Genomic DNA, 72,089 nt, shown 5'->3' with positions numbered 1-72,089 from the left:
TAAATACGCAATTAAAGGCTGGATTTGACTGATTGGAATATAATTTAGTGATGTATTGTAAAGATAGTTTCAGACGGCGTTGTTTAAGAGAAGGCTCATCCGCCTCAACAGACAGACTTGGAATAGGAGAAGTGCGAAAGGCTCCAAGGCAAAGCCTCAGTCCCTGGTGATGGATAGTATCAAGTTTTTTTAAATTACTTTTACAGGCTCCACCGTAGACGATGGAGCCATAATCAAGTTTGGAACGGATCAGTGACCTGTATAAGTGTAGGAGGGTAGTCTGATCCCCTCCCCACTTGGAATTAGAAACAACTTTCAACAAATCGAGTGCTTTCAGGCATTTAGCTTTAAGAGATTTAATGTGTGGTAAGAAAGTTAAATGGCTATCAAAGATGAGTCCCAAGAATTTGGCCTCTTTAACAACTTTGATAGGGGTGCCATTCAAAAATAATTCAGGGTCTTTATGCGGCTTATATTTTCTGCAGAAGTGTATACAGTTAGTTTTAGACATAGAAAATTTGAACCCGTTTTCGAGAGACCATTTATGAATTTTATTGAGACAGATTTGTAACTTCCTCTCTATGGTATGCATATTTTTACCACAACAAGATGCATTAAAATCATCCACGAACAGTGATCCATCCACTGAATTACTTAAAACCTTGGATAGACTATTAATTTTAATACTAAACAAGGTGACAGACAATATACTGCCTTGTGGGACACCCTGATCCTGGTTATAATGGTCAGACAGGGTGGAACCGACTCGGACTTGAAATTGTCTGTCTGTTAAAAATTGTGATATAAAATTAGGCAAACGGCCTCTCAAACCAAAATCATGTAAATCCTTTAAAATGCCATGCTTCCAAGTAGTATCGTAGGCTTTCTCAAGATCAAAGAAAATTGTTACTACGTGTTGTTTGTTTACAATAGCATTTTTCACAAAGGATTCTAATCTTACTAAATGGTCGATAGTACTTCTATTTTTTCGGAAACCACATTGGATATTTGTAATTAGATTATTGGTTTCCAGATACCAAATTAATCTATTATTAACCATTCGTTCCATGGTTTTACATACGCAGCTTGTTAAGGATATAGGTCGATAGTTAGAGGGATCTGTATGATCCCGGCCAGGCTTCGGTATTGGGACTACAACGGCATTATGCCATGAAGTAGGAAAATTCCCTGATGTCCATATTTGATCAAATATCTAAAAGTGTCTCCAGACAAGAATCTGGTAAATGTTTTAAAAGCTGGTAATGAATGTTATCAGCTCCCGTTGCTGTGTCATGAGCTTGCCCAAGGGCGGTATGTAGCTCATGTAATGAGAAGACTTCATTATAGTCTTCACCTTTATCAGAAGTGAAATTAACTTTGATCTTCTCCTGTTGTTTCTTAAATTTTTGAAACTCCGGGACATAATTAGAAGTTGAAGAATGTTTCGCTAACGTTTCTCCAAGTTTATTGGCAATATCTGTTTTATCCGTTAATAACGTGTCACCTTCCTTAAGATGGTGAACAGACGATCTTGAACCTTTGCCTTTTATTTTCTGCACCATATTCCACACCTTGGATATGGGCGTGCGGGAATTTATTTTGGAGACATAGTTCCTCCAAGACATACGCTTATTTTGTTTAAAAGCACGTCGTGCCTTGGCATTTGTAATTTTAACCTTATCCAAATTATGGACTGTAGGATGTCGGCGAAAATATTTTTCTGCTTTCTTCCTACACTTTCTGTCCTGTTTGCAGTCATTTGTAAACCATGGTTTACGAATATGGGAATTTGCAGAGGACTTAGGAATGGTTTGGTCAGCAATGTCTTTCAGTAAATCCGAAAACAACTGTATCGGATCTGGAATATTCTGGAAAATGTGATGTTTTATTGTGTCAGTACACAGTACCTCATATAAGGACCAATTAGCCTTGGTAAAGTTCCATCTGCATGATGGTGGCTCATCAGTAGGATTAACAGTTTTAAGTACTGTGGGAAAATGATCACTCCCGCACAGGTCATCATGGACTGACCATGCAAATTCATTATACAAGTTTGAGTCTGTGAGTGACAGATCGAGGGCAGAATAAGTTCCAGTGGCTGGATGTAAATATGTTGCAGAATCATCATTAAAAATACACAGGTTGTTGTCAGAAAAAAATTCCTCAATGATTTTTCCTTTAGAACTGGTATTTGCACTTCCCCAAAGCGGGTTGTGTCCGTTCAGATCACCCATGATGATGCAGGGCTTTGGGAGCTGGTCATACAGATTTTGAAGATCAGACTGTTGAAGATCAGAAGAAGGAGGGATATACAAAGAGCACAGCGTAAAAGCAATGTGCAGAGTCAGACGAACAGCAACAGTTTGAAGATTGGTATTAAGAGGGACAGGACTATGTATTATCCCCTGTCGCACCAAGATAGAAGAGCCTCCCGTTGCTTTATCTCCTGGAGGAGAAAATGAATGATAGTCATTGTACTGTCGTAAGGTGAACTGATCTGTAGTTTTCAGGTATGTTTCCTGAAGACACAATGCTGACGGTTGAAAATCCTGTATTAATAATTGTATCTCATTAAAATTATGCCTAAGTCCTCTGCAATTCCACTGTATTATGTTGGACAATTGAGTCATGGTGGCTCAATTGGAGATCGCTCGAGTGAACGTGAGGAGGAACTACTCCTCCGCCTGTCCGGTGAGGACAGAGTAACCTCCATATCCAGAGGCCCAAATGAGTTCTGTAAAGGAACCTCTGAAGGTGAAGTGACGATCGGTGCTTGTTTTCTATTCAATTTCTTTTTCCCTTTTTTCGACTGATTAACAGGTTCTTTCATAGACGTTTGAGAATGTTTCTCAGGCTGAATCTCAGTTTGAGATCCTGAACTAGAGTGAGTGGCAGTAATATGTTCAGTGAGTTGAATAGTAGCAACAGGTTTTTCTGACTTGACCCATGTCAAGTCAGTCTGGCACGAAATAGAGGATGTTGCTACAGAGCGAGAGACTGCCGCAGAGTAGGAAATGGTAGATGGAGTCGTGGTCTGATCTTTAAATAGTTTTTTGGCATCCAGGTAGGATATGTTTCTTTCACATTTGAGTTTCATTATTTTAGATTCCATTTGCCACACAGGGCAAGATTTTGACGAAGCAACATGTGGGCCAGAACAGTTTGCACACTTCAAATCATGATCGCAGTCAGAGCTCTCATGGCTGTCACCACAGCGATGACATACCACAGAGTTGCGACAGGATTTGGAACCGTGACCGAAATGTTGGCACTTGTAGCATCGGAGCGGATTGGGGACATACACATCCACTCCGATGTTCATATAACCTGCTTTAATTGCCTGTGGAAGGGATGTACGGGCAAACGTTATGAGATATGTATTAGTGTTTGTGATGACACCGTCTTTCTTCATTGTGAAACGTTTAACTTCAGTAACAGCTTGGTCTCCCAACTCTGAAACGAGTTCTTCTTCAGACATGTCGGACAGACAACGAGCTCTGTCACGAACAATGCCTCGACAAGAATTTAATGTTCCGTGCACAGACACAGCAACCTCAATATTGGCAAAGGTAGAGATAGATAAAAGATTGAGAGATTGCTGTCTCCGTGCACACTCCACCAGAAGCGAACCATTACGGAGACGGGTGACGTTCTTGACCTCACCGCAAATCCCAGACACAGCCTTAGATATGGCAAAAGGATTCAATTTGATGGGTAGTTTGTCAGCAGCCTCAATTACCAGGAATCGAGCCCAGGAATCAATATTTTGAGAAACATTTCCAGTTTTTAAATTCAATTTCCTCTAGACGTCTCTTTTTTTCATTTCGAGAAGAACCAGATTGTTGTTGAGCCATGATGAAAAGAATATAATTCAGCACCCCTGTTCCCCACCCGCCATCGAGTGTCAACAAGGACAGTGTTATATTGCACCGGATATCCAGGATGCAAACACCAGGGATACAGGGATGTTATACACCAGCAAATATGACTTGAATAGCTATATTTATCTACCAGATGTAGTGCCAGGAAGGTTCAGTCCATGACAAGAAACTGGAGACATACAGAATACAGAGGTCAACATCACCAGATTGGCCCATGAGCCACCGCCTTCTGGCGTAAGACTCTAGGCAATTTATTACATCCAAAATTGAGTAATCACACAAGTTATGCATGGCCAAGACCAAAATATACAGTAAAATACAACACAGGTGTGCATATACAATATTACGCACAGGGCCTGGCATGACCAGCCGATTGATAAGACCGGGCCCATCTTACCACCCGTCTAGGCGAAGTAAGGGTCGAAGTAGTGTGTTGGGCAAAGGAACACAGTTCCAGGAACCAGTGCCCTCAACTACCACACTCCCGTCCTCCGCCGACACAGGGACGCAACCCACGGCAAACAGGTTGCCCATTTTAGTCGCCTCATACGACCAGCAATGGGAGGCTGTGGAAATATTCTGCCCCGGTTCCACACGGGGGAAGAGCGATTAGCGTTACCCAGCACTCACCACGAGGAGGTTGCTCTTCACGAGTGCCTGAGAACAATATACGGCGCCTATATCTCCTCATATTTTCCTCCAGAAATGGGCTCACATTCCAGAGCCGTAGGAATCATGTTTCTTAGTTTGACGGTGTGTAGGGGGTGCCCTAGTAGTTAAAGCGTTCGTTCGTCAAACCGAGGACCAGAGTTCAATTCCTCACATGGGTACAGTGTGTGAAGCCATGTCTAGAGTCCCCCGCCGTGATATTGCTGGATTATTGCTAAAAGTGGTGTAAAACTATATTCACTCACTCACTCTAGGTTTGACAGTATCATATCCTGCTCGTGTGTTTTAATAAAGAGATACACGTCTAAGACCTGCGTCAAATCGGGCCTACATAGCTGACACGTCATGATATAACTAAACAAATGTTGAAGCGGTGATAACCTCACTCACTCACCAAGATGATGTAATCCTCCTTGTTTAAACATGCTAATTGTGTGCTGTATGCGATATACATGTATCCTGATGACTGTTTCAACACTGATTTCTTTTTCAAGGCTGTGAAGTGTATGGAGATCTATGGACGGTGTACAAAGGACATCACACCGGACATTCAATCCTTCGCAGATTCTTGTTTCACTATATCCAGACCTGTCGCCTTGAATGTGAAACTATGACCTCATTCAAGTGCACCAGTTACCAATACAATGCCAAAACATCTGACTGTCATCTCTTGGGGTCGGACTGGATTGATTTCCCTTTACTCTCTGTTGAAAGAAAGCGAGACCGTTGGTACTTTGCAACTAGAGATTGCGCTTGAAGACTGATGTAAACAGTATCTGTACATTTCAACCCTACCGGCGAAATAGTGTTGAATCAAATAGTGTTGAATCAGCTTCCTAACCATCGCTGGTCTGTATTACCCAGCTTGTTAATTTAACGGTTCATATCAGTGACGACAATAGTTATGTCGTACTAGGTTACGAATTGAATTCATTTCGGGTACTCAATAAAAAGTTTTTATTGTATTTTTTCCTTGATTTATTTTATAGGCATCGGAGGATTGGGTATAGGGGTAGCTGTGTCACAAGAATATCTCATAGGGATGTCTTTGGTCAGAAGGAGTCACTTAAACGTGCATTGTGACGAATATAATAAACATGTGGAAAATTTTAAAAATGATTTTTAACATTTCCATTGATGCGGCATTATCAAAATGATTCGATCTACAGAATGCAAACGGTATTACATATCAGTGATACTGGTGATAGTAAGATTAACAGGAACAGATGGATCATGCTGTTAACTATATTTCGGATTAGGGGGAAAGTTATTCCGCTTTAATTTATTCAGGGAAATGTATGTATTTACCAGTATTACCTTCAAATAATAATATATTGTGCTTTGTTGGATTCTACAAATAAATATAAAAGATCATTCGAGTTCATGTTTGGTTTTTAATGCTGCAACGATGAGTACCCTAGTTGAGTGGCAACATTAGCTAAAGATAGAGACTGTGTTCTGATATTAATGAACAAGTGTCTGTTACATTAGTGAATCAGTATGTATATATTAGGGGAGTACCTACATTAGTGCATGAGTTTGTATATCTATGGATCTGTACCTACATGACTTTGTGACAATGTGTCTCCATGAGTGTGTCCCTACATGCGCAGGAGATGTCAGGCCGCTATTGAGATCACTACAGCCACCAAGTGTTCTCTCCACAATATTTTGGCTCAATACCTAGTATTAATGTATTTTCCTTTATCACACAAATTTGGCTTTGCGTTTCTTTTTTTTTGAAGAGTATATTTTAATTTGAAGTTTACAAGATATACAGCTTTAAAGTATAAGCAAGTATAAGTAAAAGTATAACAAGGTGTCTCTTTAAATTGATCCTTATAGCTTTAACACGAGTCAAAGTGCCGCCGAATTTGCGGCAACAAACAGGAAATCAATAGGGGGATGACAGTTACAGAATATTTCGGGATAGCAAGCTTCGGTGTTGAAGTCGCCATTTATTCAATAGACGTCTCTAATCGGTTGGGACGTTCCGGTAGTTTGCGATCACGACACAAACACGAGTTAAGGGTCTGATATTGTTCTTAACCAATTAAGTTCATCTATGAAGACATGTGACAAAGAAAGTTCAGGCCCGAACACTTTAAAATTATATTGCCACTGTTAGGAAAGGGCTTCGCGGTTTTACCAGCGATCGAGTTGAATCCTGATCGTTCCAACTTCCCCACTCATTATCGAGCCTGGTCGGTCTGATCCTGTCGTGTATTGATAGATGGAGTGATGAGAAAGTAAAACTAGTGTGAGTGTAAAGCCGGCTGTTGCGTTACTTTATCATGCGAGTATGACTGCTGATGGAGACAATTCGGAGTAAGCGTCGATAGACCAATCATCTCTTGACTTATATGACCCGGTGCTGACCAGGAGAGCTGCAACGTCATGGCTTAACTGACAATGACGACACGGAACAACAATACGTTTAGGTAATTGTAGTAGCGTCCCCATTCACACCTTAATGCAGTTATACCGTACAGAAACGTTGTCACCTTTAATCGTAAACAAGCGTTTTAGAACACATTGAGAAACATCAGAGAGTTTGCCTGCATAGACGTTTACGAATATCCTCACTACGACTTATCTTGGTGAAGAAACGAATAAATGCACATCCAAACTATCGTAGTATCGACTCGACCCGTGCCTGACTGACAGTGACAGCCTACAGCAATCTATGAATTTACCTTAGTGTCTACTTGACCCATCCTTATAATCAGCTCTCACCTTTCAGTGATTAATGATTACGAATAAATGTAACCGCCACATGTTCAATAACAACTTCGGAGATCTCTCCCGTCACGTTTGTCGGGTCCGCCATTTTGACGTCATGTACTTTATGTACATGTATTACGACGCGCTGTCATTCTCACCGACTGACTGCGGTCGTTCTTAACACACCTCTCTCGTCCAATGATGATATTATATGAATACATTTGTAGCAAACAAACTACATCAGCTGTTCCCTGTACAGCAAGTTGCGCACACATACTCTCATGTCACCTCTCTGTTTGAGGACCTATTTTATTCCGCGATACAGCTAGTAATTGTATGGTGCCAGCATGAAGCCACACATACAAAATAGAATTGTGTTTTGGTGTCATTCCAGGTGAAAAATAGTGATATAAAAATTATAAGAATTGACTTCAACTTTATGTGAGTTCATTGGCGTATGAACCTTCATAGAGTGATGGCCAAACAGGACATGAACGTCGTCGGAAGCTCCAACGTTCCAACGTACTGTGAGGGTTTATACGCAAATGAATAGGGATTGGAGGTAAATGTATGTTGAGGAGAGTACAGGGCTATATTTTCATTAATATATCAACATTGATGCCCTATTTGTCACAGTATTGTTTAAGCAAATTCAGTCCACTTTGCAAACCGCAAACTTATTCGCTGAACAATACCATGTCATAGGCGAATAGTAACAACAATAAACGAATGTAGGAAACAGATCCTGGCACACAGATAAATCACTGTGTTGGAAACACAGTGAGATCAATACATCATTGAACAATTTAGCAAAAACTGGTGTTAAACTACACATACCGGTCTTGTTGTAAATCGGACTCGTGAACAAATTGGAGTGTCAGTGGTGTGAATCAGATGATACAGTTCTTTCCTCTAAAGGGATGATTCTGTTTCTAGAAGTGGTCTTTTATTGACATAATGGAATTCCAATGTAAAGGGTAAGCTATTTCGATTGATAAGAAATATGTATCAAAATGTTAAGTCTTGTATCTCATTAAATGAAGGTTTTACTAACTGTTCTGATTGTATATTCGGTGTCCGCCAGGTTTTGCACGATGTCGTCATTTCTCTTTTCTTTTACGTAAATGATATTGTGGAAATCACTTTGAAGATGCAATTCACTTTTTCTACACCTGTCAAAAGTACGATAATATCAGAAACACTATGTATTTCTACACACAAAGAACCACCCCGTTGGAGGAGGAAAAGGGGAAGGAGAAGACAAAGAAGACAAAGAACACCACCACCACTACAGTGCAGAAGGAGGACCGCATTTATGTGATGGCACATAACGCACGATCCTATGATATGCACTTGATCCTGAAGGGCCTGTACCCCCTTCTGGTGAAACCAAGATTCGAAATGGACAACAAATTTTACAGGTGACCCTGGGACGGTTGTGTTTCGAAGACAGCTCAAATGTCATACCCTACCTACTGAAAGCATTTCCAAAGAGCTTTGGGCTGAAAGAACTGAAAAAAGGGTATTTTCCGCACTTTTTCAATACCGAAGCCAACAAGACCTACAGAGGTCCCTATCCACCAGCCGTCATGTACAGTCCCGTTGGTATGTGTCCCGCAGAATGCACAGCCTTCCTCCAGTGGCAGACCCAAAAAGTGCAAGAAGGAGCCTTGTTTCACTTACAAGGAGAACTTTTAGCCTACTGCCAGAGCGATGTGGACATTTTGAGACGAGGATGCGCTGACTTCCGACAGAACGCCATCAGCTCGGTTAGCATGGATCCCTTTGTAGAGGTGTTGACAGCCGCTGCGTTCACCATGAAATCCTTACGAAAACACGATCTTAAACCCAATACCATCGCCATTCTTCCACCTCAAGGCTACCAACCCAAGAGAAATTATTCCCAGGCCTGTATGCACTGGTTCATTTATCTGATGGAGACGGACCCCAATCTGCACCTCCAGCACGCCAGGAATGGAGGTGAAAAAAGAGTTCACGTGTGGAGAAGGTACATCGGTACAGTGTGGATGGCTACGATCCAGTGACAGGCACCATCTACGAATTCCTGGGATGTTTCTGGCATGGGTGTCAGACATGTTACAAGACCCAACGTGGAGAACCTCATCCCGTCCTGGGCACGTCGTTGGGAGCATGTTATACCGACACGCGATACCGCCTGAGTCTCTTGAGCCAACACCCTGAGGTGAAACGGACCGTCACCCTGTGGGAGTTTACAAAAATGCAACAGGTGGACTCCGCTCTGCGTGCTTTCTTGCAGGGACCCCACTGTATCCACGTCCCTGGACCGCTCAACCCTCACGACGCCTTCTATGGAGGACGCACCAATGCCACGCGATTATGCTACGAAGCCCAAGAAGGTGAAACCATCATGTACATCGATATTTGTTCCCTTTATCCTTACATTTGTAAGACCGGCGCGTATCCCACGGGACACCCGATCCTTCTCCATTAACCACCTGTGGACACGTTGTTTGAACTCCAAGGACTCATCCAATGTCGTGTCCTACCCCCGAAACGACTCTACATCCGTTACTGCCCTATAGATCGGGTGGCAAACTGCAAACAGCTCTGCCGTACGTGTGCCGATACCGGTCAGACTCCCCCTGCAAGCACACGGACGATAAGAGGTCATGGATTGGCACGTACGCCACCGTAGAACTCCATGAAGCCGTGAAGAAGTATGACTACCAGGTGCTTCAGATCTACAACGTTTGGCATTTTGACACGTTTGCACAGCATGACCCCGACACCCAGCAAGACACTTATATCGATCGTCATTTCAATGAGAAGCTCGAAGCCAGCGGATACCCTGAGGGATGTACAGATCACGAAACTTACATCCAGGAGATCTATGACATAAAAGTCATTGGGTTTGACAAGGACTGCATCGAAAAAACCCAGGACGTCGCAGGATTGCCAAGATGCAACTGAATCACTCTGGGGCAAGTTTGGACAACGGTCAGAACATCTATATGAACGATCCTGTACAGTACTTTGCCTTGTGGAGGGATGAAAGCAATACCATCGGGGATGTTACTGTTGTCAACGAACACATGGTGGAGGTGACCTATACCCACAAGGAAGAATTCCAAACCCCTCATTCTCATTTTAATGTTGCAATCGCTGCTTTGGTCACCGCCCAAGCACGTCACAACCTGTATGAGACTCTTGCCCTGGTGGGTCGCAGGGTCTTTTACTTTGACACGGACAGCGTCATTTACATTCATCGACTCCACGACATGAATCCAGAGCTGGGCCATTCATTGGGTGAGTTTACAGATGAACTGGACGGAAACACCATCAAGACGTTTGTGTCAGGAGGTCCCAAAAACTATGGCTATGAGTTAATGAACCCCAGACCCGATGGAACGCGCATGACCTGCAAAGTGCGAGGGTTCACTTTGAATTACAGAAACCAACAACATCTCAACTTTGACACCATGAAAGAACTGATACTGGGACAACGGCCTGGGAAGGAGGGGGAGAAAATCTGTTTGGATTACCCTCATCAAATCATTCGAAAAGGACCTCGGCATGAAAACACTCTTGTGACCCAGCCCACCCGAAAAGACAACCGCACTGTGTACGACAAGCGACGTCTCGTCTACGACGAAACCACAGGACTGCCTGTAGACACGCTCCACTTAGGGCACAGAGACGTCTAGATCATTTTTCTTTTATTTCATTACAACGGATCGAAACTGAATCGACATGGACACCTACAGAAAAAACGGATCGAAATCTGACCAATCAGAAGCTTGGGTTGTCGACCAATCAGAGACCGTGCTCGGACCATGGTTGGCTCTGATTGGTCGAACGGGGGTTGTGATTCCTCTTTGACGTTACAAGCCTAACCCTATGGAAAAGAAACACAAGGGTCGGTCCAGTTTGGAGACTCAGACCAGACACCGGAACGGACCAATCAGAAAGCAGGGTATCAGTGCCTTTTAATACGACCAACGCTCTCCGGTCATCACTTTTCACTGAACGGCCCAAGCAACAACATCGTCCCTCTGATTGATGTTCCTCACGTTGTGTTGGCTGTTGGCATTTTATCTGGAAGAAACACATGTTTGGAGAGAGTAACATCAAGTGTAGACACACATCCGTGAAGACTTGAAAAGAAACAACGAACAGAAGATCCAAACAACATCATGTCGAAACACAGAGCGACATGCATGGTAAAGGAAGCGTTGGAGATGAGAACAGTGACATGAGTCCTGAACTGTCGGGTGAAGTGTACAACATGTTGTGTGCAAAGATAAAGGCCGACGACGTGTACGACAAGATACGTTCAAAGATGAGGAAACTGACTGAACAACAGCGCCAGTCACCACCACAGCAACTGCAGCAGCAGCCAACTCCGAAACGGAAGGGACATCCTTTTTGAAACCTGCAACACCTGCAAAAAGACAACCACAGGAGAAATTGTCTCTGAAGATCTCTCATCAAGAATAGCTGTAAGTACCATGCTATTCTTTGGGGTGTGTATGCCATGATGATGATGTTGATGATGATGATTATTCTTATTATTCTTTTCTTGTTGGATTGACAGGATTGACAGGACCCCTGATATCAGTTCAGCTCAGTCCGTGTTAGAACAGTGGTGGGAACAAACCCCTCGGGAGCCAACCTATTCACCAAATGCGCCTGTGATGATGACGATCCGTGACAGTGATGATCATGAAGCACTCAAGCTGGCAACTCTCCCTTCCATGGATCTGGACACACCCACCCTGCTTGATGCTTCTTGGTCACCAGCATCACCAGAAGATGTTCATGTCTTCTCCTCAGGTACGCCCATGGTTTGCAACGATGATGATGATGACAACGTTGACCAGGATCCTTTTGGAGAAGCTCAACTAACTCCCCTACAACGTGAATGTAGTGTCTGCCGACACAACAACATGTTAAGACACATAAGCTGCAACAGTGGTCAAGTGATGTGTCATGTCTGTTTCAGGGAGGCCACAGACTGTACTTGTTTTACTGATGGACCTCTCACATGTTTGGGACCTGTTTGGGACAGTATGATGGAGGACCACATCTTATGGTGACCACATCTTCACTCGAAGAGCTTGAAGATAGAAGAGGTTGAAGATGGAAGAGGCTGAAGATGGAAGAGGAAACGTTTATGCGTTGTTGTTGTTGTAGGGACATGCAAAGCACTCCCTCCTCCATTGTCTTTTCGTATTTCCTATGTATCTGGTTGTTGTTGTTGTTGTTGTTCATTATTAAACAGTGATTGATTGAACTGACTCTTTGTGTCTTGATTGATCTCAACTCCAATAGAGTGCCGAACCGAGGGTAGAGGTTGAGTTGAGATGTCGTCTAAGTTGTCTGTCTGTCTGTCTGTGCGTCTGTCATGTCAGTGCACATGCTCGTTGTAAAAGTTCAGAAAAAAGTAAAGAATAAAAAATAGATAAAAGAGAAAGGCCATGCTTGAAAGATCAGCTGCCTGGTGCCAGTCATTCCAGTACACACCATCACAACCACCGTGTGTCATGTCATGTGTCAGTCAGCCCAAACACAGGATGACATCACGTGATGAGGATAAGGATGATGATGATGATGATGATGATGATGAAGAGGTCATGACCTCCCGTTGAAGGGGGAGGGGAGTTTCATAAAAGCAGGTGAACCCCCAGACCTTCTTTCAATGGAGTCACAGTCATCATGGAGCAAAGACGGTCTATGAATGCCATGTCATCCTCCCGAGATGTCCCGCCGAGTGGGTGTGTGAAAAGGCGAGAGAACAAGCGAGAAAACGCACAGGCTTTATGGACGACACACTCTTTATGGACGACACATGGCGACTCAGTGACATTCTGGAGGGACCTTTTCCTTCTTACACTTTGTGTCATCCTTCTCATCCCAAATATGATTCATTTCAAGAACGTCTGAGGTCTTTTCAAACGTGGCTTAAAAGGATGACCCAGACCCCTTATGACATGGCCATGGATGGTTATTTCCATCAAGGACTAGGTGACCGTGTTATCTGTTATTGCTGCGGTGTGACACTCTGCCAACGGGAAGCCACAGACAAACCCTGGAAAGAACATATGAAGCACGCCAAAGTCCCCTGCGAATATTGGTGTGTGTTTTGTCCTGATGGAGAAGTGAACGAAAAATACAGACGTTTGGTGTCCCAAGAAGCACGGAAGAGAAGAGTCGAGTGTCTTGTTCACCCCAAGTAACAAAGTTTCTTTGTTTGTTTTTTTCAAAGTGTACAGACGTTCATACCATCGTGGTCACCCTCGTGGTCACAAAAATCACAGGGACACCCCTAATCCTGTGACTTTTGTTTTGTTGTGTTGGTTCATGTGAGCGGGGGATTAAAAAAAAAGTTGAACAAACATAAGTGTTATGTTGTCTGTAGGATGAAGAAAAATACAAAACAGGATCGAAATGCACACCCAGATAAAAACCGGATCGAAATCTGACCAATCAGAGGGTTTTTGGCCAATCAGAGACCGCACTCGGGTCATGCTGGGCTCTGATTGGTCGAACCGGGGTTGTGCTTTCTCTCCCATGGTAAAATCCATTTCCTATGGAAAAGAAACACAGGGGTCGGTCCGTTTTGGAAAACCGAGATGCAGACCAGGCACCGGAACGAACCAATCGGAGGCGCTGCCTGGGGAACCAATCAGGAAGCAGGGTGTCAATGCCTGTCCTATAAAAAAAACAAGAGCGAACACACACACACACACACACACAGTGCATTCTATGAAATCAATCATGTCGCCTCGATACAGTTGCATGAAGTGCCAGACCGACAGTCACAGTTACAGTTACCATCTTGACACATTTTAATTGAACCTTACCTTGTAAATGAGATGGTGTGATGATATAAATGAGCGGTTTACTGATATTGTCTTAACTTCTAAATATGTACTCGTCCATTGTATTCAATAAACATCGCGTGCTGACAAATCTAGATACATACTTATTGTTGCGCAGTGGAACTGAATATTTGAGCGTGGTTTAACTTAAAATGAAAACTAATCTAAACTTTGTATGACTTACCTTTTTTGAATGAATCCAGGAACTAAACGTGATAACCTATTATAAAACTATGAAGATCTATAAGAAACTAAACGTGATTACCTGTTATTATATGAAGAAAAGATGAATAAACCTCAAATGAAAGAAACTAAATGCTAATTCTAACAGTTACTCCTAAGGGAGTCTTAACACTGTCTAACGCCATGTCTAACGCCATCTGTCTAACGCCATCTCTCTAACCAACGAACTCTGGCCAACTTTCTAACCATCTAACAAACCATCTAACGAATGGTCTAACGAACATTCTAGCTAAATATGACCAAGTCTCTCTCTCTCTCTTACCATCTAACTAACGAATTCTGACCAAGTTTTTAACTGATGCGCGCTACCGCCTTATATTTGCTCACAACCCTCACATGTCACGTGCAGTCACAGCCATACGTTGGTGTGTTCAGGCGATGCGATCGGTATGCATCGGGTGCGTTTTGGAGAACAGATTCTTTTTTTAACACTAACACGAGTGCACGTGAAGCGCGATCTATAGGCTCCGGGTGCGTTTTGGAGCACACTTTCAATGAACGAACATGTCTTCAGAACATGCCCCCCTCCATGATAGATCCATGTCTATCATGAAAACCGACTAAACTTAGAAGAAACTGAAAAAAAGGAATATGAATCTATGAGTATGTACATTTGTTGCTGTTATCCAATTTGACAATTTCAGAACTCAACTCCATTCAAGAGGGCAGACCTTCGTGATAGGTCTTTTCAAGACTGTTTTGCCAACTTGAACATCAAGAACGCGAACGTGATAATCCTTTCCAGGATACGTTTTGAGAACTCTGCCAAGAGGCCAAACTCCACGAGGAGTATCTGGAGATACCACAATGACAACGTCATCGACCTGTATATCTCTAGATGGTGTGAACCACTTCTTTCTGATGTTGAGAGTCGGGAGCCACTCCCTCATCCATCGTTTCCACACATGTCTAATGAGTTCTTGAACTCTCCTCCATCGCTTCTTTGGGCTGAACGAGGTAGAGTCTAACTCTGGTGCGAAATCTCCACCCACCTGACCATGTAGGAAATGGTTGGGCGTAAGAGGCACATCATCCTGTGGATGTGCACTTTGATAGGTCAAAGGCCTAGAATTCAGAAGAGCTTCAGCTCCTGTAAAGGCTGTCATCAGCTCTTCATCACTGATGTCACCTGAACTCAGTATAGCATAGATAGCCCGTTTTGCTGACTTCACTAAAGACTCGAAAACACCTCCTTTTTCCTAAGTGAATATGGAACCCTAGCGTTGTTCAGAAACCTATAGATCCATGCCGACACTCTACACAATCTCTTCCAACTAGAAAATCTAGCTGGCGCTAATCTCCAAGAGATTGGATCAGACTTAGTAAACATGGCGATGTTTACTGGAGAAGAAGGCTTCTTCAGTTCTGATGTCTCAGTATTGTCCATGTCAATGGTCTGCTTCGGCCATTCGGTTTCATCATGTGTCACAAATTCAGGTCCATTCAGCCATTTCTCTGTCAAAAGTGCTTCAGCGTCTGCACCTCTACTAAGAATGTCTGCAGCATTCAGTTTGGATGGTACGTATTTCCACTGACTCATGTTTGTATGCTCCTGTATGTATCCAATCCTATTTGCTACAAATGGCTTAAAACACCGACTCTGTCTTTTGATCCACCACAGTACGTTCTGGCTGTCTGACCATAGCGTTGCATGCTGCAAAGGTAATTCTAATGCCTTTGTTATAGCCAGTAACAGTGGTACACCCAGAACTGCCGCAAGCAGCTCCAATCGAGGCATACTAACTGCCTTGAGGGGAGCAACATGGCACTTGGAAGCAACTAGATAACTAGACTTTGTGTCATCTTCACGAGTGGTTACTAAATATACAACAGCTCCAAATGCTGTCTTTGAAGCATCTACAAATGTGTGAAACTTCATCTTTGAAGTATCTAAGCTAACCTCAAGCCCCCTTGGAATTTTAACAGAACACAACTTTTCAATTTCAAGGTACCAAGACCATGCTTTTTGTTCCAGATCTGGACTGAGGGTTTCATCCCAGTTAACACCGGATATCCACATTTCTTGCAGAAGAACCCTTGCCCTAATGATGAATGGACCTAAGAACCCAAGAGGATCAAACAGCTTAGCAGTTTCTTTCAAGAAGTTCCTCTTAGTCATCTTGATATCCTGCTTTAAGGACATGAAAGAAAATCTAAGCTCATCTGATTCTGCATTCCACAGTAAGCCCAGTGCTTTTACAGATGGCAATTCACTCATTTGAATATTAATCTCTTTCAATCTATCCTCTTCTGGTATTTCTTGGAGAACTTGCACGGAATTGGAAACCCACTTACGAGCGTGCATACCTGCTGTACTCCACAGCTGTTGCAGCTGTTTGTAAAGCTCTATAGCTTTGCTATTTGTGTCAACGGAATCCATATTGTCATCCATATATGTTGACTTTTCCACTGTTGCTGCAGCCAATGGAAGTTCTTTCTCCATGGACTTAGCATGTTCTTGAGTGATATACTGAGCTAAAAAGGGGGAACAATTTAGTCCAAACACAACCTTTGAGAACTCAAATACATCTGGCTTTTTGTTCTGATCCATAGACCTCCAAAGAAACCTTAGATATGGACGGTCATCCTGAGTGACTTCAATTTGAAGGTACATTTCAGCAATATCGCAAATGATTGCAACAGGATGTTTGCCAAACCGCAGCAAGATCTCGAATAGATCATTCTGGAGTTTTGGTCCTTGATGAATGACATCATTTAAAGATATGCCTTTATTCTTTGCAGATGCGTCAAATACGATTCTCACCTTTGTTGTACTTCTGTCTGGTTTAATGACTGGAAAATGTGGTAAGTACCATTTACTTTGATCTATTTCTGTTTCAGGTACTTTTCTGATGTAACCTTTTTTCAGGTATTGTTCTATGACTTCATTGTAGGCTCCTGAAATCGTTTGATCCTTTGACAACTTCTTTTCTAAATTAAGAAGACGATTGTATGCCATGTCATAATTGTTTTTCAGATTCTCACGACCCTCCTTCCATGGAATGCCAACCTGATATTTGTCTGCTTTGTAAACAAGGGACTGTTCTACAGCCTTAACTGCATCATTCTCATCAATGCTTCTAATCCATGTCAAACCTGAAATACCTGACTCCCAAAATGAGTGAATCAAAGATTCAATATCTGTATCTGCGATTGCTTCTATTTCGGTATTTCTGATGAAGAAGGAACCTGCTACGTGTGTTTTGTTTGAACCTGATACAGCACCAACACAGGTCCAACCTAAGGGTGTCAACCGAGCCACAGGCTCTCCTTGAGCTCCACGGACCTCTTTAAGAGAGGAATGCAGCTCTAAATAATCCATACCTAACAGGATGTCAACTCTTGGACGTGAACTTACCTTTGGAAATTTTATTTTCGTCAAATGTGGCCATTCCTTGGCATGTTTGCGCCAATTAATGACTTCCATTCTACCTGTTACTTCGGTAGTTGTTAAAGCTGTGATGTTCATGTCAACTGAACCATCAGTACTTTCTAAGCCGATATCAATTAGCATACTATCAAATATTTCCTGTTTGTCATTGAGGACATTGACTGACACTTGCTGTGTCTGACAATGAACACCAAGTTCTGCTGCTACATCCTCGTTGATGTAAGTATGCGTGCTGGCATCATCCAGCAAGGCATTAACCATCATTCTGTGCTGACCATTTTTAAGGATAACAGGAACTGTCCTAAGTGAAAGGTAATGACCTTCCTGCTTAGAAGTTGCCATGGTGATTGTTTCTGACCTACCTGCTTGTGGTGTTCTTGTTGTATGTTTCATCTCTACATTACCACTGTCGGCCCTAGCACTGCTTGTAACTTTGGTTTGATCATGAAGTAACCTGTTATGATCAACGTGCAGAGTTGCTGCTGTCATCGCGCACATACACATATACAGCATAGTGGTCGGGGACCGTGAAGCCCATTCAATCTTTGAGCACTTTATTAGCACATGTATAAATGTCAATATATTCATTTATTGTTCGTTAATTACACATTATTACAATTGCATTAATCATCTTTTAACCGTCGTGGTGTATAGTCTCGGCGTGGGATATCTTCAAGCCAGAAATACTCGTCCTTCATCAAAGCGTCATAGTCCTCACGACTCATGTTAACCTGCACTGCATCAGTCTCTGTTCTATCGACGCGTGCCCGTTCTTTCATACATCTCTTGTTGGTAACACATATTCCAAGCATATGAGCGTATTCAAACATGGTGTTTTTCACATCTTAAAATGGTTTATCTGCATCTATTTTTGATAAGACTATACTCTTAATACGCCAATGTACTGCACTTTCTAAATGTCTTAAAGATTCAAGTAATGAACATATTGTGTGTACCTTCTCCTCTGCTGATCTGTGTATCTGACGGACTGTTTGGGGAACTGACGGTTCTGGAACATTACTTCTGGGACGTTGTTTTGTGACGTCCCTCGATACAGAGGATGAGAACTCAAGTCCATGTGCATTTTCGTTGAACTCCAATGTATATCCAGTGTCACCGTTACTGCCAGAGTGTCTTGGGCGAGTGTCTTTTGTTTCAATGCACGAAGTAATATTCCTGTTAGGCGATACATCGATTTCAGATCTGGTCCCAAGACTAGGTCTGGTAGGATTGGTGTCTGGAATGACGACAGTGTCTGTTCAGCTTCAGGAGCTGGAATATTGCGGCGTGAAACAACAAACATGGTTGGCTGAAGATCTATTCTTCCCTGATCTTCACGGGTCATAAAAGTTGTAATTACTGTGTGGGTGTAAGCTTTAAAATATATGTCGCAATATAATCGAATCATGGCTGCTAGCATTTCACATCAAACAACTGTATGACAAGAGGGATGACTTCAACTTTCCCTCTATGTCCAGCAGTATTGCGGCAGCTGCAGCCTTTGATGTCTACATTTCACAACTTTTGAGATACAATCGAGCACGCTCTTTGTACGAAGATTTCAAAGTGCGTCATGGGCCTATTGCTTAGTAGTTTTGCCATCAAAGTTACCACTGTCAGGGCCTCAGTAAAGCTTTCAAAACGTTATGTGGTAGACTTTAAGAGGAACTTTCCGAAATCAGTGAAAAAAATGATGCAATTCCAAATTGAGATTTGTACCATATGTTCCCATGTTTTTCGGGTGATTAATTGACTTGTCTTTGCATGCGTTTGTGACGGTGCCACCAGTGCTACCGGATAGGCTCACCCATTCGCTAACACCTGGTGTCATCACTATTTGATAGTGGTTAATAAGCACATGCTCATGAATCGTAAAATCGTGTTTTCTTGTGGTCTTGTGGCCTTTCTTGTGGAAAGAGTTTTGTCGCTTGTATTCACATTACTTTTACTGGCTCACTGGCACTTACTTGTTTGTTTAAAACTGTGTGAGTGGCGGGTGCTACGAGTAAAACAGGGCATCCTAACCCTTTTCATGAACACCAGCTGTGATCACTAACGTCCAGTGATCCATTCATAAATTGTCATCACTCTTCTGTCTTTTATACACTATGGAAATATCTTTTAAACATATATTAGAAACTGGTTATTCTCTGGCGTTGGCGTTTTAAATTTAGAAGCGGCACAGACAGCCCAGTGATCTACAGTGTCACCATGTTACTACACTACACTAGCCGTGCCACCATCCTCTGTTAGAGGTTCGAATCCCAGATTCGCCACGAAAAGGACCTGTGGTTTGTCATCACAATATCCTTGCTCACTGGCTTCAGTGATAAAAGTGTTTTGGTATTTATTTTAGCCATATCCATACATTAGGAATAATAACTAAACTTACGATCAGTCTGGTTACAGAGCTTTCTTTCATGGTGCTCCAACAATGAAGGCGTCCTGTGTGCCTTTTGACCTGCCGAGAGTCTTTCCAATCCAAATACTTAAAAAGCATAAAATATACACACTTTCGTAAATTGACATTTGTAGAACTTTCCATCCTTGTATAGTATATTTAAAACTCTTTTCTGAGGTTCATCTTAAGACTAATTTTATATCTACTTATAACGAACTGAAACAACTTTGTCTTGTCAATATAAAACAATGATTTCTGTATTGGCCCATAAGTTTAAGTAGCAAGGTCACAATGAGCATCCAAGATAACCTTGATTTCCTTCATAATCCACAGAGCGCAAACTGTCAAATGTTATAATAAAATATAATACTTGATGTGTTGTGCCTGCAGTAATTTGCAATAGGTAACTTGTGTTCTGCTTTGAATACAAAATCACTCTGGTTTTTAAAAGCTTCCCCTTTGATTGTCATTCTACAGACGCGCATTGGGGCCACTGTGGTGAGAAACAGCAGCTATCTCACTTCGCAGACAACCATACCTCGAACATAGATATCATGGTTATACGGCAAACACTCGTGACTGTCCAAATTACATGACACAATTTCAGCTGTAGCCTCAGTAGCTATTGTCATGATGCCACGTACGTGACAGCTCTTACATTTTGAACAGGTAGTGGCTGGTTGCTATCCATGTTCTCCAATATGTGCAGTTCATGGAACCCAGATATTTTCTCGAACCCACTCTGTATGACCAACAGCCTTAAGACTATCAATTAACATTAATACACGTAATGTTTATGACCATCAATGGTGATTCAGATCATCTATATTCGTTGGATGTTTGTTTTGGAGCAGAATTACGACTGTTACATCCGCACATAAATTGACAAAATCACATGGATGTGTATCATGTATAGATTACTCAATACGTCACCGTTGGAGACAGATTTTTACGCAACGTTATTATTTCAAAACGAATCGAACGAGTGAAATAAAAACGAAGGATCTGACGGGGACAGCTCTAGTTATATTTACGCAAGTAAAGTTTGCGCATTTTCAAATTCGGTGTCATTTGTACAGGGAGCGTGTACAAATACAACATTCGTAGGGGTGCGTCAACCACAGACCTTCCTCCACGAATTGATAATATAGCGCGAATCTTCCACGAGGACAATGATAAGAAACTGAAAACTAAAATCTTTTTTATGTCACCCGAGCCAAAACTATGATCAAGCTGAACGCATGTGATATATCTGGCTTTCTATTATCAAACTCTGCTAAGTGTATGCGAGGGGTCTGACAGAAGAACCTGTGATGTAGGATATTTGGTCAAGCGACACAGATAATGAAGCATCAGAGCTCAACGTCACGGCATTACATCGGTTGGTCCAAGGGAGGTTACTCTCATTTGCAAGTTCAAGATCGCAAGTAAAGTGATGATGATATTGCGACAAATTGTGTCTTTTATTAATATTGCTCTGAATCTTGATAATTCCATGATACATTACTACAACACAGGGCTGAGATCCCGTGTAACTCTCGATTTCAATATTTCTTTCCTACTTTTGCGCAGTAGATCAAAGGCTAATTAATGCATGAACCTTAGACATGACAAATTAACGGAAACTAAGGGAGTGTGCTATAGAATCAAGAAAGAGTTTCCTGGGAATGAGTTTTCTGTCTATGCGACGCTCGGCTTATGTATCTTAATGTGTTGCATGCATACAGGGAGGATAATAAATTGATTTGCCAAAGATACGGTTTGACAACTCGTCATTGAAAATTAATAATGGAAGTAAAGGACATACATTTAGTGCTGCAAATATTGACTTTTATTGTTTTAATATGCTTTATTTATTATTTATTCCCATATTTTATTTATGCTGTACATCTCCTTTAATTAGACTACATGTAAGGTATAAACACAGTTTAACCTTTCGTTAAGGAGGTTTTAGGAAAGAACATTTCATATCTAAATTACCTGTACAGTTGTATATTACAACATGATCTTGCCAAAGTATCCTGCCTTAGGAAACCATACAGATGACCCTACCTGAATCGTGCTGATGTTAAAAGTCAATTCGGCGTGAGAGTTTAAGTGTTGAAAACAAGTCAAAAGTGCATCCTGTCAAGTGAATACAGAGTTCTTTACACATTTGGGGGCCAAATGGTGCCCTTTGAAAAGCTATATTCGCAGACCTCAAAGGGGATCCTAACATTCCAATGAAGATATACACCAGTACTTGTCCCTGTATCATACGTGTTTCTACCTGTAACATATTTTTAGCCGTTAATTACACGACTCATTATGTCATGCATATGTGGCATAGAACAAATTAATTACTAACCGGCCAATTAATAATCTAGAGCACAGAGCTGAGTTTACTTTCTGGGATATAGTTTCGGTAATTGCTTTGAAAGACGCATATATTTACGGTGAAAGGAAGAGCTGTACCATTTGTTTTCCATGACATGTTTTTTTTCAAAACAGCCATCATGTCCACCAACAAAATATTATTTCTTTAGAATATTGTGGTGTTTTTAGTATTAGTTATTTTAAAATGATTAAGGTATCATGTGTTCCTAATACGTCACAAATGAATTCCCTTCTCACACTCGACACTGGTGTCATATAAACCACAACAATTTGGATCAATGCATCACGCCAACACTAAACATGTCGTAAGAGTGACAATATTCGTCCTAAGTTATCAGCATACATCATAAAATGACGATAATTTACATTATTTGGGCAATTTGGCATGTCCGCATGCACGTACAAATATAACAATATTGCATATAAATAAAAACTTTATACATGACAATGTAGGGATTTCTAGATGTCTGCATGAGAAACGATGTTGGCCTGAAAACCACAGGTAAGTAACATCATAATTATTGCAGTAAAGGTTGTACACTTTGACAACTTACCTCAGAGGCCGACGAGCTCTCTTTGACAATCAAATCCAGCTGATAGTTTTAAGCAAAAGTTAAGCACGATATCGATTACAGTGCTGGGTAAAAGGTACACATTAATCATGGTATTTAAATACATAACTGTATTCCGAAAACATCAAAGGGAAAACAATATTAAACAGGTAATGCCTTCTCCGTTCTTTCTTGTCCAACAAAAGGGCAGTTTGTATATTCTGTTAACTCTTAATATTCTGTTTGACATGTTGCTATTTGTCACATCATGTATAACAGAACAATACAAAGTTGCCACTGCAAGACGTATTATATTCTCATGAAAAGGATTATGTTCAGCAATACAAAGATAAATAAATGGGGAAAAAAAGATAAAAATAAAATAGTCATCCATCAAATAAATAGTTTCTAAAAACATGAAGAGACAATTGATTTCGTAATGCTGCAAAACAAAATTTGTATATTCACAATGTGTTTATCATGTAAAAGCATTTACGTTGAATTCAATAAAACATGGTTGAAAATTTGTTTGTTTTTTATTTTTGTTGTTTAACACCACAATCAGCAATATTCCAACTATTTGACGGTGGTCTGTAAACATCGAGTCAGGTGGTGAAATCCGCTGACTTGGTTGATGCATGTAAACGTCTTCCAATTGCATGGATCGATACGCAAGATGTCAATCACTGGATTGTCTGGTTTATTTACAGATCGCAGTCATATATACAGCTGGAATAAATCTGAGGGTGACGTTAAACGACAAACAAACATACAAAGAAATTATTTCAGGTATACGATGGTCGAGTGTAAATACTTGATGCCTACTTGGGCATGTCCAAATTTCTGCATAACATCCCCAAAAGTTTTTGTTTTTTATCTATAAAAAAGAAGTGGAGTAGTTTGGCATAGCTGCTGCCATAGCTTCAACATCGGCTTTTGAGTTACTTTGGTGCCAACATGGATGGGCGACCAACAAAATGAAGTCGCATCGATCAGGTGAAGGATATCAATGTAGGCATGTAGATTCAAATTATCAAGAAATAATACACGACTCGAGAATATGCTTTAGAATGCCTGCAGTCAATACAAGTAATCTCAAAAGATGATACAACGTTCATATTTGCTGCTCTGTTTTATATAGATTAGCTGTGAAAATTGAGCTACAATCTGGGATTCTGGAGGAAATATGTTTGCATCCAATGACAGTAACTCTGGCATATTTGACACTTTCCTTGACAAGTGAAATTGAGAATCATACTTGGCACGTGACTTGACATATTCCTCTTTTAGACCAGCCAAAATAAGGTTTCACTTGGAACAAATTGCAACAGAACTTTTTTCACTAGAATGCATTTTTATAAGGTCCTGGAAGCAACATACTAAAATTCCCAAACAATCCAGGTTTGGGAAATATGTCTTATTTGCATAATTCAATATGGCCACCAATTATCAATATATTTCGATATTTCAGATGAGGTTCAATGTTTTGATGAAAAAAGGGTGTGTTGTATTGCGAAATGGCCATACCATCAAATTGGTTAGATGTTTATGCATTGTCTGTCCCGGGAGGAAAGCAATAACAAGCTGGCAAAGATGTTTGACTGAGAGAAACAATAATTTGTACTTATCATTGTAAAGCATTTGTGATTATCGGCACAAACAGAAGAAAATATTTGCAAAGTGCTAATATTATCAGTCAGTACACATGGACAAGCAGATAACGAAAATCCAGATATGATAATATGAAAATAGATACAAACTATAGACCCGTGAAGATTCCGGGGTAGAATAGGTCTTCAGCAACCCATGCTTGCCAAAATAGGTGACAATGCTTGTCGTAAAATGCGACTAACGGGATCGGGTGGTCAGGCTTGCTGACTTGGTTGATGCAAGTCATCGATCCCAATTGCGTGGATCGATGCTCATGATATTAATCACTGGATTGTCTGGTCCAGACTCGATTTTTTACATCCTGCCGTCATATAGGTAGAATATTACTGATTGCGGCGTTAAACAACAAACAAACCAAATTATAGGTTAAATTCAAAATTGTTATCGTCATAATGTTCATCTTTTTGGACTGATAATGAATAGCGATTGACTCTTTCAGGTTATATGTCAAGTATATTGTGCTTATATGATTGTCACCCCGTGAAGATTCGAGTAAGAATAGGTCTTCAGCAACCCATATTTGCCATACGAGTCGACTATACTTGTTGATAAGAGGTGACTAACGGGATCGCGTGGTCAAGCTGGCTGAATTAGTTGATGGATGGCATCGTTTCCCAATTGACATCAATCACTGAATTGTCTGGTCCAGACTCGATTATTACGGACTGTAATCATGTAGCCGGAATATTGCTGAGTGCGGCGTTAAAAAAACGAAAAAAAAATAATGTGATTATCAGAGAAAAAGTCTTAAATGCAGTAAAGAGTCCACTAGCTTGTTTTATTGACGGTATGCGACAATCACACCATTTGAGAGTTATCCGCCTTTGTATATTGACACTGGGATAGACTACATTGTTCCAGCTGTTTCCCGAGTTTAGAGTTTCTAGAAAGCGGACATTGTCTTCATGTATACAATATTCGAGGCCATCAACGACTTAGCCTGCAACTTATCTGCTCTCCCACAACCTTTCAGCCTTCCATCGAAAATGTTTCCTGGATGCAAGGATAGAGCACGTGCCTCATTCAAGACTTTCAGATGTGACACTTTCTCGACATTCGAGACTCAAATGACGTGTGTCATAGTCCTGATATATATTGCTGTGGCTGCAATATTGAAACTTAGCGATTATAAACCTATTCCTGCGTGTGTCAATATAATTTGTTAATTATTCATTGATCGTGTGTGGTTATTTACAGATTTCACAATTTATTTATCTGCATAACGATTTCTGGATTAAATCTACAAATATGGCAAGGAATATTATGTAAAACTTTGTTTTGTATATGCAGAACATTTCAGGGATGCTTCTTGTCCCTTCATCGGGTGAGACAATAAAGAAGTTGTTATCCATGATATTCATGACATTCTACTTTAATATATCGTCCGATCGTCAGTAAATGCCAAATTCCGTTGGAACAACGTCAACAGGCACTGAAAATAAGCATGGTACACATCCAGTGAGATATTTGCGATGTAATAGTTGGTCAACAAGCACTGAAAATAAACATGGTACATATCAAGTGAGATATTTGCGATGTAATGGTTGGTCAACAAGCACTGAAAATAAACACAGTACATATTCAGTGAGATACTTGCGATGTAATAGTTGGTCAATAAGCACTGAAAATAAATATGGTACACATCAAGTGAGATATTTGCGATGTAATAGGTGGTCAACAAGCATTGAAAATAAACACAGTACATATTCAGTGAGATATTTGCGATGTAATAGTTGGTCAACAAGCACTGAAAATAAACATGGTACATATCCAGTGAGATATTTGCGATGTAATAGTTGGTCAACAAGCACTGAAAATAAACATGGTACATATTCAGTGAGATATTTGCGATGTAATAGTTGGTCAACAAGCACCGAAAATAAACATGGTACATATCCAGTGAGATATTTGCGATGTAATAGTTGGTCAACAAGCACTGAAAATAAACATGGTACATATTCAGTGAGATATTTGCGATGTAATAGTTGGTCAACAAGCACCGAAAATAAACATGGTACATATCCAGTGAGATATTTGCGATGTAATAGTTGGTCAACAAGCACTGAAAATAAACATGGTACATATTCAGTGAGATATTTGCGATGTAATAGTTGGTCAACAAGCACTGAAAATAAACGTGGTACATATCCAGTGAGATATTTGCGATGTAATAGTTGGTCAACAAGCACTGAAAATAAACATGGTACATATCCAGTGAGATATTTGCGATGTAATAGTTGCACGAGAAACGAATTTTTACAATGACTCATGTTAAGGTTCAACACGTTAATAGTAATCGCTGACGTTGAATGAGTAACTATGTATAACATGCCTTATGTCCCAAACCAAAACTAATTGGAATTCCATGGCAATTTGAAAACCATAGTGAGTGCGTTGGGTTTAACGAACTGGAATTCGAACGTAGAATCATAGGCTTCTTGCGTGCCAAACCGGCACAGCCAATTGAGATGCCTTAGATAACTGAGACATGGCTTAGTGTTACCTGAACTAAATATTACTTTGGAGCCATGAAGATCCGGGTTGCAGTGATTTGCTTGAAGCAGTACGTTGGGGGACAACAGACGTGAACACTTTGTACCCGAATAGGGAAACAAACCCGGGCCTTTGACGTAACGAGCGAACGATTTACCTACTAGGCTACCGCCCGTTATACACATAACGAATGACATACCATCTGCCACATTACCATTGTGTTGCTGTAATAGAAAAAGCCGTTCTATGTGAACCCAATGGGCTCAATACAACCCTTACAGAGACCGAAACAGGTACATTTTTAGTAAACATATTAAACAGGCATTTAGTAATTGACTATGTTATATTTTACAGGTGATGGCAGTTGAAATGGGGTTTTAATGTGGTGTCCAATATTATTGCCCTAATGTAGCAACGTACATGCACGCGCGTGTGTGTGGCTGCTTGTACCACTCCTATGCCTATTTTATGGTGCTACCCCACAGAGATACCAGTCTGCTGTTTAACATGAATACCCAACCTAGCCACAGTTTGCTTACTACGAGCCGATCACGCACACTTGTGGCACATTATTATGGATAATGAACACACTCTGTCATGGTGAAGCATGCATTTCGTGATAATAAAAAGTGCGAATGCGACTCCTCGATGATCTACGCTGAATCAAATCAGTGTTGAAATTATATCAATTATAGTATTTGTTTGTTTGTTGTTTAACGCCGTACTCAGCAATATTACAGTTATATGGCGGCGGTCTGTAAACAATCGAGTCTGGAAAAGACAATCCAGTGATTGACATCATGAGCATCGATCCAATCAATTCGGATACGATGACATGCATCAACCAAGAATGCGAAACCTGTCCACCCAATTCCGTTAGTCTCATCTTACGACACGCACAGTCACTTTTTACGGCAAGCATGGGTTGCTGAAGACCTATTCTAGTCCGGATCTTAACGGGTCATCAAGTATAGTGCACGTAATTTACACATGCATGTATTATACAGAACTGTTTAAGTGTTGTTAATGTAATTCAACCTTAGTTGCAACTGTAGCGTAAAGCGAAATTAGCTTTGCTGTCAATTGTATATAATAATATCATAGACACTGCAAACTATACTAGTTTAATGATATTAAATACACGTTTTTAAAACCATTTTCCTCCTTCAGGACAAATTCTTTAGTTGCTTACAAAAGGACATATGACACTTTTGGTTATGTCTTTAAACACCTTTTATTCAATGGTTTTGACGGATGAAGAATAGTATACAACACAAAGAAGTTGATTAGTTTGTATTATTTCACCTCCTTTGGTTCTTCATTTGCATTGTTGCCTCCACAAAATATGTTGAGTACATAGCATAGATGTTTAATGAGATCGATGGAAATTAGAAGTACATTTTACATGGTCCATGGTTATTACTACACCATTACAGAAACTGCATTAATAACTAAAATATGAAAAGAGACCAAAACGCATTTTGGTTTACAGTGATTGAACATTAACTGCGTTTATTATTTCTTGGGCAACTTTGGCTCTTGTATTCTTAAACCGTGTCTTTATCTAATGCTTATGAGGACATGAATTCTTAGTTGGATGGCAAATATGTATTCAAAATCAATATAATGTATTTTCGTTCAATTTCATTATTTTTTTTAGTCATGAGGAGGAGACCTGATTTCGACTTTTATTTGAAAGTGTTCCACTCCTTAAGTTTATTTCTGCAGACGTATTTCATACTAGAGTGAGTGGGGTGGGTTGAAAGACGCTTTGAACATTATTTCAATAACAGCATGTCGAGTCAGCTTAAATGTTGGAGGAAAAGTAACGCATCGATATGGCGTTGAAAAAAACTAAGATAATCCTAGTTACGTACTAGCAATCAGCAAATCGCCATGCAGTATTTACACCTTGTCCAATCTATCAATCAATCAAGTTTATTTCTAAGTACAGGCCACATGGTCCATAGTGCAGTTGTAAGATAAATTACATTTTGGGTCATATGTCCAGAGAGTTACAGCTTTGACGAGATTATTTTAAACAATTCATATTAAGCTATGAAGCGTAGTACATTAATATCACAGTGGTTAAATAGACCCCTATTTCTCAAGTGAATATATTTCTTACATATATAAAAGACCTGGCATCCCCTACTACATAAAGGTCACATTCTTTACATATAGATTCTGTATGAGGTATATTTAACAATGACCTGTTACGAATATTGTTGAGTCGATAGTTATGAAGATATATACGGAATTTCCACATTGCACTAACTAACTGTGGTACCATGTTTGGAAATAGAAATCTCTTTAACGTCTTCTAAATCGGACAAAACATGTTCTTATTACCAACATCTTGGAATAACCACATATACGCCAAACCTCTATTAAATAACGTTTGTCTCACCATCTTCCCGAGGCAAGAGAGTTAACTAACTTTAAAAGTCCAGTTTCCACCCTTGCCGACCTAGGCTGGAATAACTGGGCTCGATCGTAGCGCAAAAAGTGGCTATTACCAGTTATGTCCCTTCAGAGCCTCTCCTATGGACTAATCACATTCCACCTCACGTATTACTTGTGTTTGCTTCACACAAAACGGTGGCGCCCAGTCAGGACGATCTGATCGATAATCAAGATTTACATTGTGATAAAACTGGCCTTACATCGCGATATGCATCAAATCACGTGAGCACCTTGTTTAAAAACATGAAAATATTTGGAAAATATTTGCTGATAACGAGTTGGCGGTGCATATGCTTTGCAAATCCTGCAATCGACCGACATCTGCACGACAATTTACGAACCGGATTTCGATTTCGGTGCGCGATTTTGATTGGAGTATGCATAGACTCGTTAATCCAGCCAAAATGTGACTTCATAATACCAGCCTAGTTTAGCTAGGGTGGAAACTGGACTTTTATAGTCAGTTAACTCTCTTGACTCGGGAAGATGTTGTCTCACATACGATGCCCATATTGTCTTTTCAATTCTCATTAATACTTAAAGCAGAACATAACTTTGTACGGGGTATCATTGGTTATTGGTTTGTCGCACTCCGCAATATTGCACCTATATGACGGCGGTGTGTAAATAATCGAGTCTGAACCAGACAATCCAGTGATTAATATCATGAGCATCGATCCACGCAATTGGGATCGTTGAAATGCATCAACTAAGTCTGCGAGTCTGACCACCCGATCCCTTTAGTCGCCTCTCACGACAAACATTGTCGCCTTTTACAGCAAGCATGGGTTGCTGAAGACCTATTCTACTCTGGCCCTGACACATATCCACAAGGTTAAACACTGAAACATGTCCCAGTTCACAATCCTGTGCTAAACCGTGAAGATTGCATGAGCCCCCAAGTTCTGCAACGTTAGTCACAAATTTGGCACGCTAAGGGTAACCAAGAACTCGGTACTACATAACTAACTTGTGAAATCTGATACTTCCTTTTTATCTACCGGGGGCACGGGTCGCCCAGTAGTCTAAATCCAACTCAATCACACACTCACGTTTTATCTATCGTCTTTGATACAGGCAAACTTGACGATTTGTGTCTGGCGAATGTACGCCAGTTTTTTTACTGGCGCATGTACATCGGACGAAGGAAATAACATTCACTGTTCAGCACTGTTTGAATAATCGTTTCTACAGCAATAACGATCTTATGTTATGCTGGTTAAATACTAGTATCTATCTGCTAAGTATTGTATTGTGCCAAGCCAAGTCGCAGGGACTGACCTCCCGATCCCCATTGTAATAAACTCTAATTATGATAAGATGTACTCTGTGTTGTTGTTTTTGTTGTTTTACGCTGCCCTGAGCAACATTCATACTATATACGGTGGCATTATGTACTCTGTGTCTCTGTTTTTTGTCTAATGCCGCACTCAGCAACATTCAAGCTGTACGACGGCGGCATTATGTACTCTGTGTCTCTGTTTGTTGTCTAACGCCGCACTCAGCAACATTCCAGCTGTACGACGGTGGCATGATGTACTTTCTGTCATTTCGCTATTAAAACCCACACTCACCAATATTCCAGCCATATGGCGGTTGCATTATATACTCTGTGTGTATTGTCATGTGTGCGTGTGCTTGTTTGTTGTTTAACGCCGCCATCAGCTATATTCGATAGTCAAGGAGTCCAAGGAAAACATGGAAAGGTGACCACATAAACATTTCATCAAAGCCATTAGTTTTTGCAATCTCAAATAAAACTCATTTTGCCGGACTTGTCTTATAGATCCGGAGTTAAAGGATGTTGTCAATTAAACAGCATGTTTCCCATATTCTCCAAGTTCGAAGCATCTTACAAGCAGATCCGGGGTATAATAGGTCTTCCTAAAAGGCGACTATGCTTGTCATAAGAGGCGACTAACGGGATCTGGTGGTCAGGCAAAGACATCCATACAGACGCGATCGTTTTACTCTAAAATGACGAGAAACCATACTTGATCAATATATTGGCTCACGTGACGATGTAGTATTTATAAGCAAACCGCAGTGTTCAGACCGGATTGTGTATCTGTCCATGTGGAAGCAACGGGTGCCTCAGAAGATGTTTCTACCATTCCTAGTGCCTCAGTTCCTTGCATGTGTTTCCTACATACAAACATTGAACCATCCTATTGGTATCAAATTGTGCAAAGTCAAGTGCATGGAAAGTGGCTCCTGTCAGGCTGTTGCATACGACATTAAAACTCTGACATGCCGACAGCTGACTAGTTCCTTGGAACGACAGGAGACGGAGGGTTACATTGTGTTTCGAAAAGGAAAAGATCCGATGGTATGTAATATTTGTTTATTTTTGCATGCTTGCAATGAGAAATGCTTATGGTGCTATATTTAATGTAAGGTTTCATATAATATTTCGTGACACGTAAAGATCCGGGGAAGAATAGGTCTTCAGCAACCCATGCTGGCCATAAAAGGCGACAAAGCTTTGTTGTAAGAGGCGACTAACGGGATTGTGTGGTCCAGATTTGATTATTTACAGACCGCCGTCATATAGCTGGAATATTGCTAAGTGCGGCGTTAAACACAAACAAACAAACAGTCACCAGTGGTGTTGAACTGCCAACAAAAATACATAAAAATAAAATTAATAATGTGTAATAGTTATTATACAAAGACATCCATACAGACGCGATCGTTTTACTCTAAAATGACGAGAAACCATACTTGATCAATATATTGGCTCACGTGACGATGTAGTATTTATAAGCAAACCGCAGTGTTCAGACCGAATCAGTGCGTCGTTAAACAAAAAAACAACAACTACAATATATAGTAAAAGTTATTTCAGGATAAGTATATTTATTTGTAGGTTCGTAAAAAATGCTGCAAAAACATTTGAATTGTGTGGTTATGACTGAAAATAACATTGCAGTTATACTATTTGACTTTTGCATAGCCTTCAGCAGGTTCTTGCGCAATGGAGGCCTGCGTTTCAACCAACCGATGTCTCGAAAATCGTCGTGGTCGTGCGGTCTGTGTCCACGGTAATACATGTTGGAATATAACGAATTAATTAAGGGGTATATAGTCTGGAAGTTAATTTAAGGTACCGACGTTCACTACAATATCTGAAAAACTATTGGACCTACTCCAGTCAAAGTTGGTATGAGATTATCTAACAGTCATACATAACTGGATATTACATTTAAAGACAATCGGTGCACGAATAGAAAATATGTCTATTAAGCTATCGCTATATTTCATCAACAACCAGACCTGTTCGTCACGGGTGGAACGAGCATTCATTTTAACAGCGCTAGCCATCTGCATAATGCTCACATCACATCACATGGCCATATGACACAGTTGAACCAATCAACTCAACTCGAAAGGTTGCACGGGAATCACACACGCACGTACACAGTGTTAGCATTAGATTTCATGATGTCTCAGTGCAAGCATCTTTCCGCTGATGCGAAAGGTTTCGTTGTTAAAATATTTGAATACTTTAAGGCTGAAAGTGAAAGACGTTCGCCCTTCTTTGACATTTCAAAGTACATGAAAAGAACAATTCATGCGTTACAGCTTCCCAAACAAACCGTAGTTGAGATTTTGAACACTCATAAAAACACATGCTCCCCTGAATATCCCTTAGGGGGCATCTCAAAACAGGATAGGAAGTTAAAGTTAGATTCCTTTAATAAGAAAGTTGTCAGGGACGTGATTCGCCGGTTAACACGAGAAAATGAATTTATTTCAATACGAAAATGGACCATTTGTAAACTCCTTTCCAAATTTGGATATCAGTACAAAAAGACGAAAGGGTCGAAATTAGCAATGTGTGAACGATCAGATATCATTCGTTTGCGTATCAATTATTTGCGCACTATTAAAAAGAAACGAGAAGAAGGCTATGAGCCTGTCTATTTGGACGAAACCTGGGTTAACGCCTGGCCACACAGCGGCTTACCAATGGTCTCACCCAGATACCAGAGAGCCACAGCGCAAGATCCCCCCTGGTAAAGGGGATCGCCTGATTGTCCTCCATGCAGGCTCCCACAGAGGTTTCCTCCCTGGATGTGATCTAGTGTTCAGATCCAGATCTACAGATGGCAGACACTACCATGCCATACCACACCACTACCATACCGAGTTGAAAAGTCAGCTCCTCTTAGCACTGACTGATAAGTCCTTGGTGGTTATGGACAATGCTCCCTATCACAGTTGTCGAGATCCTGTTAACCGTTGTCCGCCTTCAAATTCCACCAAAGGTGAAATATCTCAGTGGTTGGACAAGAACCGCATTGCTCGGCCCACGAAAGCCAAAAAAACTGACTACTACCAACTGGTTCTTCAGAACAAACCCCCGCCCTCTTATTTGATTGACAACATGTTGAGAGAACACCGTCACGAAGTGCTTAGACTTCCTCCTTACCATTGTGACTTGAATCCCATCGAACTACTCTGGGGTGATTTGAAAAATATGGTCGCACGGCAAAATATGACCTTCAAGCATGCCGACGTCAAGCAGATTTTCTTGAAATGGATGGGAGAAATTACAGATGTGCGATGGGCAAACTGTGTCCAACATGTTATCAAACTTGAGGAAGAGAATTGGAAACAAGACTGTATCCGACCAGATAATGTCCAGCCTGTTGTTGTTCATTTAGGTGACAGCTCAGACTACGAATCTGACGACGAGGACATTTCGTGGGACCAAGAATAGGGCAATACATATACCCCTGTTTCACTACGACATGTAATAACCCGAATTACCACGGAAATGAATTCTTACATATTCGTACATATTCTTAATCGTTTCTTAAGAATCTTAAATATATCCTATTTGATTCCCAAACATTCTTGTACTTCGTGGGATTCGTGAGAAAAAAATTGCTTACCAAAGAATTTCTAGGAATCGTCTGCGATTTTCAAGTTCGTGCTTTGTAGTACATGTCGTAATCGGATCTTGTCCACTTTGTGCAATTCTTGGCTCAGAATTTGATTCTCTTTCACCCAAAACAGCCCAAAAAGTCTCGAATCATCTACGAAAATATTAACATATTTTCTTCGAAACCATAAAGCAATCATTGTTCTAAATTAATAATTACGTATGATATATTACTACTAATAACATAATGCATGAACTATAATTATTTGGCAAGGAATGATACATTCAAGACAATAACACTGACCTGAAAAAGATGCAAAAATAATTTGATAAATATTATTAATTAACTGCTTGAGACGCCCAACGCTAACACCGTATACGTGCATGCACGTGCAACCTTTCGAGTTGAGTTGATTGGTTCAACTGTGTCATATGGCCCTGTGACGCAGGGGTAGCATTATGCAGATGGCTGTTAAAATGAATGCTCGTTCCACCCGTGACGAACAGGTCTGGTTGTTGATGAAATATAGCGATAGCTTAATAGACAGACTTTTTATTCGGGCACCGATTGTCTTTAATTGTAAAATATCCAGTTATGAATGACTGTTAAATAATCTCATACCAACTTTGACTGGGGTAGGTCCAATAGTTTTTCAGATATTGTAGTAAACGTCGGTACCTTAAATTAACTTCCAGACTATAAATGGAAGTTTAAAGAGTGATCATTGTGAATCAAAATGATTACATTGATAATGATAACTTTACATTGTCAACAAGTCATTCATTAATTCGATGGAAAATCATCATAAGTATTTAGATATTTTGGCTGGAAATAACATTTTTCAACTTGCGATTTATGTGTGGCATTTCACAGTGTATTTAATTTGTATTGAGATAAGATGACATAAACTAATCATTTACGCATTCTGTACATTTTTCCATTGGCGTGGCATTAGTGCTTTAACTTACTGGAAGTGATCCATGTAATATGAAATTTATACATCTACATTTTCACAATGTCCTGACTCAAATTGAAAATATCGACTTCGTCTTCCAAGCTTGTTGTTCAATAATTGCAATCATACACAGATTACGATAACCCCGGCGCGGCATCCAAGGCAGCTACTGTCTCTCCAGGTAAGACAAAACCTCCATCTTTGTTACATTCTACAGTTTGATAACTCAGGGGCTCGGTAAGAAATTGGATCGTCTGGTCCAGGCTCGATTATTAACCGGGAGTTTTACAATTTGCATTATAATTTTAATAAATATACATAGTTTCTTTTGGACAGATATCTTATGGCAGTTAAATAACTGCTAGAGATGTAACATATTTGGTCTTTTTGAATAGTGTCTTGTGATGTTCATGTTCCTTTGTTCATTGAAATATTTACGTCTGAAGATATACTAGAATTCATGCATACTTGTTGATAGTATTCTCCACTGGGATTGCTAATCCTCCTGATCTTGTGTCAATTGATCTGTTCTGAGTGTTGGCTGTATAATTCATTATATCTAGTTGTGTATAAAGAAGTTGACATCCATAAATTCTCTTCCGTATTTGTCATGTGTTTTGATGGGTACAGTAATGTCCATACGGTGAGGGTGAGGAAAAGCCTAACGAATGTAAATAAAGCGACAAAACACTTTCCATATCCAATATAAATATCTAAAATCAGAGTCGATTGTACGATTCCGACTATAGAAAGGGCATGCGTTTATGGATCACGATCAAATAGTCATGACACAAGGTTTTCGCGAACAGGCGATTGGTTAAAACACACCCTAAATAGTATTCGAACAGACTGGGTGCAATTGATTAAAACGTTGGTGAGTTAATCGTTTTGTATTTCATTTCCCTGTGTGGGTGCAGGGTCAGAATAGCTCGAAAGTACATCATGCTCGATGTGAGACCCGACTCAAATGAAAATCCTGTGTTCAGACTATGTGACTGTGATGCCGATTGCGTGGCATCGTATACCCATTGCGCCGATGGTTGGTCCTGCTTTCTGGCTCCTGCTGTCTGGCTCCTGTTTTCTGGCTCCTGCTTTCTGGCTCCTGCTGTCTGGTTCCTGCTGTCTGGCTCCTGCTGTCTGGCTCCTGCTGTCTGGCTCCTACTGTCTGGCTCCTGTTTTCTGGCTCCTGCTGTCTGGCTCCTGCTGTCTGGCTCCTACTGTCTGGCTCCTGTTTTCTGGCTCCTGTCTGGTCCCTGCTGTCTGGCTCCTGATGTATGGCTCCTGATGTCTGGCTCCTGTTGTCTGGCTTATGCTGTCTGGCTCCTGCTGTCTGGCTCCTGCTGTCTGGTTATGCTGCATGGCTCCTGTTTTCTGGCTCCTACGTTCTGACTCCTGCTGTCTGGCTCCTACTGTCTGGCTCCTGTTTTCTGGCTCCTGTCTGGTCCCTGCTGTCTGGCTCCTGATGTATGGCTCCTGATGTCTGGCTCCTGATGTCGGTCTCCATGAGTGTGTACCTACATTAATGTGTGACGACGTGTCTCCATGAGTGTGTACCTACATTAATGTGTGACGACGTGTCTCCATGGGTGTGTACCTACATTAGTGCATGGGTTTGTATATCTATGAATCTGTAACTACATTATTGTGTGACGACGTGTCTCCGTGAGTGTGTACCTACATTATTGTGTGACGACATGTCTCCATGAGTGTGTACCTACATTAGTGCATGAGTTTGTATATCTGTGGATGTGTACCTATATTACTGTGTGACAATGTCTCTCCATGAGTGTGTACCTACATTAGTGTATGAGTTTGTATATCTATGAATCTGTAACTACATTATTGTGTGACGACGTGTCTCCGTGAGTGTGTACCTACATTATTGTGTGACGACATGTCTCCATGAGTGTGTACCTACATTAGTGCATGAGTTTGTATATCTATGAATCTGACACTACATTATTGTGTGACGACGTGTCTCCGTGAGTGTGTACCTACATTATTGTGTGACGACATGTCTCCATGAGTGTGTACCTACATTAGTGCATGAGTTTGTATATCTGTGGATCTGTACCTACATTAGTGTGTGACGACGTGTCTCCATGAGTGTTTACATACATTATTGTGTGACGACGTGTCTCAGTGAGTGTGTAACTTCATTATTGTGTGACGAAGTGTCTCCATGAGTTAGTACCTACATCATTTTGTGACGACGTGTCTCCATCAGTGTGTACCTACATTATTGTGTGACGATTTGTCTCCATGAGTGTGTACCTAGCTACATTAGTGCATGAGTTTGTACATCTATGGATGTGTACCTACATTATTGTGTGACGACATGTCTCCGTGAGTGTTTACATACAATTTTGTGTGACGACGTGTCTCCTTTAGTGTGTACCTACATTAGTGCGTAACGACGTGTCTCTATGAGTGTGCACCTTCATTAGTGTTTTACGGCATGTCTGAATGAGTGTGTACCTTCATTAGTATGCCACGGCGTGTCTCCGTGAGTGTGTACTTACATTAGTGCATGAGTTTGTATCTGTGGATGTGTACCTACATTAGCGTGTGACGACGTGTGTCCATGTGTTTATACCTACATTAGTGTGTGACGACGTGTCCCCATGAGTGTGTGCCTTCATTAGTGCATGAGTTTGTATATCTGTGGATGTATGTACCTTTTGACCTGCCAAAGTCTTTCTAATCAAAATGCTTAAAGTCAACATACAAAATACACACTTTCGTAAATTTGCAAATGTAAAACTTACAATCGTTGCATAGTATATTTAAAACTCTTTTCTGGAGGTTCTTCTTAAGATTAATTTTATAACTATTCATAACGAACTGAAACAACTTTGTCTTGTCAATATAAAACAATGATTTCTGTATTTGCACAAACGTTATAGAAGCAAGGTCACGAGGAGCCTCCAAGATAACCTTGATTTCCTTCATAATTGGTTGGCTGGTTTGTTGTTTTACGCCGCACTCAGCAGTATTCCAGCTATATGACGTTTAAGTGTTGAAAACAAGAAAAAAAAGTGCATCCTGTCAAGTGAATACAGAGTTCTTTACACATTTGGGGGCCAAATGGTGCCCTTTGAAAAGCTATATTCGCAGACCTCAAAGGGGATCCTAACATTCCAATGAAGATATACACCAGTACTTGTCCCTGCATCATACTTTCTTCTATCTGTAACACAATTTTAACTGTTATTTACACGACTCATTATGTCATGCATATATGGAGAAGAACAAATGAATTACTAACCGGCAATTTAATATTCTAGAGGACGGGGCTGGGATTTCTTTCTAGGATATAGATTCAGTCATTGCTTCGAAACACACACAGAAAGAGTTGTACCATTTGTTTTCCATGACATGTTTTTTTCCAAAACAGCCATCATGTCCACCAACAAAATATTATTTCTTGAGTATATTCTAGTGTTTTGAGTATTAGTTATTTTATAATGATTAAAGTATCATGTGTTCTTACTACGTCACAAATGAATTCCCTTCTCACACTCGCCACCAGTGTCATATAAACCGCGACAACAATTTGGATGAATGCATCACACCAAACAGGCACGTCGTAAGACAATATTCGTCCTAAATTATCAATATACGTCATACAAATAACGATGATTTACATTATTTTGCCAATTTGGCACGCCCGTATGCACATACAAATATAACAAGACTGTACATAAATAAAAACGTTATACATGACAATGTAGGGATTTCCAGATGTCTGTCTGAGCTACAATGTTGGCCTGAAGACCACAGGAAAATAACCTCATAACTATTGCAGTAAAGGCTTACACTTACCTCAGAGGCCGACGAGCTCTCTGTGACAATTATATCCAGCTAATAGCTTTAAGCAAAAGTTAATGGGCAGGAGGAGCACTCTATCAATTACAGTGCTGCGTAAAAGGTATACATTAGTTATGGTATTTAAATAGATAACTGGGGGCACGAGTGGCCCAGTCGTCTAAGGCGCCGCGATTCGCTGTGCACAGTTGCGTCCCTTGGGCACGCCAGAAACCTATGATTGTGGTTTCGAATCCCGATTCGTCCCGATTATGTTTGTAGGTTTGTCAGCACCATACCCGTGCTCGTGGGTTTCACCGAAGTGGTAAACGTCTGACACCTGCATCACTTCGGGCTTTCCTCCCACATTAAGCTGATACGCCGTGATATAACTGGAATACTGTTAAAAGCGGCGTTAAACCCAACTCACTCACTCCCTCACTAAACAGATAACTGTATACCGATGACATCAAAGGGAAAATAATATTAAACGAAGTATTGCCTTCTCCTTTCTTTCTTGTCCAACAAAAGGGCAGTTTATATATTCTGCTAACTCTTCCGCCTGTTTGACATGTTGCTGTTTGTCACATCTTGTATAACAGAACAATACAAAGTTGCTGCTGCAAGACGTATTTTATTCTCATGACAAGGATTATGTTCAGCAATACAAAGATAAATTAATGGGAAGCAAAAGATAAAACTAAAATAGACATCCATAAATAAAATAGTTTCTAAAAAATGAAGTAACAATTGATTTGGTGCTGCAAAACAATATTTGTATATTCACAATGCGTTTATCATATTGAAGCATTTACATTTAATTCAATAAAACAAGGTTGAAAATGTGTTGTTCTTGTTTAACGCTACCCGCAATGTTCAAACTATTTGACGGCGGTCTGTAAATAATCGAGTCAGGTGGTCAGACCCGATGACTTGGCTGATGCATGTCAACGTATTCCAATTGCTTGGATCGATGCTCGTGATGTCAATCACTGGATTGTCTGGTTTATTTACAGACCGCAGTCATATATACAGCTGAAATATTGCTGACAAACAAACTTATTTCACCTATATGATGGTGGAGTGTAAATACTTTATGCCTACCTTGGCATCTCTAATTTTCTGCATAATATCCCGATTGTTTTTGTTTTTGTTTTTATTGCTGGTCTACAAATAAGAAGCGGAGTAGTTTGGCATAGATGCTGCCTTAGCTTCAACATCGACTGTTGAGTTACTTTCGATGCCAACCTGCGTGGGCGACCAACAAAAGATGATGTCGCATCGTTGAGTTGAAAGATGTAGTCTTGTAGTTTCAAAATATCAAGAAATAATACACGACTCGAGGATATGCTTTAAAAAGCCTGCAGTCAATACAAGTAAACTGGAAAGATGATATAACGTTCATACTAGTGTTGCTGTGTTTTGTATAGATTAGCTGCGAAAATTGAGCTACAATCTGGGATTCTGGAGGAAATATTTTTGCATCCAATGACAGTAACTCTGGCATCTTTGACACTGACAAGTGAAATTGAGAATCATTCTAGGCAATTGACTTGACATATTCTTTCTTAGTCCAGGCAAAATAAGGTTTCACTTGGAACAAAATGCAACAGAATTTATTTCACTACAATGCATTTTCTATAAGGTCCCGAAAACAACATACTAATAGTCCCAAGCAATCCCGGTTTGGGAAATATGTCTCATTTGCATACTTCAACATGGCCCTCAATTATCGATATATAAACTGTAATAAACCCTGAAGGGTTAAATTCAAAACTGTTATGGTCTTCAACGTCTTTCTTTTTGGACCAGTACCGCCTCCGTGGTCTAATGGTAGAGCGTCCGCCCGGAGAGCGGAAGGTCTGGGGTTCGATCCCCAGCCGCGTCATACCAAAAGACGCTTAAAGATGGTACTTGTTGTTACCCTGTCTGGCGCTCGGCATTAAGGGGCTAAAACAAGGACTGGTCGGCTCGGAGTCAGTATACTGTGTCTGAGTGGGGTATTCATGCTAAACTGCGGCATTGTATCTCAGTGGGCTAGCACTTTAAATCGGCATCACTAAGGACTAGTACAAGCAGACACACACACACACACACACACACACACACACACACACACACACACACATGCATGCACGTCGCTATATCAGTGCAATAATCTTGGACGCGACGTTAAACCCAATTTTACCTCACCTCACCTCACCTTTTTGGACCATGAATATCGATTGACTCTTTAAAGTTATATGTCAAGTATATTGTGCTAATGTGATTGTCACCCCGTGAAGATCCGAGTTAGAATAGGTCTTCAGCAACCCATACTTGCCATACGAGGCGACTATACTTGTTGTTAAGGGGCGACTAACGGGATCGCGTAGTCAAGCTGGCTGAGTTGGTTGATGCATGGCACCGTATCCCAATCGACATCAATCACTGAACTGTCTGGTCCAGAATCGATTATTTACGGACTGTCATCATATAGCTGGAATATTGCTCAGAGAGAAAGTGTCAAATGCAGTAAAGAGTCCACTAGATTGTTTTATTGACGGTATGCGACAACCACACCATTTGAGAGTTGTCCGCCTTTGTATATTGACACTGGGTTAGACTACATTGCTCTCGCTTAGAGTTTAGTTTAGAGTTTCTAGAAAGCGGACATTGCCTTCGTGTATGTAATATTCGAGGCCTTCAACGATATCCTGCGACTTATCTGCTTCTCAAGCAACCTTTCAGCCTTCCATCGAAAATGTTTCCTGGATTTAAGGATAGAGCATGTGCCTCATTCAAGACTTTCAGATGTGACACTTTCTCGACATTCGAGACTCAACTGACGTGTGTCATAGGCCTGATATTGTTGCTGCTGCTGCAATATTGAAACTTTTCGATTGTAAACCAAATCCTGCGTGTGTCAATATAATTTGTTAATTATTCATTGTTCGTGTGTTGTTATTTACTGATTTCACAATTTAGTTCTGGACGATCCGATTTCTGGGTTTCTACAAATATGACAAGGAACATTTTGTAAAACTTGTTTTGTATATACAGAACATTTCAGGGATACTTCGTGTCCGTTCATCAGGTGAGACAATAAAAAGTTGTTATCCATGATATTCATGACATTCTGCTTCAATATTTCGGCCGATCTTCAGTAAATGCCAAATTCCGTTGGTACAACGTTTCCGTCAACAAGCACTGAAAATAAACATGATACATATTCAGTGAGATATTTGCGATGTAATAGATGCACGAGAAATTAACTTTTCCACTGACTCATGTTAAGGTTCACCATATTAATCTTAATAGCTGACTTTCAATTAGCAACTACATATAATATACTTAACAACAAAAGTTCCTATGACCAATATTTTAGTGTATGTTTCAAACAAGTAAAGTTTGGTTATCAATATTGTAGTACATGTATGGAATCAAGTCACAAAAAAGCAACTGCTGCAGAAAAGCATGCATTCCATGCAAAAGATGACTTTATGCAAGCCCCATGCATTTCACTACCCAAGAATGGGTATAAAAACATGTGCGTTAACTGGATTCCATATGCATTGTTTAGCATCGTGCTGACAACAACCACTCAGAAAAACAACAAAATTACGCAATTATTCAACATTACGAAATGCCACGCCTGTCCGAAAATGAGCGTCTCCGAGCCATTTATATGCTTGAAGCAGGATCGAGTCATCGTGATGTTGCAAGACAATTTAACGTCCAAAGAAACAACATTTGGTGTATAGGGCAACGTTGGCAACAGACGAATGCAGTCAGAGACCATCCTCGGAGTGGCAGGCCACGCGTAACCAATAATCGACAAGACAACTGGATTCCAACAACACACCTACGAAATCGATTCCAGCCAGCAACAGTGACTGCAAGAAGCATCCCTGGCCTTAGACGAATATCTTCTCAAACCGTACGTCGTCGCCTCAGATGTGCAGGGATTGTCGCCATTTTGACAGGAAACCACCGCCAAGCACGTATACAGTGATGCAGACAGCGTCTACGCTGGACGGCCATACAGTGGGGACAAGTTCTATTCACTGACGAGTCTCGTGTTCACCTCAACCACAGCGATGTACGGATTCGAGTGTACCGACGTCGAGGTGAACGTTATGTCAATCATTGTGTCATGAAAGAAGATCGGTTCGGGGGCGGCAGCGTTATGGTATGGAGTGGGATTACAGCAAGACAGAGGACCAGTTTGATAGTGGTAGAAGGAAATCTCAATGGACAGCTCTACTGCGACGAGATCATCGGCCATGTTGTTCAACCGTTTTTGCGTCGTCATGGCCCAGGCATTACCTTTCAACATGACAACGCCCGGCCTCATATTGCTCGACTTGTTCAGGATTCTCTTCAACAAAACAACGTGAATGTTATCCCCTGGCCGGCTCACTCCCCTGATCTCTCACCAATCGAGCACATGTGGGGTGAGATGTATCGGCGAATTCGACGTCAATCACGTGTTCCACAGACACTCCAGGAACTTCGAAACATGCTCCAGCAGATATGGTCAGATTTCCCACAGGACTTTGTGCGGCGCCTGGTCCATTCCATGAGACGAAGATGTGTTGCTTACATCGCAACCAGAGGTGTACACACACGCTATTGATTTGTAAATTGACATTTTGGCATGTTCATGTTTTTTTTATGAAATCACGCATTTTCTGAAGTCAGTATGGCACATTAAACCATTTGAACACTTACAGGAGTCTTGTATCTGTTGCAAACCGAAATTGTTTCAGATTTGGTAAAAAAACATAACTTTGCATTAAATCTTATTCAGTGTCACAGGAACGTTTGTTGTTCAGTATATGGATTATTTCCAAGACCAAACCTAATTGGGATTCCATGGAATTTTGAAAACCATAGTGAGTCGGGCTTTTCGCTGCATTTAACAGTATTCCAGTTTTATCGTGGCGTGTCAGCTAAATGTGGGAGAACCCAATGTGATGCAGGTCTTAGACGTTTACTTCTTTGCTGAAACCAATGAGCACGAGTATGGCGCTGACAAACCCAGAAGCACAATCGTGGCGAACCGGAATTCGAACCTAAAACCATAGGTTACTGGCGTGCTTAAGGGGAGAACTGTGCAAAGCGAATTGCGATGCCTTAGGTAACTGGGACATGGCTGAGTGTTAACTGAAATTCTGTACCATGTACATATTACTTTGAACCCATAGGTCTTCTGTAACCCATGCTTGCGATAAAAGGTGACTATGTTTGTCGTAAGAGGCAACAAACGGAATCGGGTGGTCAGGCTCGCTGACTTGCTTGATGCATGTCATCGTATCCAAATTTCGTCCAGACTCGATTATTTACAGACCGCCGTCATTATGCTGAGTGTGGCGTTAAACAACAAACAAACATATTACTTTGATTCAGATGACAGAAACGTACACATTGTGACACATTTTAGAATTCAGTGTATGCACTATCGAGTTTATAGTTTAGGAAGGGCTTAATTTTGTTTTGCTTTGGCAAATGACTAATGTATTTCATCACAACTACCTTTACACCGTTACAAGTTTGGACAGAATTTGTGTTAAATCAGCTGAACTATAGCATCATGTAACATGTTTATCAGAACATGACACCGTACTGAAATGAAGCAGTAGAACAGAAAACGTAGACGTTTAAATATTTAAAGCACAGCTATTGATAAGAAAGAGCACCATGATAAACAGTTCGAGCCACTTACAGTATAACCATTGATAATAAACAGCACCACGATAAACAACTCGTGCCACATACAGTACAACCATTGATAATAAACAGCACCACGATAAACAACTCGTGCCACGGACAGTATAACCACGGGTATTAACCAACACACTACTCATGACACATGCTGCTGTTTAAGTTACACCCGACCTGGTTATGGAGTACTCACGGTCGTTGTGGTTGTAGTAGAGACGGAGACCCTGGGCCGGTACACAGCCTCCACACCATCCTCCACACAGTAGGTCGATCACAGCGCCCCCTTCCGAGCGTGTCACACTGGTGTATGGACGCCAGTCGAACCCTTTCCATTTTGCCTGGGGTATAAGTAGTTCAAGTGCTGTGAGTCACTGACGCATCAAATTTGGAAATGTCCACCACATGTCTACCATAAACCGTTTTGCAAGCTTTAGTAAGGCCTTGATTTTGTAAACCTGATCAAACAGTCGTATGACACTCTTTGACATCGTTATAGAAAGGGCATGCTTGGTTGTTGGTTGGTTGGTTGGTTTGTTGTTTAACGCCGCACTCAGCAACATTACAGCTCATGGCGGCGGTCTGTAAATAAATAATCAAGTCTGGACCAGACAATCCAGTGATTAATGTCATGAGCATCGGTCCACGCAATTGGGAACGATGACATGCATCAACCAAGTCAGCGAGCCTGGCCACCCGATCCCGTTAGTCGCCTTTTACGACGAGCAAAGTCACCTTTTACGGCAAGCATGGGTTTCTGAAGACCTATTCTACCCCGGAATCTTCACGGGCATGCTTGGTTGTATATCTCAAAGATTACAATTAGGTATTGGGGACTATTCTGTTCTGGAATAACCAGGGCTCATGACAATAGGTAAATTGCTAGATTTAAGCTCACATTGAGGTCGACGACCAGGCCAGTCCCTCGCGTATCCACTCTGAACGTCCCGACGGGCCCACAAGGAGCTGAACCGTAGTAGTTGTTGTAGCAATCCATGGCTTCTGCGTAACCATGACGGTTTTCTTCCCAAGTTGCGAAGGTGAAGTCGTCTAGAACCACTGTCATTGTCTGGGGAAAATAATGTACTGGCTACGAAAAGTAGTAGTATGTTAACATCCTTGTACAGAGATGATGTTAAATGTACCTTATGTCACCTGATATCTGACAACGGTTATAAATAATAACTTAACTTGATAAGAAATTCTAATTCCAGAGTGAGTGACTGCAGGCCATTGTGACATCATTTGTTGCCATGGTGGCGCAATCAAATGACACCTTTAGTGTTTACCTTTAGTGGGTGTTTACCTTTAGTGGGTGTTTACCCTTAGTGGGTGTTTCCCTTAAGTGGGTGTTTACCTTTAATGGGTGTTTACCTTAAGTGGGTGTTTACCTTTAGTGAGTGTTTACCTTAAGTGGGTGTTTACCTTTAGTGGGTGTTTACCTTTAGTGGGTGTTTACCTTAAGTGGGTGTTTACCTTTAGTGGGTGTTTACCCTTAGTGGGTGTTTCCCTTAAGTGGGTGTTTACCTTTAATGGGTGTTTACCTTAAGTGGGTGTTTACCTTTAGTGAGTGTTTACCTTAAGTGGGTGTTTACCTTTAGTGGGTGTTTACCTGTAGTGGGTGTTTACCTTTAGTGGGTGTTTACCTTTAGTGGGTGTTTACCCTTAGTGGGTGTTTCCCTTCATCTCGATTTCGGGTTTAATAGTCAATGTTTTTGTTATAAAAAAATATCCGTTCAGTAAACAGCAGTTTATTTTAGAACTTGTCCCAAACCTTCTCTTACTCTGTTATAATATATTATGTCAAAGTGATGAAGAAACGTACAACAAAGTATTTCCCATGGACTTGTTATATTTGCTTATTGTTTATATGCATGTGTTGAGATTATTTAGAATCTAATTAACCTAATTTCAACCCGCATGAATTGTGTTACACACCTAGTGTCCCCACCTCTCGTGTATCTACATTAATTTTTCGCCCTCGTAATCTAAGGTTATAACATTTCATAACAACAGATGCATTCTGGACATATTATCCATCTTTATTACTATGACAACGAATTCCAAACATTTTTATGTCTAATATCATCAACAAGTGACGGAGAATGTTGGGTTAAAAGTACATTTCTATATTGTTTGGCTTCTCATCTGAGCATAATTAATCTATTGGAATGCTTTTTACTGTCTTAATCATTTTTAGTCAATCTGTGAAATAAATGGACAGATTTTTCAGTCAATTTGTAAAAAGATTGAAATATTTAGACATTTTATAAATTGCCTGAGTGAATCACATTTTACACATTGACTGTTACATATACACGCTTACAAATGAAAATACTTGTGAAAACAACGTCTATAGCGTATCGTATCGAAGAAGTTCCCAACAAGGACGGAGAGGAACAAGAAAGACTCTGTTCAATGCTACAGCAAATGAATGAAAACAAAATGCAAATATCATAATTGCAATCTACCAAATTGATATGTATAAATTCGAGGAATGTATCCGTGAATATCCACATAAAGGAACAATACCACATACGTCTGCAGCTGTACAAATAAACTTATTCGACGTCTCGTGTCTCTGTTACAATCAAATATTTTAAAATATATATAGCGTTTCGGGATATTATAACCCGTGTTCGTTTCTCAACTGATCGCTTAGTTTGTTTCAGTTGTTTCACAGAGGTGTCAAGTCTCAAAGGTCAGCTGAGAAAGCCCACGTGACAACTCTCTCCGTAATGTCCACGGTTCTTTATAAAAAAAACACAGAGTTAGATAACAATGAGCAATCAATCACCGTATTATCGTTTAACGCTTTGAACAAAGTATTTTGTTTTTACATCGGCACTTCATGCCAGAGGATGTATATACCAGATACCCTGCAACTGTGGCAACCAGAACATTGGAGAAATCATTAGACCCCTCAACACAAGACTCAAAAAACCTCGAACCTCTGTTAGCAAACTCGACCAGAAATCCTCTATTTCCGAACACATCCTGAAGAACATAAACTGTAACATCATGTGGAAAGCCACCAAAGTCCTGTCTACCAACAACAACTTGCGACAAAGGAAACTACAAGAAGCCATTGACATCAGGAGACACCAGCCAGCCATGAACCGTGACCAGGGAACCTATCTGACAAGTACTTGGGACTTATTGCTTGGATCTTTGTCGTGGCAAATTGCCTAGCTGGCTTCAATTTGCCCCTCGCTATGTCAATCCTTACATCTATCAGTGCTAATTACCGCCAAGGTGCCCAAACTTGTAAGATGCTTTAGCTACGTCAGTTAGACACTGTTATGCGGTATATTAGGCTATTCGTTTGATAATGCGAGCTATTATCCCAGTAGTTTCTCAAGTTTACCAATGGTTAATTATGACTCGATCGCCGAATGACAAGGTCGACGCCATGGTTGTTTATAAACACTGAAAGTAGTCCCTACTTGAACTTTGATATTTGCATCTCTTTCTGCATATGACCTCCACGGATATCGTTTTTATCCGTTGGTTTTATCCTGCCAAGAAACCTACTCATTATATGATAAATAACAATATCAGCCAGGCCAGTCATGATGACCATTCGATCGTTGCCCTGACGTTCAGATACCTTCGACTGTGAACAACATGCATAAAAAGCACTGTGAACATAGCTTACCTCTGGCCGTATGCGGATTTTGTAGAATCGTGTTATTCCAGGTCTCCCTGCTCCTGTAACACTATTGCTTTCCCCTCTGCACCATCGGTTCTGTTTGCGTGGGTATACACCGACATTGACAGTGGCTAGGGACACGTACTCGGTCGGGGTGGTGGTGTTCATGCCGCGGCAGTAGACTCTGGCTCTGTTGTTGTACATGGTGGAGGACCTAGGGTACAGCCAATACTCCCCGTCGGAGGTCACGTTCAGCTGATCCTTAACTTCAGAACATGTGGATGGGTAGTTGACCACTGCAGAATGACATAATTAGCAAAATTTACAGGTCACTCCAAAGTATCTCACCTTTTCCTAAATACTGTCAATCTACACCTTCTGTGTAAGTGGTTTTATAGCGACTCATAAAAAAGTGACCCTGACTTTGTCTAACCCTTTGAAGTGGTTATAACCCAGGCTGTTAAAAAGGAATTATCATTTAAACAAAGTCAATTATGAAGACATAATGTAATTATTTAATGGATTGGAATTTTGTGTGCAAAGTTAAGAGACACCTTAGCTGGAGTCATTCATAAAAGATGTAGTTTAGAAATGTTGAACCTGCAGTAACACTAGAAAAACGGGTCCATGTCAATATGTAAAGTCGTGCTTGGTCAAAGTATTATGCAACAACATAGGTGTGATATCTTATGCAGCATGACACATACTTTCTGTGTGTAGAAATAAAAAAAATATGTATGTAGAAATGGTTTTGTACTAAGCAAACATGGCATTCCCTTGTAAAAGGTCGGATCTGAATTCTGTGAGCGGCATTTTAGAGACACCATAGTTGGGATCATTCGTAGCAAGTGTCAGCTTCATTGGCCTTTTAGTAACAGAGGAAATGTCAAAATGTACAACCTAACGATGGACAACGTGCCATGACATGACTTTCAGTCAGGTGAGCTCAAAATAAAACCCGAAGCGAAAATCACCATCGCTGGTAGTATTGGTTAACCTTTTGCAATTGTCCATTGGGTGTAGGAAATCGACAACAGAAGAGGCGCTCATCGCATCCCCTTTGTCACTTTCATCGACCACGGCTTTTACGTCATATCATCATGAATGTTAAATGCAGTTTGATACACTTGGGATCTTATCTGATCGAAGCTACCCACCTGCACGATTGCAGTATAAAATACAATAAAGGGATGTCAATGCATGCTAAAATATATATATATATATCTCCTTGTGGTAGTACGGTACTCGGGTACATCATCTCACGATACAAGAGAATGTAACATTCGTGCAAACACATATTTCTTTAAAAATAACAAAGAAACAAACATAAAAGTAACATATACATTATACATTTTACGTGGCAAGGATGAATCAATTTTAGATGAAGCCAGTTTTACATTGTCTTTCAAGTGTCTTTGTTTTGAACTAGACATTGTCTATGGTATTCCCTGACTTATATTACCGTCACCATAACAGTGCCCCATACGACACCGCAGTCTGCCATGGAGGGATCAGGTTAAAATGTCAAAAGAGACAGCCACTAAACAGGTGATGTGTGTATGACAAAAGTAAGTAAATTTTTATTGTTTCCAAATAAACATCAATGAATTAACATATCATATTGTATCAAATTATTTCACTATACAACACTTAAATGTCCTTAGTAAATTCCGATATGTCTTCTTAAGTGATATAAGATATCTAAATATTTTTTACCAATCGTTTGACAAACAAAACAAAAAGACTGTCAATGTTGATCTACAATTAAACATTTAAACACAAATGTCTTTACACAGCTGTATCTTAGGGGAAAAAAATCAGGTATTAAGAAAGTGTTTACACAACTACTAAAACGGAAAACACCCCCTTTGCATTTAGACCCGGACGTTTTACCTATTCTCACCAAAAATATTTCAAAGCAAGACCCTCATCATATAGGCGTTACAAACGTGTGTGATAAATACGTCAATACCTATTTCAAAACAGGAACATCCACACCTTAATAAGCTCTGTTACCTTGACCTTGACTTTGAGCTTGGCCTTGCTCGAACAGTTCTTTCACGTTCTTCGTAAGAAGTTCTTTGAAGCATTGAAGCAAAGCTTCGTTCTCTTGCATTTATTATACTTCAAACTTAGAGTTAAATAGATTTTAACATGTATTTCTTTTAATACAACAACACATTTTTGGCAAAACTGGCGCCGAAGTTAAATGATGACAATGATGCCTTGAACAAGCACTTTTAGCCTTACGAGAATAGTTCGAATAAGATGTAAAATCATTTTGTGAAACATTCTTCAAATATTTTTAAACAAATAGAACTGACAAGAAAATCGCGATGTTTGTAACAAATCATGATGTCGTCATCAGGAGAAACATTCATGTTAAGGTTCCGATTCATCATTCAACAGTCTCAGATCAGAGGAGAATCAAAGTAATTACCAAAGTTGATTGAAATGCATTTTGAGAAAATCAAGAGCATTGACAAGTTCAAACCTCGTATCCAAACAAAATTTGAAATAGCGCAGTGAACTGATCATATATATTAATAAAAACGAGGAAAACCCCTTCTATATTCATAAGAATTATCTGCATTGAACGATTCCGACTATATCATAATCATGTGTTTATGAATCACTATCGAATAGTGATACCAGGTGTTCACGAATGGTGAGCTTATCCTGTTCCACCGTTGGCGACCATAACAAACACATTGACAAGTCAGTTGATCACGGAACATGTGGTGCAAGTCAAAATAGGGAATAAGCCCTACCACAACCTTTCCCTATATAACCAAGAATTGAGTACGGGACATAAATAATCGTGAAAACAATCCGGTGGCATCTTTTGTGGGAACGAGCACCACTGGTTCGATGGTTTCTTACGAGAAGAACTTTGCAGTAGAAGGAATCGGACGACGGTATATAAGGTTTTATATACTGAACCGCAAACGACACGTCACCATGGATAGATATATGGGAAACCTCATTTGTCCAAACACTGTAAACATACTTTGAGACATATTAAAAGATGAAACTTGGCAAAACTGATCATCAAGGTTCAAATTAAAGTGTCAAATGTTCTGAAAGTGAAACACAATAATAGTCTCTGAGAAAATGAGAAAGTCAGTATCTTGTGTGTCTTGTGTGTCTTGTGTGCATTGATGACTGCCGTGCAACGTCGATACATGAAATGGATGAGGCGTTTGAAGAAGGCCACAGGTACTTGAGCTCACACTCCGAGGAACGCCTGACGCAGTTCAGCTGCAGTTGTCGGCCTTGGTCGGACGTCATTCAGCCGTCTTTGAATCTCGTCCTACAGGTGCTCAATGGGATTTAAATCGGGACTGAGGACAGGCCACACTACATGGGTCTGATGCCATTCTGCTGGAGGAAGTCTCTTGTTGCTCTCGCAGTGTGGGCACGGGTGTTATCATGCTGAAACTCAGTGATCGTGACGGCTCTCGTCTGAGAAGAGGACTCTTCTCCACTGCTGGTGGCGCCAATGCTGGTGCTGTGTTGCCCACTGAAGACGGTCCCGGCGATGACGTGGTGTCAGAATGGGTCCTAGGGGTGGCCTGTGACAGTGGAAGTGTCTGCTCGTCAATCGTCGACGCACGGTGTCCGCACTAATGTGTCGCTGATGTGTCCCCATGGTCTGTCGAGCAGTTTCTGCAGCAGTAACAAAGTGATCCTGAAGATGCTGTCGCACAATCTGACGATCCTGACGTTGGGTGGTGACCCTTGGTCTTCAACTACTCAGTCAGTCATCTGTAGTGTTGGTGGTCTGGTACCGTTGCTTGAGTGAGTGAGTGAGTATGGTTTTACGCCGCTTTTAGCAATATTCCAGCAATATCACGGCGGGGGACACAGGAAATGGGCTTCACACGTTGTACCCATGTCGGGAATCGAACCCGGGTCTTTGGCGTGACGAGCGAACGCTTTAACCACTAGGCTACCCGACCGCCCCACCGTTGCTTGAGCCTGTAAATGGTCCTTACGTGGACTTGAAATGTATTGGCTACTTGCCAAGCGGTTTGTCCAGCTTGCAATCGTCCTTGGTGTCGCTGATTTCTTGTCAATCTTGGCATGTGGTAGCAATTCAACAACGAATGAATGTTATCCGATCTGGGTTGATTTTTATAGGGCATGAAATGGGGGAACGCATGTGCATTTCAATTTGCACTGAACTCACGTGCATCGGGTTACCCTGGCCGTTGCCTTGATGCGTTTGCGCGATCGGTTTTATTGACACCTGCTTTGTTTTTTTATCACCAAATTTAATTTTTCCGGACAAAGTAATGTTAAATTCGAGAAACTTTGACAAAAATTAACCAGATATTTAAATGACTACTTTTCATGCAATGTTACTTGGAGTGACATTTCTCTTGGGGTTCAGTATATAAGGTATTATATGTTATGGGGGGAAGGGAAGGGGGAAGAACTAAATAAATTGTTCGGGTGTGGTATAGAGAGGCGTAAAATTGAAATACTTTACGGACTTGTATAAACTACGTTCCTCAGTGAATGCATACGGTCGCCATGCTGCGCAGGTGCTATTTTTAGGCAACATCTCAAGCCAAGCCCTGGGTTATTTAATGCAAAAATAAATTGGTTTAATGAAGACTGGGGTGAGAAATGAATTTGCAATCACATGACCCCTACCATGTTTGAAATGTAAATGTAAATTTGTCCCTAAAAAGTAAATTGATTGATTTTCAAATTTGAAAAGGTCTTAGATACCAATCAGAAGTTGTGCATTATGCCAAATAATCTAATTATGAAAAGTTTTAATCAAATGTTATTATATAAAATAAAAACACGTAGTACTATTATTTTAAGTCCTGATTTAGTGTCAGTACAGTTTATTTTTTTTTATATATTATATCGCAAATTTAAGACATTTTCAACTGAAAATGAAGCATGTGATAAAATCAGCTTCATTTGCCTCCCAGTTCACTGACGGGTGATGGACGAACGTAGTGTATACACACCTGTGACGTACTGACGATGTACGGAGACATTTTCATTAGTATTTTAGTAAAAGTAGAGAACTATACCTTTGCCTGTCAGCGTGAATAGACTGAATCCAGGGGCATACGTCGTGTCATCAGTGCTTTCTCCATCAGGAAGTGCAAATCCATTCGTAATACACGTCACATTCTCACGTTCAAAGTACGCAGACAAACAGAACTGACCATCTAAGCATGTTCTCAAACAATGTAATATTTCCAGGCCTTTCCAAACATGAAGACGTCGGTAGTCTGACACGGTGTCCCTACACTGTAGCTGTTCTTTAAACATGTACACCTTGACCCCCACGGCCGTGCTCAACACCAGCAATAGTAGCAGCGATCCTACATCCATACCGTAGCGTGGAATACTCGTGTCTGAGTATGTGTTTCCTATTTACCGAGAACCGGTGTTATCATTTTATTTGATCTGTTGAACGAGTCAATATCACCTTTTACAAGTATTCAATACATTATTCAAACTTGGCTCAGGGGAGGTGCGGTACAATATCTCCATGTTTTCGAATTCTTAATTCATTTCCCTGGGCAACTGGCATCATTGGCAGTTTTAGTCTACCTGACTCTTCATCCTCCTGGGGCTTCTACCTACTTTAAACCACTCCGACGCACACGACCTCCTGTTCCGCCGTGTATTCTGAATAGCAGACACTCTATGAATGTAGTTCATGTAGAATTTAAGCAGATTCTACATGGTGTAGTGCTGGGTTGTTCCTTGGGGACTGTGATACGTGTAACCAGTGTCAAATGATCCTCGCCATAACGAGTCAAATAATATTAATGACATCATTGTCAGTCGATGTGTTGAGTGTCACATTGAAAGACATTTTAGTCAGTATTAATACAAAGAGATGTTTAAGCTAAGTGTATCATACATCTTTTTCGTTTTATTAGAATTTTGCAAGGGGAACGAGTAACGATGCACAGAGGTGTTTAAACTTTCATTAATGTATGTCTGTCTCGAAAAAGACGGAGATTGGAGAAAACGGCCACCGTCAAAAACGCCTGATGAAAAAAAAGGTCGAGAAAACCCCCAGAGGGGTGAGTTAAAACAAAGGTCAGAGAAAACGGCCAATTCAGATTAATTGATTTTTTTATTAATTATGTTATTAGGGAAAGTCATTCACACTTTGCACATGTAGGGTTTGTTTGATGCAATCAATTTCACTTGACGTTATGGATACACGAAGAAACTTGATCGATTTTTCTGTACAATGGGATTAATGACAGATCCTGGGACGTTTTAACCTAATTCCTATGGTTGGTTTTTGTACAAATAATTCCAGGGGTGATTAAAAGACGCCTGCTGTATTTACAATCACTCTAAGACTTCAACACTGTTGTAGGGGAGTGTTCTACAAACATAAACTGACGGTCAAAAGAAAGGATGCACCCATGTTTGCAATCTCATTAAAATCAGATCTTAGTTCTCGCTACCACTAAACAAAGATCTGAGGACATCCCATTACGGGTCACATCAGACCGACCTTGCGCGAACTTTGACCGACCAATGGAATGACCAATCAGAAGGCAGCTTTCTAGTGCTTTACGGCACTAATTTCAAATTGGCGACTACGCTTCGAAACATATTTTGACAAATTCTCGATTACAAATTTGAAACCTGAACAAAAGAACATTCTGGAATGGCTAATAGATGGGCAAGATTTTATAGATTCAGTCGTTAAACCCGTAACTATCGTTCGGAATAAAGTTTTCGAGGTTGCATGATAAGAAATCACATTCCGACTGTCACTTTCATAATCTTGTAAGCGACGCTCTGATTGGTCAGATGAAAGGTCGTTCTGATGTGACCAATAATGGGATGTCTTCACATCTTTGTTTAGCGGTAGCGAGAACTAAGGTCTGATTTGAATGAGATTGCCATGTTTGATGGTGGCCAAAATAGAAACAAACAAGAAATGGTTGTTCGAAGGTAATGTATCTGATGCGGGTATCATAGGCGATATTGGATCTTCAGTTTGCAGTGTTTTCAGTAACGTTTCCATAACAGTTTTGGATAAAAGCTTTACGTGTCCCCTTTCTTTGTAATAAGGACAGACCCGTGAAGATCCGGGGTAGAATAGATCTTCAGTAACCCATGCTTGCCGTAAAAGGCGACTATGCTTGTCGTAAAAGGCGACTAACGGGATCGGGTGGTTTTTTTTATTTGAACATATTTATTCACAAGGAGTGAACGGGACTGGGGGACAAGTTCTTCCAACTTAGAATGCCCTCTCCCTCTCCCTCGGGTCGTCAGGCTCGCTGACTTGGTTGATGCATGTCATCGTATCCCATTTGCGTGGATCGATGCTCATGATGTCAATCAGTGGATTGTCTGTTCCAGATCCGATTAATTACAGACCGCCGTCATATAGCTGGAATATTGTTGAGTGCGGCGCTAAACAACAAACAAACAAACAAACTATAATAAGGACATACTCCTTGCCACTCCTAGTATATTCCTAACACCTAATGGCGAGTGTCAAATCTATATCTCCCTCCCTTCTTGACTCAGTCCCTGACTCACAGCTACAAAAGACAAAATACGTGTCACCAGCAATAAGTCATCTTCCCGAGGCAAGGGAATTAACTGAATGTTAATCTCCAGATTCCACCCTTGCCGAACTGGGCCGTAATTTCTGGGTTCGATCGTAGCGCGACCAGTGGCTAATACGAGTTATGTTCCTTCCATGTCCCTCCAATTGACTAATCAGATTCCACCTCTGATATCACTTGTATTTGATTCAGACAAAATGGCGGCGCCTAGTGAAGACGATCGGATCGATAATCAAGATCTATATTGTGATAAGATGGGTGTTACGGGAATTAGGTGCAGTCGGGAATATCCAGAATTTTGTCACTGCCGAATGTCTTGAAGCAGGACTATCTCTTTATCTTATATCTGGAATGGTGTTGGAACCTGTCCGGTATTCGGTGTTTTCAAACAGGTATTCAATTGAGATATAAAGGGCCCGGTTCCAAATTCAAAATAAGAAGTATTGGTGCTATGATGAGACGACTTCAATTTTTTTTAAAAACCAGTAGGTTTATCTCCATTCGATAATGACGGCAAGAACGCTTTAAAACGGAACACTTTTGGAACGAACTACACATGGGTATCTCTGAACATTCCGATAAGGGATCACAGGTAGTTATGAATGGACGGTAATAGGTGGCGCTCATGGCGACAGGTCATTCGTCACCACTCGCCCCTATCGATGAATGTTATGCGCGAAAATACGACAAACCAATCAGAATGCGCGTATGATTTCGAGTTCTTTGTCAAATAATCCGTCAGAATAATTTTTGATTTTACATATATCTTGCACCTAAAAATATACCCAAGACACAGTTAAATATGTTAATCATCCTGTATAATTCCGCACGTCCCGATGTGTTTAAATTTCATCTGAAATATATATAATATATGGGGAAATATATGTGAACCATAACGCAACGAGTTGACAATTGTTTTAGGTATGCCCGTTTGCGCAAAGACGTAACCCAGTCGCCAAAATGGTCATGAGAGGCGCACGAGTCGCTATTCGGCTTGTCCCGGAATAACACGAGTTGCTCACGAATGGGCGACAGGTCGCACATAACAACCTCCCGAGCAAAATCCATCAAAAGCGTAACTAAAATGGCCAAGCCAAGAAAAAGCCAAAGAGGTAAAGGTGACTGAATCTGAGCAAGCTGTTCACCAAGTTAATTCAGTGGATCAAAGATCAACGAAGTCAAAACCATCGACTGATAGCGACACTACCCCGACACCGAAGAATCAAGCGACAGCCTTGTCGGTGAGCATGTTCGATGACATGAAAACATTCATTTAACATTCACTCAAAAAGCAAACAGATGAAATCTCTGACAAAATTGATAAAGTCAACAATGAAGTTACCAAATTACAAGCTAAAACGGAAGATAGTCTGCGGTCAGACGAGTTCAACTTCGAACAGATAAACGTAAACAAGACTGAGATTCAAATGTTGAAGGGCGAAATGGCTGAACTACTCGTACGTAAAGACACAAAAGCGAAATTATTGATGGTAATAACTTTATTTTCGAAAGGGCAATTTACTGATCTATATTATACAAGATGAATATGACCCAGAAACACCGTAAAGAAAAAAAATCACTGGGCCTGCAACGTGCTGACGACTTCGTCAACATCGATAGGCTACCACGCCAGAGTAAAAATACCTATGCAGCTTAATCAAGAAAACCAATCAAGATAAAATTTGTCAATATGAAGGACAGACAGATAATCTGGGATGCAAGTTACCGCAAATACACTGTCCTGCGTGAGAGACACGTCCCAATTCGCACGGACCTCCCTGTACCATTGAAAAAACTCCGTGGTACACTAGCGAGTAAGGTCTACGAGCTTCGCAGAAAACATTAAGTCAAGACACGGATTCAGGAAAAAGGACGAGATATCACCCTCCAGTACCCTCCAGCTATATGACGGCGGTCTGTAAATAATCGAGTCCGGACCAGACAATCCAGTCATTGACATCATGAGCATCGATCCTCACAAATGGGATACGATGACATACATCCACAAAATCAAGGAGCCTGACCACCCGATCCCGTTAGTCGCCTCTTACGACAAGCCATTCGTCACCACTCGCCCCTTTCCGTAACCTGCAAGAAGACTCGTCCCCCTATCGATAAATGTGATGTGCGAAAATACGACAAACCAATCAGAATGCGCGCATGATTTCAAGTTCTTCGTAAAAGAATCCCTCAGAAATAATTTTTGATTTTACATACGTCTTGCATCTAAAAATATACCCAAGACACAGTTAAATGTGTTCAATCATACTGTATAATTCCGCATGTCCTGATGTGTTTTAAATTGCATCTGAAATATATATCATATATGGGGAAATATATGTTAACCACTAGGCAACGAGTAGACAATTGTTTTAGGTATGCCCGTTTGCGCTAAGACGGAACCCGGTCGCACAAATGGCCATGAGGGGGACACGAGTCGCTATTCGGCTTGTCCCGGAATAACACGAGTTGGTCACGAATGCAAGGAACAGTGAGCCATAAAGCCGATAAGTGATTAGCGGTATCGGACTACCTGTATTGGTGTTTAATCACATAGTTTCCGTTTATTGTTCGACTGAAGATAATATCTGAGAACTACGTATGATAATATCTGAGAACTACGTATGATTTATGATGCCATTAGAAACGTATTCTTATGTTGACGTGTTATTCTCTCACATCACCATGTTCACACGTGAGTTACCTCCCTTCCTTGGCCTAGTTTGAGGACAGGTCAGTTGATGGCTATATTAACACATCCAATTCTGGCCATGATAATACTCTTTGAATAAACATATCCATGATGGATATAGTTTGTGGAAACGCTACCCTATCTAAAGCTGTTTTTACCCCAAACATTAAAAACATTTAATTCAGTAGTGAGTATTTTGGTTTTACGCCGCTTTAAGCAATATTCCAGCAATATCACGGCGGGGGTCACCAGAAATGGGCTTCACACAGTGTACCCATGTCGGGAATCGAACCCGGGTCTTCGGCGTGACGAGCGAAGAGTAGTATATAGTGAGGGCGCAGGAACCTTTTTTGGTTGATCCGGTTGATCCAGGCGGATGCGAAGGTGATTGGTTGATCCAAGTCACGTGATCGGATAGGATGACTCATGCATCAACAGCGCGTTACAGGTGAGGGGAGGGAATGAAAGGTGTGTGTGTTTATAAGACAGAAAAGAATTCGTAAGTAAACAAAAGTAAAAGGTTATGAATAGAGCTATGCGTATGGCGTGCTGTCCTGAATAGACAAGCAGCCCAGTTTGAATCGAGCGCGCTTGACAACTCACGTGACCACGTCGTTTCAAATTGTTTATTGGTCGTAATGGTTTCGTTAATTTCAGGCGTAAGTAGAAATTACAATTAGTGTACAACTCACGTAGTCGTTTCAAATTGACCGCGCTCGCGAGAGTGGTTTGATGAATGCAGGGTGTGTGTTGAAAAGTACAAGTACCACAATAGAGACGGGTTATGTCAACACGATATACGCCGGGTAATGTAAGGAAATAAAATGTACGTCTAGCTGGATCAAATTCATCTTATACGGTCTACACGTTGTACACCATGAACGTTAGACAACCTGTATAGAAAAAAAAAAAATATAGACAAAATAGATAAGACTACGCAATCAGCAAGCTAGCAGTTTACGTTTAGCGCACAAGAACGAGCTAATGTATAGCAGAGAGACTAAGAGACCGGCCGCCCATAACAATGTCAACATACACTACCCCGGCCTTACAATTAATGTTAACATACCAGCCTCGCCTGACGCTTCCCATTCATAAATTGTGTGACCAGTGTCCCGTATTTATGATACGTTAGGGAAGATGTGTTGTACATTTGTTATTTTAAAAGGGAGTTATTTCAGAGAGGATATATATATGGGTATTCCCCTCATTAAACCTTTCTTTCGATGGTGTCTATTAAACATATCCGGTATTTAATACATTTGAATGATGTAGGAAAGTATGTGCGTGTAGATGTTGTACCTATATCCGAACACGAATGTATGACACCTTTCAATAGATCAATTACGGTTCTAACCACGACACGCAACATGACTATGAGCGTGGTTAGCAGTTCATATTTATAAACACATCGTAAATGACAGATTTCTGATGAATGAACTCGCCCGCACACATGTCTATAGGGTTATGTTCGCCCGAACTGTAAACAGTGACACATTGGATAACAGGAAGGGTGTGTGGAATGCACTCGTCCTCGTAAGGGTAAAATACGCGTTTAAACTCACCATTTAAATGATGACGACATTACTTTTTAGATGTATTGGTATCAGTGAGTGAGTGAATTTAGTTTTACGCCACACTCGGCATTATTCAAGCTCTAGGACGGTGGTCTGTCAATAAACGAGCTTGGACCAGACAATCCAGTGATCAACAGCATGAGCAGCGATATGTGCAACTAGGAACCGATGGCACGTGTCTTCCGAGTCGGCGAGACTGACCAACCGATCCCCGCTGTCAGTCGCCGATAAGCATGGGTTACTGAAGGTCGATTCTATGACCCGGGACCTTCACGGGTGTAGTATGACGAAGACTATATACTAATATGATCGCTTTTTTAACATACTCACAAGTGTGCTGTGAAGAAAAGAGTGTCTTCCAAGATTCCCTGCACGTGTAAGACAGTATAAACTCTACAGTAGTGTAGCCCGACAAACAGTTTTATTCTCGCCAGCAAACGGACTGGACGTGAACAACATGAAGAAAGCATCAGGGATTAGACTTGACCCTAGAGACATATTTCGGAAGACTACGTTGAGAAAATCACAACAGAGACAGAAACCACAAGCAGCCAAGAAGTCGACGCTGAAGACAAAGAAGAGACAGGTAACACCTAAAATGAAAACGATGACAACCAAACAGGGATCGAAGACAACACCCCAACCCGTGAAAATACAACATGTGTCGGAGGTGAAGGCTGTGGTGGAACGGGCACTTGCTGCCTTGAAGCGTCAACAGAGTCAAGGGTATAAAAGAAAGCTTCATACCCTCTAATCGCACACCGTATTGGATCACCATGGGGGTTGCCACCTGTCCGGACTGTGAAAAAATGTTTTCAAGGAGAGATGTCATGTTACGACACAGGAGAAATAAACATAGCATACCGCCGCCGCCGTTACAAGCCCACCCGCCGCCGCAAGACCACTCGCCATTATAAGCCCACCCGCTAACGCCGCCGCCGCAAATCCACCCACCGCCGCCGCTGCGTCAAGCCAACCCGCCGTTACAAGCCCATCCGCCGCCGCCGCCGCCATCGCAAGTCCACTCGTGGCTGCCTCATTTACCATGTATATCTGATCTTCGAGAACAATTCAAGTTCCTGATTCCCTCAAATGCGCTCGTTGTGGGACCCAGTGGTTGTGGAAAGTCTGTGTTTACCTCTCATGTACTCCGGCATGGCCTGATCCAACCCCAACCTACCCGCATCGTTTGGTGTTATACTCAATGGCAGCCATTATATAAGGACCTCGGTGAGCAGCTGCCTCAGCTGACCTTTGTCAAAGGAATTCCCTACGATATCTTGGACGAGGATTACTTTGATGCTCGTCAACAGAACGTGTTGGTCCTGGATGATTTCCTGGCCGAAGCAAAGCACGACAAGCGTATTTCGCGGCTGTTTACTCAAACCTCACATCACAAGAATGTATTGATCTTTCTCTTGATACAAAATCTGTTTCCGAGAGGTAAGGAATCGAGGGACATTGCTTTGAACGCGCATTATGTCACCCTGTTTCATTCCCCCATAGATAAACAGCAAATCAAACGCTTCGCTCGTAGAATTTTCCCAGAACATATTGATCACTTTATGGGTATGTATGAAAAGGTTACTGAAACACCCTATGGACAACTCACCATCGATCTAAAACCTACCACCAAAGATAAGGATCGACTGCATGTTAACCTCATAAATGAGAAAAACAGGAGAACAACATCACAGTCTGAACCTGATCTGCGTAGGGAGAAGTTGACTACGACAGAATCTCTGGATCGTCCTCTGAAACAAGAAGAGAGATTGCCCCAACATCAGCTCACTCCAATTGAAACCGATTCAGACACGAGTAGTGAGACATCATTGACTATGGCCACGGCTTGCGCAGATTGCGGGGTGCTGATAGATAACATGCACGATCTACAGCGACATATCAAACACTGGTGTCCGGCCAATAGCCTTCAACCTAAGAGAAAGCGTGCCAGACTCGAGAGTGATGATGATGACAGTGACTTTGACGACCTAGCCTCTTCCCAGAAAGGCAGTGGCCTTGCCGTCAAACCTCCACGTGGGAAGTCAACATTCACTAATATGGAAGCCGAGGAGTGGCAAAATGTAGGCTTACAACGCATCTGGAAGCAGGTGTACGATACGTTTCATGACAAGATGAAACTGCAGAAAAAACAGTACGAGCGACAGGGACGAACGCAAGAATGGATTGAGAGAAGATTGAAACTGAGGTGGGAGGATCTAGTGCGTAGTACTCTCAACTATGCGATGGAATATACCACGTACTTTAAAGAGGCACCTCTGTTTCAAAACATGCTATACAACCTGGGAGACATGAATCCTTCCACGGAACAATCCGTTCTCAAAAATAAAATCAAACTCCTCCTAAAACCCAAGATGAAAGAGATCCTGCCTTTGATGGATATGCCGGAAATAGAAAGTGAGACTGAATCTGATAGCGTTGCAGAGGATAACGACGGTGATGACGAGGAGGAGGATGATGATCGTGAGCAGAACCATTAGGCATAAATACCAATCACTACTATATCGGTCTAACAGTCAGAAGAGAATGCCGAGTCAACGCCACGCGTCTGGTTTGATTCATATTTTGAAAACACCTCGTAAACTGAGGCGTTTGAACGATAAGAAACGCCGAATTTCCCTGTACGTGAGAGGAATGGTGAAACTGGGACCTCCTGGACGGAAATCGTTACAAGCAATGGATAAAGCATGGACTATAGACAACCATTCAACCTTAAACCAGCGTAGACAAGGAAACATTCAACAGTGCGAAATGTGTTTCAAAACATGGACTCGCTGTTTAAACAATAGGGCCTTCGAGCAGCAGCAGCAGCAGCATGTGTATATGAGTGACTAAATAATGTTCCAGAGTGAATACTATTGTCCATTCGTATACCACGGCTTTGTATGGAACCGATTGACTCGAATCAATAAATGATACGAATGAATTGTTTGGTTTTTTTCTCAGTTTTTGGCATATTAGTATATAGTCTTCGTCATACTACACCCGTGAAGGTCCCGGGTTATAGAATCGACCTTCAGTAACCCATGCTTATCGGCGACTGACAGCGGGGATCGGTTGGTCAGTCTCGCCGACTTGGAAGACACGTGCCATCGGATCCTAGTTGCACATATCGCTGCTCATGCTGTTGATCACTGGATTGTCTGGTCCAAGCTCGTTTATTGACAGACCGCCGTCCTAGAGCTTGAATAATGCCGAGTGTGGCGTAAAACTAAATTCACTCACTCACTGATACCAATACATCTAAAAAGTAATGTCGTCATCATTTAAATGGTGAGTTTAAACGCGTATTTTACCCTGACAAGGACGAGTGCATTCCACACATCCTTCCTGTTATCCAATGTGTCACTGTTTACAGTTCGGGCGAACATAACCCTATAGACATGTGTGCGGGCGAGTTCATTCATCAGAAATCTGTCATTTACGATGTGTTTATAAATATGAACTGCTAACCACGCTCATAGTCATGTTGCGTGTCGTGGTTAGAACCGTAATTGATCTATTGAAAGGTGTCATACATTCGTGTTCGGATATAGGTACAACATCTACACGCACATACTTTCCTACATCATTCAAATGTATTAAATACCGGATACGTTTAATAGACACCAACGAAAGAAAGGTTTAATGAGGGGGAATACCCATATATATATCCTCTCTGAAATAACTCCCTTTTAAAATAACAAATGTACAACACATCTTCCCTAACGTATCATACATACGGGACACTGGTCACACAATTTATGAATGGGAAGCGTCAGGCGAGGCTGGTATGTTAACATTAATTGTAAGGCCGGGGTAGTGTATGTTGACATTGTTATGGGCGGCCGGTCTCTTAGTCTCTCTGCTATACATTAGCTCGTTCTTGTGCGCTAAACGTAAACTGCTAGCTTGCTGATTGCGTAGTCTTATCTATTTTGTCTATATATTTTTTTTTCTATACAGGTTGTCTAACGTTCATGGTGTACAACGTGTAGACCGTATAAGATGAATTTGATCCAGCTAGACGTACATTTTATTTCCTTACATTACCCGGCGTATATCGTGTTGACATAACCCGTCTCTATTGTGGTACTTGTACTTTTCAACACACACCCTGCATTCATCAAACCACTCTCGCGAGCGCGGTCAATTTGAAACGACTACGTGAGTTGTACACTAATTGTAATTTCTACTTACGCCTGAAATTAACGAAACCATTACGACCAATAAACAATTTGAAACGACGTGGTCACGTGAGTTGTCAAGCGCGCTCGATTCAAACTGGGCTGCTTGTCTATTCAGGACAGCACGCCATACGCATAGCTCTATTCATAACCTTTTACTTTTGTTTACTTACGAATTCTTTTCTGTCTTATAAACACACACACCTTTCATTCCCTCCCCTCACCTGTAACGCGCTGTTGATGCATGAGTCATCCTATCCGATCACGTGACTTGGATCAACCAATCACCTTCGCATCCGCCTGGATCAACCGGATCAACCAAAAAAGGTTCCTGCGCCCTCACTATATACTACTGCGAAGGCTTTAACCACTAGGCTACCCGACCGCCCTTTAATTCAGTAGGTGATGAACGAATGTATGATATAAATAACAACCTTGACAACAATATTTGTCTGTTTATTTTAGAAAACACTACATATGGGTGACAAAATAAGAATAGTATTAGCATTTGCTGAGCGCACATTATAAGCATTCATGTGTGATCATTGTTAATGTGCGTTTTACGAACAGGCAGTATGTATGTGAGAGGCAACTTATTGCATGTGTCTTCCAGCCTTGACCATCTTCCCGAGGCAAGAGAGTTAACTGACTATAAAAGTCCAGTTTCCACCCTTGCCGAACTAGGCTAGTATTATGGAGTTACATTTTGGCTGGACAAACGAGTCTATGCATAGTCCAATCAAAATCGCGCACCGAAATCGAAATCCGGTTCGTACACTGTCGTACAGATTTCGGTCGATTGCAGGATTTGCTGAGCATGTTCACCGCGAAATCGATGTCAGCAGATATTTTCCAAATGTTTTCATGTTTTTAATCAAGGTGCTCACGCGATTTGATGGCTTTCGCGATGTAAGACTCGTTTGATCAGAATATAGATCTTGATTGTTGATCAGATCTAATTGAACGGGCGCCACCATTTTGTGTGAAGCAAACGCAAGTGATACGAGAGGTGAAATCTGATTGGTCCATAGGAGAGGCTGGGACAGGACTGGTAATAGCCACTGGTGGCGCTATGATCGAGCCAAGGAATTGCAGCCTAGTTCGGCAAGGGTGGAAACTGGACTTTTAAAGTCAGTTAACTCTCTTGCCTCGGGAAGATGGCCTTGACGTGCAACATGGACGATGTTCTGACTGTGTGTGCTGAAGACTGCCTAGTAATACGTTTCCTTTTCGGTTATGGAAGTGATAAAGTATCGTTGTATATGTTTTAAAGCAAAAATTGGAAAACGTGCAATATGCTGAGTTTGTGCTTGTTGTTGAACACCGCACTGAGCAATTTTCAAGCTACATGACGGCGGTCTGTAAATAATCAAGTCTGGACCAGACAATCCAGTAATTGACATCACGAACATCGATCCACGCAATTGGGATACGATGACGTGCATCAACTAAGGCAGCGAGCCTGACCACCCGATCCCGTTAGTCGCCTCTTACAACAAGCATAGTGATGATTTTGATGTTACAGTCAATATCTATCAGGCAATATGTATATTGGCTGAAAATTTCACTCAGGCAATGTACAGGCTGCCTGAAAAATGAGACTTGATTTGAGACAGATTGAGTGAAATGAATTAGACTTCTTAATTCAATCTCCTAATAATAATTTGGAAGTCTATTTTGTTCATAAAAAGATACAAATAACTTCTCCCATAACAGGGCTTGATCTTCAATCGCCAGCAGTGGTTTATTTTTTTCACCCAATCTGATTGGCTGGCTGAGAGTGGAAAGTTGTGTCATTTTGATTGGCTGGCTAAAAATAATTGACGGCACTAGTTTCGGATGGGGATATCCAAGGTCGTCTAATACAGAAAATCCCCAGCTGGCAAAACATTACTGTAGTGACAATGTTTCCATCTCCGAAAGTTGGTGACCGAGAGAAAATTTGTGGAATTTCGGCTACCAGATTTAGTTGCAGAATGAGAAGACGGTAACCGAAGCGAGATACCGCATCGATATTACGGGACCTGGCGAGCAACTCCGGTACATTCTTTACTGGGAATTTTCAAGGCATATCACAAGGCTAATGAAACTGAATAAATGCATGTAAAAATACCGATGAAATAGTGAAACAAACCATATTGTTCGGTATTTAAAAACAAACAAACTATCAACCACATAAGAAATGTCACGTTATTACGAAGTGTTGATCAAGAGCCGATCGATCAAAAACATATTTCATAGTAATGTTAAAATAATCGAGACTTAAATTTCATATTTGAAGAAAATAAACACTCAGATAATTTGGATCTGAAGCAATACGCCATTTTAATGCAGCAAACGATCAATCTTTGCCGGACGGACCGTACATCTCACGACCAAGACGTTTTGCAACCACAGCAGTTGTTTCCCCTTCCAATAGTAGGAGTTTATCCAGATCAATATAATTAAGGTTTTTTGTCCTATAATTTTTTGATGTTTTTTAAACATGAAGACTTCAATTATTTAAACATACTATCTCAGGATAATTACGAAACTCATTATGAAAAAAAAACATTACCCCTTTTAAACTTGAACCATTAAGTCATACCTAAATCTATATAAACTCCAGAAAGTAATATATGTATTTATATTTTTTCTTAACTATATTGATTTCTTATAGGGAGCAGACAAAATGATGAAGATAAGATGGTGGGCGCCAATCAACCTTATTAGGTATTTTTTCCAAAAACAATATTTTTTTTTTAAACAATAAAGTACATTTATTCATCTTAAAATATATTTTGTATTTTAGATAGGATGAAATGATTGGGTGTCCACAATGATAACTGAGTATTGATGGTATCCAGAAGCACAGACTTTGTGTCACAATACCCAACAAAAAAGCTTACATCATTAAGACATGTAGAATTATGTTTGTCTCAAGTATATTCTTCAAACCAAAGATTTATTATTTACCATGTTTACTGGAAAAACACACTAATAATGCAATTGTTATATTATCATAGCAGATAAAGAGCCCCAATATGCATTGCTAGCTTGATTTTAATGATAATTATTTAGCATTTCTTGGGATGATGAACTGGACATATGACAAAATAAGAAATGTATTTTTATTTATTCTTCTCCCATTACAAAGTTTACAGTGGTTTATTTTTTTCGCACAATCTAATTGGCTGCATGGGAGTGGAAAGCTATTTTAATCAGAGACCTTAAATTATTCTAATGTGTAAATTTTCAGAACATGGTAAGTAAAGAAAAACTTAAATTTATGGGTGATGAAGAAATGACCAACAAGAGGTCCTCTTTTAACATTTTACCATAAACCTCATTTCTTTACATAAGCAATGTCTAATTTTAATTTTAATACTTTTTACAAAATAAATCACACAGGAACAGGTCACGAAAATACATATTTATTATTATGTCGTTTTCATGAAGATAAAAGGAAGAAAATGTTAATTTTAAATTACGTACCTATTATCAGTAAGTCTTAACTTCTAATCTGATTAAATAACAAAGAAATAAAGGTTGGAGGTTAGTGTTGCAGTAAAAAAACAATGTAAAATTGAAAAGGTATTAAAATGCAAATATTTGTAGAACTACAGAAATGATAATTTATTGTTCACATATATCCTATGTATTTATGTTTCACACACAATAAATTATTGTGTCAAATTCACATTGTTTCTTGTCATTCACAAATATGGGGAAATTAGATGACTCATTTAGTAACATTTTTGGTGTCATGATGTTAAATAGTATGTTCAAAAGAAAAATTGTCCACTGAATAAGTTGGGTTTTTTATATATAGATCTATAATAAAAACACATGTGCTCAAAATATTCAGGAACAAAACAAAACAAAAAAAGATGACATGAAATAATCATCATTTCACATATTAAATTGTTCACTGTAAACTTAGTTTTAAAGAGGAAAATTCGTCCAAAAATATTACAATCCATTGATGGATTTGAGAAGATATAATCAGCTGATCAGTTGCTTGAGTTGGTATTCATAGAATCTTGCCTGATCAATCCTGCTGACAGTTCCTTGGGCCCTTGCTTATCGTTAACAATATTTCACAATATTTAAGACAATATTTAATTTCCCCTTAATTGGGTTTATAACATTTGTTTCTAGCGAACAAATAAACGAATAACGTATTTACATACACTAAAAAGGTGGGCCTATTTAGTGTTGCTCATTGAGAATGATAGTCACGGCTAGACGAATGCAAATAAAGTTATGGGCCGAGTAATCCAAAACCATTAACAAATATCAAATCACATTACTAAATCTCACAACGTTACTCCGATCAGCTTTCAATAGTTAACAAAGAACATAACATCGTTCTAATCGTGACAGATTAATAACTCGTGTGTAGATTTCTCGGTAACAACCGAACACAGTGGTTAACCCTCTATTTATCTATGTACTTGTTGTACATATATCATGGTCCATCAGGTTGGTGAACGCAGCCATCATACTTTTGTATCGGAAGACACCTGGGTCCACTTGCACAAAGCGATCTTAGCGCTAAGATGATCGTAACTCCCATACTTTAACATAGGCTTACAATAGTTGTAGCGCTAAGATCGCTTTGTGCAAGTGGCCCCTGGATCTAGCCAGTTTCTTGAACCTGACTGAGCGACCCGGCTTCTGTATGCAGTCCTGGGAAGAAGTAAAACGTCTTCAAAAGCCATGGGGTGAAGGAGGAGACCTGCTTGTCACCTTTGTTCTTGGTCTTCCCACGACTCACGAGGTTATTAACCTGTAAAACAAAGTCAGGAAGTGAATGTCGTTTAACGCTATTTTTAGCAACGTTCCACCGATGGAATGGCGTGGGGTACCAGAAATGGACTTTACACATTGTACCCATGCGGGGAATCGAACACTACGGCGTGATAGACGAACGCTGTAACCACTAGGCTACCCCCCTGGTAAAACAAGGATGAAACATGACAACAATGTGTGAAGCACATGATTTCTGTAAACTTTCAACTTCCGTTTTGTTGCCTCTAATAACCATCATTTTGAATTAAACACATTGAGCAATGAGTTCAAGGAATTGAGTCTGACATACATGTGTCTTCACGAATCTGCGATGCCTCACATAACAGAACGTGTATCATCATATGTTCCAGGGTGTGGACTGCGATCCTAGTACCAACTGCCCCTCCTAATCCCCCAACCCCCCTTACAGACTAATATCGGCTACAGAACATTTTCCCACACGCCCCGAGTTCTATGGAACACTCGGCCTGCAAACATCCGATAAGCTGACAATAGCAACACCTTCAAGTCCTGACTAAACACTCATCTCTTTACTTTCCATTTCCTCGACTAGACTATTGTTTGTGTGCATAAAATTAAGCAGTGTGGGTGAGTTCATGGCGAACGACGATCACCAGGACTGGAAATCATATTTTGTTGTGCTTATGGTATGGTGCTGACAAACCTAGAAACATAATCGGGGCGAACCGGGATTCGAACCCACAATCATGGTAGAGTGTGAAACCTATTTGTGGCCCGGCATCATAAAAATTGGTTTTAGCTCTTTTGCCAAATGTGTCTTAAGTCTTATCATGGTGAATATTAGGTTTACAGATCAAATTCTATCTGGGATTTCATGTTTACTATCGATTACTTTTTGTTTAACGCCGCAAAATTCCTTCAATATGATTTAAACATATCTTGTTTCAATGAATCAGGATCGGTAAACACGCCAAGAATGCTTATGGCTGATAATACCTCTACCACTAGACCACGGAGGCGGTCTGATGATAAACAAAATATGTTAACAAAAGCAAGTAGTCATTGACAACAGTTTGGTGTAATGATTAGAAAAATAATATATAAGCGGGATTTATAGACTCACGTTAGCTTACACCTTTCGGAATGAAGTATGTATGAATGTACTGATTTTAAGATATCTAGATGAGGACTTTTTGTAAAATTAGTATTACCATTCAATATAGTGTTCAGATCAACTCCCTCAGAATAGAAGAATGAATCATTTCTTACATCATTATAAAAGGGACTGGAAAAGAAATAGTATGATACATTTTCATACATGTATCCTCAAGATGTGCGCTTGTCATCTCAGCGCTGTGTTTGCTTTGTGGGTAGGCCCTGGACGTTTATACTGGGGTTATGTTTCACTGTAAATAATACTTTGTACATTGCCTGCACAACAGATCTGTTTGCATGTTGTTAGATTATTATATATGCAGGATTTATAAGATTACGTCAGTTAAAACCCTTTGTATGTATGACTGAATTGATTTGATAGATAACTAAGTCAGCATTTTTTGTAACATTTACATTATCTTTCAATGTAGTGTAATATTCCTACTATATGATGGCGGCCTGTAAATAATGGCGTCAAACCAGAGATTGATATTATGAGCAACGATCCACGCTTATCGGGGAACAATGCCAAGCTATCAACAAGTCTTTAGTCTATATCTTAGAGTTTAACTTAATATTTAAAGTGAATGGAATATTTCCTTAACATTTGGGATCAAGAAAAAAGGGATACTTCTCCAGAAGACTAGTTATACCCAGTGAAAGATCCAAATAATTTCCATTAAGGAAGGTTTGAAAACGATCAGGTGAAGTGAGTTAAAATTAGGTTTAACGTTGTGTCATAGATTATTGCACTTATATAGCGACGTGCATGCCTGTGTGTGTGGCCTCTTGTACTAGTCCGGACTGATGCTGATTTATAGTGCTAGCTCACTGAGATACCATGCCGCAGTTTAACATGAATACCCCACTCAGACACAGCATACTGATTCCCGATCCGACCAGTTTTAGCCCCTTAATGCCGAGCGCCAGACAGGGTAACAACAAGTACCATCTTTTAACGTCTTTTGGTATGACGCGGCGGGGGATCGAACGCCGGACCTTCCGCTCTCCGGGCGGACGCTCTACCACTAGACCACGGAGGCTGTCTTAACCGATCACACTGCAGCACACACTCATTAATTTTAACATTCACATGCGCCTCTTTGCATTGAGTTATAATCTTTATTATGTTATAATAAAGTGTCATTTGTCTGTTTATTATTTATAAGTAGAAGTCTACTGCTGCAAGCTCAGTGTTATACCCACAGTTTAACTTGGGCTGGACGAAGATATCCCAATTGCGTGGATCGATGCTCATGATGTCTGTATTGTCTGGTCCAGACTCGATTTTTTTTACAGACCGCCGTCATATAGCTGGAATATTGCTGAGTGCGGCGTTAAACAACGAACAAACAAAAAACACAAACAAAAAAGATGTTAGAAGTCAAACAAACATACCTTG

The 72,089-nt window shown here is 40.6% G+C and overlaps 3 protein-coding genes across 4 annotated transcripts in view; 1 reads left to right on the top strand and 2 right to left on the bottom strand.

The window, feature by feature from the left end:
• The first annotated feature begins 33,642 nt into the window (after positions 1-33,642).
• LOC125384209 lies at positions 33,643-34,455 on the top strand. Its single transcript, XM_048402736.1, has one exon. It carries the CDS (start codon positions 33,643-33,645, stop codon positions 34,453-34,455), a length of 813 nt encoding a protein of 270 aa, XP_048258693.1.
• A 7,025-nt stretch (positions 34,456-41,480) lies between these two features.
• LOC124123780 (A disintegrin and metalloproteinase with thrombospondin motifs 9-like) lies at positions 41,481-54,115 on the bottom strand. Its single transcript, XM_046486953.2, has 5 exons — positions 53,796-54,115; positions 48,745-49,034; positions 45,985-46,155; positions 45,283-45,427; positions 41,481-42,572 (listed from the first exon to the last, which is right to left on the bottom strand). Exons 1-5 carry the CDS (start codon positions 54,100-54,102, stop codon positions 42,526-42,528), a joined length of 960 nt encoding a protein of 319 aa, XP_046342909.2. The 5' UTR covers positions 54,103-54,115; the 3' UTR covers positions 41,481-42,525.
• Positions 54,116-68,289: 14,174 nt separating this feature from the next.
• LOC124123773 (caspase-3-like) overlaps positions 68,290-72,089 on the bottom strand; it is a 20,960-nt gene continuing 17,160 nt past the window's right edge. For both annotated transcript variants that reach the window (XM_048402817.1, XM_048402818.1), the window contains exons 8-10: positions 72,086-72,089; positions 69,393-69,548; positions 68,290-69,282 (exon numbers count right to left, since the gene is read on the bottom strand). The exon at positions 72,086-72,089 is cut by the window's right edge and continues 106 nt beyond it. In XM_048402817.1, the coding sequence (XP_048258774.1) occupies positions 69,399-69,548; positions 72,086-72,089 (154 nt within the window). In that variant the 3' untranslated portion in view covers positions 68,290-69,282; positions 69,393-69,398. The remainder of the gene's footprint in view (positions 69,283-69,392; positions 69,549-72,085) is intronic.

Source organism: Haliotis rufescens, unplaced genomic scaffold, assembly GCF_023055435.1.
Source record: "Haliotis rufescens isolate VD_foot unplaced genomic scaffold, xgHalRufe1.0.p SCAF_29, whole genome shotgun sequence".
Lineage (NCBI taxonomy): Eukaryota > Metazoa > Mollusca > Gastropoda > Lepetellida > Haliotidae > Haliotis > Haliotis rufescens.
This window is presented reverse-complemented; position numbering and strand designations above follow the sequence as displayed.

Excerpts from the sequence above, each read along its gene's own strand:
- LOC125384209 (XM_048402736.1), top strand. The coding sequence starts at position 33,643 with ATGAGCCTGTCTATTTGGACGAAACCTGGGTTAACGCCTGGCCACACA.
- LOC124123780 (XM_046486953.2), bottom strand. The coding sequence starts at position 54,102 with ATGGATGTAGGATCGCTGCTACTATTGCTGGTGTTGAGCACGGCCGTG. Across the intron at positions 45,428-45,984 it reads GCCTGGTCGTCGACCTCAAT|GCAAAATGGAAAGGGTTCGA; the intron begins GTGAGCTTAAAT and ends CTTATACCCCAG. Across the intron at positions 42,573-45,282 it reads CTACTACAACCACAACGACC|TGCTTGTTGACGGAAACGTT; the intron begins GTGAGTACTCCA and ends GTTTATTTTCAG.